This window comes from Stegostoma tigrinum, chromosome 2, assembly GCF_030684315.1.
Source record: "Stegostoma tigrinum isolate sSteTig4 chromosome 2, sSteTig4.hap1, whole genome shotgun sequence".
Taxonomy (NCBI): Eukaryota; Metazoa; Chordata; class Chondrichthyes; order Orectolobiformes; family Stegostomatidae; genus Stegostoma; species Stegostoma tigrinum.
This window is the reverse complement of record NC_081355.1, coordinates 26529167-26601255: the sequence shown is the minus strand read 5'-3', so window position 1 is coordinate 26601255 and position 72089 is coordinate 26529167. Positions and strand designations below refer to the sequence as shown.

Sequence of the window (72089 nt, the reverse complement as noted above, 5' to 3'; positions counted from 1 at the left end):
AATTTGATTCACTTCACGTGATATCAAGAAATGGTTGGAGACATTGGATATTCCAAAGGCTATGGGTCCTGACAACATTCCAGCAATAGCACTGAAGACATGTGCTCCAGAACTTGCTGCTCCCCGAGTCAAGCTGTACCAGTACAGATCCATTACAGGTATCTACATGGCAATGTGGAAAATTTCTCAAGTATGTCCTGCAAACCCTGTCCAACCCGACCAATTACTACCCCATTAGTCTACTCTCAATCATCAGTAAAGTGATGGAAGATGTCATCAACAGTGCTAACAAGCAGCACCTGCTCAGAAATAACCTGCTCAGTGATGCCCAGTTTGGGTTCTGCCGGGGCCACTCAGCTCCTGACCATATTACATCCTTGGTTCAAATATGGACGAAAGAACTGAATTTCAGAGGTGAGGTGAGAGTGACAGCCCTTGACACCAAGGCTGCATTCGACTGGATATAACATCAAGGACCCCTAGCAAAACTGAAATCAGTGCCTATTGGGTGGTAAACTCTCCAGTGGTTGGAGTCATACCTGACACACAGGAAGATGATCGTGGTTGTGGGAAATCAATCGTCTTAGCTCCAGGGCATCTCTGCAGGAGTTCCTCAGGGTAGTGTCCTAGGCCCAACCATCTTCAGTTGCTTCATCAATGACCCTCCCTCTACCATAAGGTCAGAAGTGGGGATGTTCGCTGACGATTGCACAATGTTCAGCACCATTCGTGACTTCTCAGACACTGAAGCAGTCCATGTTCAAATACAATAAGATCTGGACAATATCCAGGCTTGGGCTGACAAGTGGCAAGTGACATTTGTGCCACAGAAATGCCAGGCTATGACCATCACCAGTAAGAGACAATCTAACCACCAGCCCTTAACATTTATTGTGTTGTCTTTGCTGAATCCCCCACTATCAACATCTGGGGGGTTACTATTGACCAGAAACTCAACTGGACTCACCACATAAACACAGTGACTACAAGAGCAGGCCAGAAGCTGGAAATACTGCAACGAGTAACTCACCTCCTGACTCCTCAAAGCCTGTCTACAGGGCACAAGTCAGGATTATGATGGAATACTCCCCACTTCGCGGATGAGTTCAGCCCCAACAACACTCAAGAAGCTTGATGCCATCACGACAAAGCAGCTCACTTGATTGGCATGACACCCACAAGCATTCACTCCCTTCGCCACTGACGGTCAGTAGCAGCAGTGTGTACTATCTACAAGATGCACTGCAGAAATTCATTGAAAATCCTCAGATAACACCTTACAAAACCCACGACCGCTCCCATCTAGAAGGACAAGGGCAGCAGACATACGGGAACACCACCAACTTCAAGTTCCCTTCCAAGTCGCTCACAATCATGGCTTGGAAATATATCACCATTCCTTAACTGCCAGTGGGTGAAAATCCTGGGATTCCCTCCCTAATGGCATTGAGGGTCAATCCACAGCAGTGGACTGCAGCGGTTCAAGAAAACAGCTCACCACCACCTTCTCAAGGGCAACTAGGTATGGGCAAGAATTGATGGTCAGCCAGTGACGCCCACATGCCACCAATTTATAGAAAAAAAAGTTGTCTCATTCTACAATATCTCAGAAACCTCTTCCGCATCAAAAAATCTGAGTGATCACTGCCCTTCTCTCTTGTATAACAATTTTCAATCCAATCCCTGGTATTCCCTTCTTAAACTTTACTCGTGCGCCTTTAAGGGACCTATTTTGTTCACGTTTATAGTACCCTGTCATAGTGTCTTTTGCAGTTCGGTGTTTTTTTTTGTGGGATGATTTACAACATTGAAGGTGCTATGCAAAGGCAGTTTGATGTAGCAGTGAGGCACATGTGCACTTCAATATCTGTTACCCTGAAGCATTCCTCTTCCTTTGTGCTTTTGTAAAACTGGCCTTCACAGGTAGAACCATTTGGGGGGAGAAAAATTAGACAAAACAATTGTGGAACAGGAGGAAATGCAAATGATAGAAAACAACATTGATTTTCATCAATTCACATGAGCTTATGAAAGATCTCCTCTCTGGTTCATAATTTTAGACCTTCAAACTGTTAGGCTTTGTGACAGGTTTTGCTGCATTATGTTTTCCATCTTTCTGAAACAGGGCTCTCCATTCCTTGACTTATGACTGAAATGGCCAACTTGTATTGTTAGGCTAAAGTACCTAATAGGATCTTTAAGGCCTGTTTACAAAATTATTACAAGAAGGCACATGGTCTTTGATATAAAGCAAACTTGTCAGCTCAATCTACTTTAGATATATGCAAATGAATGAGTCAATCTATTAGTTTAAACTACTTTAGATATATTCAACAAGAGAGTCTCACTGCCTTCTGCCCATTGAGGCCTCCTAGGTAATGGCTGGCACTTGGATCTCTATCTCAGTTTCCACAGCACCAGTTCATGAACTCTAGTCTGATGGGGAAAGTCCAACCTATGTAACAGAGTTCCTGATATGAATATTATTCTGGTTATGTGCTGTATCACCATTTTGTAGTACCTCAGCACTTTTCCAACCCTCATGAGAAGTAAGTCTAATTCCCCTGTAGATCACGCAAGCAGATGGTTCCCACCAATCCTCAAGGTCAGACTACTTCCCCCGTCAAAGCAGGCTGTTTTTCCACTCGGCCTGTTTTTCATGTGCTTTTCCATTTACCCCAATTGCTTATTGCTTTTTCCAATTAACCCTAAATGGTTAACCCTTAATGATGCCTTTTGGAGATGTGACTTTTGAGCCGAAATTTATAAACCAATTCATATATCCTGGATAGGTCCTCTGAACACAGAGGTATCTGTCAAGTTGATCAAAGGGCACCCTTTGTAATTGACCTGATGCCACGCCCAGATTTTTGCTCAGTCACAACAACTTTAGAGTGATTTAAAATGTTGGATGGGACCTGGTTCCAGGATTCTGCCTTCTCTTCCGGCCCAGTAATTTTTATCGATCTGGTTCAGAGGCGTGTGTAATGAGCACCGTACCCTACATTCTCAATCAGGCCGCATCTCCTAGGCCTCCACAACTTCCCTGTAGTTAGTCAAACTTCCCTGTGTCTCACTGTTCACCTTCCCTGAGAGGAGTTAAGAACATAGCCTAAATTGAGGAATCTTTTGAAAGGCCAGTACAAAAGATCTTATCCGTACACAATAGCCATTCCCAATTGCTTCTCATACCCTCAATGTCAACTCATGTCCCTTTCTTGCCTGTAACCCAATATGTTCTATGTACGTAACTAATTAACCACATAACAATAGTATGTTCAAAACTGCTCAGAGAAACAAACAATCAAGAAATGTTCGTAAATAAGCTTCTGTTCTTATAGCCCTGTAAAATTTCTATCAATTCGACCACTAACATACCAGTAACAGAGGCTTCAAGCACTTCAACCTCTGCATTTTATTGAGATAAATTTTGAAACATTGGCAAAAGAGATCACAGAACAGAATATGTGTAATAATCATTTGAAGATGCTAGTCAAGCCAATCATCCACTTTATTTGTCTCAGAGATTCCCACATAAGCTAATGCTTTTTTTGGTTAGTCTTTCAACTAAGTACATCTGAGAAGTGCTGATGTGGCACAGTGATAGTGAACCTACATCTGGGCCCGAAGGTCCAGGTTCAAATTCCACTGGCTCCAAACTTGTATCATTGTACGTCTAAGTATGTTGATTAATATTATTTATTTAATGGGGACAGGTGGAAACAGGGAGAAGGCTACTGCCCTTCTGGGTCAGCAAGTCCTGACTTTAAGAGATACCAGTCAATCATGTGTCCAATACCTTGGGGCCTGAGGTGTGCACAGTTGGGTCAGGATTGGGGAAATATGTGGGGTCTTACCATGTAGATACCTTGAGACCTTGACAAGGGGGGGAAATGAGGGGAGGAGAGGAATTGAAAGACTAGGATTTGAGACCAGGATGGGAGGGTAACTAGGAGGGTGGTACAATCTTAGGAACCAATGGGCTTTGGGAGCCACTTAAGGAGAAACATCTTCTGTTTTCCCCTAGGCCATGCAGGGGAAGATGCCAAGCTTTCCTCTTGGCCTGGGCATCCCCACCACTGCTTAAATGCTTCAACAGTGAGATGTGGCCCTTGGCTGGGAATTAATTGTCCACTCGAGGACCTTAAATGCCTCTTTGGCGGATGGACCCCACTGACACCCCTCTCCCACCTAACACAACTGATGAAACCTCAATGGGGACAGGGGTGGGCAGGCCTGTCACTGGAATTTATGCCTTCTTGTTTTCAAACTTGTAGGAAAGAGAAGGATAAAATCCAGTTGAATGTTTCTGATCTGTGACCTTTCCATTGATTTTCCATTGATGGAAGTTTACTGCCTGAGCTCCGTCAATACTGCCAAAATGTTTGAGGATATTCAGCTTTTTCTATTTTTGCTACTTTGCATTATAGATTGCACTCTGTCCTCATCATTGTAAATTTTGTAACAGTTCAGAAAATGTTCACATCACTAAATTGGTGACTAAACTGACAGATTGACGGGATAATTCCTCGAAGCAGAATACCACGGTTTATTTCTAATTACACATTTCCCTTTTACTACATTACAGAGTCATATTGAAGTCAGGCATTCATTTCAAAGCTAGAAACACGATTATTTGCAACCATTTCCTTACCACTGAACAGTTTGATTCTGGTCTTGTAGGAAGACCACAGGAAGCTCTCCCATTGTATATATCAGTGCCCTGAATTGTGATTGAAGAATAGGAATTTAAACAAGAAGGAAAAAGAAGATCTGCATATACATGGTGCCTTTAACAAACTTGGCATGGCCGAATTGCTTTATGAAGTATTTATAACAACTAGTAAAACTTGCCAGGTAAATAACAAGACAGCAAGTTTTCACACCCCAGCCTCCCAAAACGACAATGTCGTAATGACTAGATCAACCATTTTGGCGGTATTGATTGAGAATAAGTATTGGGCAGGTCAACTCGTGGTTTGTTGAATAATGCCATGGGATTGTTTACTTAAATTTGAGGGGGGCGACATGCCCTCAGATTGACATCTCGTTCCAGTGATAGCATCCCCAATGGCAGAGCTAGTGTCAGTTTAGATCACCAGCCTCTGAAAGTGTGACTTAAACCAACAACTTTCCAACTCAAAAGGAGTGGAATGCTGGCAGCTCAGCCATGGACGTCATCATGGGTGTCTCTTTTATGGCAGAAGCTTTATGTGCAGTGGAACCTCACTGCCACTAGAGTATAAGAAAGAACAAGGTGTCTTTCTCTGAGGCATCCTGAATGTCTCAGGTCAAACTCAACTTCGATCACCACTGGGCTGTCGTATATTGGCAGAACGAGACACTGGTATCTTGTAGTTGGCATAGAATGCGTCCACCAATCTTGTTTCTTATACTGTGAGTAAAGGCTTGGTCAGTTAACAATGATAGAACATCAGCCACTAGTGATTCTTAAAACAAAGAGGCATTTATCTTAACTTAGCAATGGGATAGGTGTATACTGAATCTCACAGTCAATTCCTGGGCTGCACACAGCCATAAATGTCTACCTAGGGGTATCTGCTGCAAAATCAAATTTGTTAGCCTGTTGTTCAAGAGAAGGGGAGTGCAAAACACAATAACTCAAAAGGAGTGATGCAATTTATACTCCTGAAAACTTTAACCAATTCCAATAGTCAATGAAACGTAATAAGCTATTGTTGAAGGATGGTGATAAAGAATAGGTCTACATTTATATAGCACCTTTCAGTTCCTCAGAACATTCCAGATCACCTCACGTTGAAGGTCTTTGGAAGTGTAGTCACTGTTGTCATTTAGGAAACCTGCCAGCTAAATCACCAGTTGAAGTGACTTCAATTCCCAAGTTCAAGGTTCAAGAGATTTGAGCCCAAAACCCAAGGTGACGTTGCCAGCACAGCATTGAGGGAGTGCTGAACTGTTGGGGGTGTTGTACCCAGCTGAGATGTTAAACTACAACCTTCTTAGGAAGATTCCATAGCACCATTTCAAAAAAGAGCAAGACAGCTTTGCCCAATGTCTTGGCCGATATTTATCCCTATAATAACAACTTGACAAAAAAGGGTTATTGCATTCCCTCAGTTTTTGGTAATCATTTCCCAACCACTTCTTTGGTCCTGCAGTATATGTGTAGAAAAAAAGAACACCCCTCATTGAACACATGAGTGTTTTTAATTTATGGGGAGAAAATAAAATTACATACGAAAGAAAAGAAATAACCCACAGCCTTCATCATTCAAAGATCTATCGCTAAACAATGGTTAACTATGTGCTGGTGGGCATGTTTTACAATGCAAAATCCTCAGTCTGGGTCTTTTTACAATCTTTTAGTTTGAAATGACATGGTGATGTAAGAATTGAATGCATTCAATTCAACTGAAATATTTTCATCAGCTGTTTAACAAAACGTTAAACTATTTACAGGACCTTTAATTCAAGTTTACTGTTCCATGAAACATCCTGTTTATTAGTAACATACTATCATAACTCCAACCTATTTCTTCCAATTTTTGGTACAATTTCCCAACATTTCCCTTGTGCTTCTTTTCTTTCAGTTGCATCTGTTTTCAATCATTTTAAATATTTTTTAATCTTGCACAGGACCAAGCTATTAATATCTTTCTGTGTTTCTGACAAACTTGGGATTTAACAGCAACAATTTTGAGGCTTGCATGTCATCTGCAATTACTTAAGTGCTGGCTGCACATTCGTCGAAAACAACTATTGCCATGGTAATAGTCAAGAGCACAAGTGAATCAAAGAATGACACAGCACAAAAGGAAGCCATTCATTCTATTTGACCGTGCTGTTTCTTTGGAAGTGCCATTCTATTAGTCCTCAATCCATGCCTTTTGCACATAGCTTTAAAAATCATTTTGCCTTTGAAGACTTGTCCATAGTTGAAAACTACTGTTAAACTTGCTTCGACCTCCTCTTCTGCAGTGCATTCCAGTCATAACTTCCTCTGACAAAAGCTCTATCCTCACCACTCCTCTAGTTCTTCAGTCATTTAACTGAGACACAAACAGCACTGAAGCTGACACATGACCAGATTGCGCAGCCTCTTAAAGCAGTTTCACAAATTTATTTTAATTCCTTGTCAGGATGAGGATGTCGCTGCCTCGGTCAACATTTATTGCCCATCCCTAATTGCTCAGAGGGCAGTTCATAGTCAACCACATTGCTGTGGGTCTGCAGTCATGTGCAGGCCAGACCAGGAAAGGATGATAGTTTCCTTCCCTGAAGGATATTTGTGAATCAGCTGGGTTTTTCCAATAATGGATATGTGGCCATCAGTAAACTCTTAATTCCAGATTTGCATTGAAGTTACATTCCACCATCTGCTGTGGTGGGATGAGAACTCAGGTCACCAGATCATTATGTGAGTCTGTGGTTCAACAGCCCAGTGATAATACCACTAGGCGATCGCCTCCTCTAAACATATTCTGATGACAACTGGATTGGAATTAAGCTATATTTATCATGCCCACCAAACTGTTTCAGAGCAAACGAATTTCTCTGAAAGTACGATCAGTGTTGTTTTATAGGAAGACAATGCACATGGACAGCAAGGGCTTGCATATGTCAGATGAATAAGCCAGCTGAATTGCTTTTGGTAGTGTTAGTTGTGGGAGAAAATATTTATGAGCATTTTGGAAAACCTACTGTTTGTCAGCACATTGTTCTGTGAGATCTTTTTGACCATTTGATAAAGACAAATGGAGCTCCGGCTGATTGCTTTGTCCAAGAACTGGCATCTCAGAGGGTACAGCCCTCCCTCAGGACTATCATGTCAGCCCACATTATATCCCTTGTTACTGGTGTGAAGATTGAACTCTCCTACAAGTGATTGAATAGATTGGGAGTTGAAGGATTTAAATGTGTGAAATCCAATCTCAACTACAGCCCACCATGTATCTGAAAGCCCATCCCCAGTGGTCTCCAGCTGTCGTTTCCATCCTTCACTTTCTTTTGCAGCAGCTGACTATCCTGTTAATTTGGCTGGCTGCCTGGTAAAAAGTAAATAAATCAAATGGTGATTAGGTCCTGCTATTAAATTTGGCAAGGTCTCTATATTCCCAGGATTTCTGGACTCCCCACATCTGTGCTTGTGGTTCACTCGATATCTCTCACAAATATCAGGATCATAAATTCTAACTAAAGAGAATAGAGGATGCCACCAACTTAAATTTGCTTCTGATACTAAGAAGGGCTGACTGGAAGAGGTCCAGTGGAGAAACAGCAAGATCATTGTGCCTAGTTTCAGCGCAGGAATTATTTTAAAAATGTAACATGTTTAGGACAGGTAAATAGTCACACATTTGCCTGCATTCTGCTTTTCATACCACCTCACATCCCTTCACTCAGCCTGTTAAAGCCTGCTCCATTACATTACTCCTTTCCTGTACTTACCCTTAAAACGTGTCTACTGTTCACTTTCTATGCGCTTTCTCATAGCACATTTTTTTTTCCTTTATTCATTCATGGGATGGGGGCATCGTTGGCTGTGCAGCATTAATTGCCCACACCTAATTGCCCACAGGGCAGTTAAGAGTCAACCACATTGCTGTGGGTCTAGAGTTTCATGTAGGCCAGACCAGGTAAGGATGGCAGTTTCCTTCCCTAAAGGGCATTATTGAACCAGATGGGTTTTCCCTGACAATCAGCAATGGGTTCATGACCTTGTTAGATTCTTAATTCCAGATATTTTAATTGAATTCAGATTCCACCAGCTGCTGTGGCAGGATTCAAACCCGAATCCCCAGCACATTATCTGGGTCTCTGGATAAACAGTCCAGCAATGATACCACCAGGCCATTGCCTCCCCTATAATTCTATTCATCCTCCAGCTGTCGGTGATCCTTATCATTGGACAGTTTTGCTGAATACTTTGCAATCATCCCTCTCCTCAATAATGGTGCAGCCCAGCACATCAGCACAAAAGTTTAGCATTCACAACAATCTTCAGCCAAACTGATGATCCATCTCTGATTCTCCCAGAGGCCCCCAGCAACACAGATGCCAGTCTTCAGCCAATTCAGTTCACTCCAGGTGATATGAAAAAACAGTTGGAAGCATTGGGCCCTGCAAAAGCTTTGGGTCCTGATTACAACCTGGCAATAGTACTGAAGATGTGCTCCTGAACTTGCCACTTCCCTAGCCAAGTTGTTTGAATACAGTTCAATATTGGCATCGATCCAACAGTGTGGAACATGGCTGAAGTTATCAGAGATAATGGGAACTGCAGATGCTGGAAAATCCAAGATAACAAAGTGTGGGTGATAATGGGAACTGCAGATGCTGGAGAATCCAAGATAATAAAGTGTGAAGCTGGATGAACACAGCAGGCCAAGCAGCATCTCAGGAGCACAAAAGCTGACGTTTCAGGCCTAGACCCTTCATCAGAGAGCTTCACACTTTATTAACAAAGTGTGGGGCTGGATGAACACAGCAGGCCAAGCAGCATCTTAGGAGCACAAAAGCTGACGATTCGGGCCTAGATCCTTCATCAAAAAAAAACTTCATGGCTGAAATTATGTCCTGTTTACAAAAATAAGGACCACTCCAACCCAGCCAATTACTTGCCCATCATTAGGTCATCAAGAAAGTGTTGGAAGTGTCATCAACATTGTGACCAAATAGTGCTTACTCTTCAATAACCTGCACATTTAGGTTCATTTGGGTTTAACCAAGGTCACTCATTACAGACATAATTACACAGAAGATATGATCTTTACAATTATGAAGATGATCATTTTTCATTTGTTGCTGAAATTAAGTCACTGTGCTTCAGTCTCATATGATATGAGTCTTGACAGCATTTAATTCTGAACCAGCTAACTGGAAGTTCCAACTTCTCTATCTTCAATGCTCAAATGCACTGATCTCCTGCAGCTCTTCCTCTATCAACCAGGAACTCCATTTAGAGCCAGGTCTAGATCTTTCCCTCTCTTGTAATCTCCAAGCCTGTAATAGAGAAGGAACAGAGCTATTGAAGTTCAGCTGCACCATGAGAGGGATGAATGCAGAATTGAACGTAGGACAGGAGTTCAATTCAAAACAATTCCATTCACACTAACCCCCTTCCCTGCTCAGACTGTAGAGTCTGCCTCTGAAAAGATGCAGTGGAACATTCTTTGGTAGAGCTCCCATGAGCTCTAACATCCGGAACCACCTCAGCTGAAGACAATGATGTTGTATCCTGTAAGACCAAATTGTAACGACATGTATTTCCTGAGCTTTCTTTTTTTTTGCGTCCATATGTGTGCGTAGAAAGGGTGTTTTATAAGTTTTTACTATTAGAGTTACATGTCAATGGTTCATAATTGTTTACCTGTAGTTAGAAACTATTTATTTGTAATAAATAGTCATTCTTGCTAGTTACAGGAACCTGGGCCATGCTTTTGGCCAACCTTTGTCTAAAAGGCAGATAAATTTGGGTTTTACAAATCTGTTTAAAATCTTTAACTTTTTTGATGACTCTAGGAGTAGCTTGGCTTGATTTCCAGCACACTACCCCAGTAGCAGTTTTGGATCAAACATGGTCTGGTGTCATTGGCCCCTCTTCTGGTGCTGGGGGAAGAGGATGTCTTGTCTGTACACCGTCCTATCCAGCAGGAACTCCACAAAAATGTCGACAATGTAGGGCAACAAATTTCCCTTGTTGGCAATGTTTTGTCAAATATCAGGGACTGTGATGGACTGACAGTACTTGTCCAGGTATGCAATTGTTTATCTCTAGTTAGAAACTATTTGTATGTAATAAATAGTAATTCTTGTTGGAGTGGGCTTTTAAAGATGGTGATGGCCCCAGGAATGCCAGTCAGTTCTAGGATTTCTGAGGCGTGGTGAGTTGTTATGGGAATGATGTGTGATAAGATGGGACTAGAGTCAGACAAGAGCTACAGGGACATGATAGATAGGTAATGAAGTGAATTTGGTAATGTATGGCCAGAGAGCTGGCTATGTATCACTTATTACAGATCTGACGATACTGAAAATTTGATCTTTACAGTCATTCATATCTGAAATCAAGTCAATATGCTTCAATCTTATCTGACATGAGTTTTGATGATATTCAATTCTGAACCAGTTGAGTTGGAGGTCCAATCTCTCTATCTTCAATGCTCAGAGATGCTGAACTCCAAAAACCTCAACGCAGTTTCTTCCTAGCCAGAGAACAGAAGATTCAGCCCAAAGTCTTCCTTTAGGAGGCTGCAGGTATCTGTACACAGATGACACAACAACCTCAGCTTGCGAAAGGCACTGCTCCTTTGCGAAGTCAAGAAAGTTGAGCCTTTGCTGTACACATGGCTACATAGATAGAACCAATTATGAGGACGCCTCCTCCTGCTGCACCCCACTGTACTCAAGCCCTCGCAGATTCGTGCAGGACTGACTGTTACTGCTGCTGGCACAGTGACCTTCCTCCTTGTCCAAGCTAGAACCTTGCCACCCATCTTGATCTGGGTCTCAATTTCTGGAAAGAATACAGGGAACTAGCCTTTTAAGTAGTCAAAAAAACCCGTTCTCAATGGAAAGTCAGCTGTAGTTTCACTGATAGTCATGTGTTAATTTTCCACTGAGAGGCGTAACCAAGGTAACTCAGAGCGTGCTGCTTCATGTCTTTACCAACAGGTACAACACACATAGTTGAACAGTTACTCAGAGGTCCGGCCTGAATAACCCACGTGAGAAAACGATGAATGAGTAATGAGGCCTATGTGAGCGTCTATACATGGAGGTTAAATTGTTCCATGAATTGCAATTCACTATTGTCTTGTTCACAGCGGTGAGTTTTAGGAAGGTCCGCAACTCGTGCAAACAATGACAAATTTAAATGCCAGTTAAAATTTCACTGCAATACATTGATGTGAAAATTGAAATCCTTAAATCATCACTTCTGAGTGGAGTGTGAAGCTGGATGAACACAGCAGGCCAAGCAGCATCTCAGGAGCACAAAAGCTGATGTTTCGGGCCTAGACCCTTCATCAGAGAGGGTCTAGGGTCTAGGCCCGAAACGTCAGCTTTTGTGCTCCTGAGATGCTGCTTGGCCTGCTGTGTTCATCCAGCCTCACATTTTATTATCTTGGATTCTCCAGCATCTGCAGTTCCCATTATCACTTCTGAGTGGGTTATGTGCCTGCCGTCAAACATAAACAGGTTAAGTAAGGGAGTTAGTGCATTGGAGACAACACACACACACACACACACACACACACACACACACACACACTTTTGACATAATTGAATCCTCAACCACACCTTAAATTTAAACAGTCTTCAATGTTTAATCTCCTCCAATGCCCCTGCACAATGCTCAGATCACTCCTTAAGCCTCACAATTGTTTAAAAAATATCTGTACAAATCAGCTAAGAAATTTATCCCCAAGGTAAGGGGGGAAATCAACTTCAAGATTTATTCCTGCTAGAAAAGCTTCTGTTTCTCATCTGTTTTTCATTGCATTAGGGGCTAATTGACAATGTTTGTCACTTTGGGTGATGGGTGTTTTCACTGAGTTAGAAACTTCGCTCAGCTCTCTTTGCTATTGTCAGTCACTTCCAGCAATTATTCAACTGATTTCCTTTGGCTGGTGTTCATTTGGTCTGAATTACACGGTTACAACATCGAAGCTTCACTGCCCTGAAGTCTCTCCATAAGGGACAGCAGAGTCATAGTTTCATGAATCATTCTATGTTAATCATTTCCTTACCACAGTGTTAAGTTAATCTTCCATTGGTGTTGCTGCCAGATTAATTCTACAATGTAGTTTTTATGGTTGTATAGTTTTCCTGTGCCCAGTTGTGAGTATACGGGTAACAGCACGCTTAATGAGGCTATTGATTCTTAAAGGGTTTGAGCCTGTTCTATGACAGGCAGAAAATTAGAATTAGGGTAATGAAGAGAAGGACTTCTGCCAAATTTTTGCCAGTCAGAATAGTGATTATGTGGGCACAAAATCTTTTGCGTCAAGCAGTGCCAAATTTAAAGTAGGAATTTATTAGATAAGAGCACTAGAATGCACAAGATCATTATAAAAATAGTAGTGTATTGTTCTTTGATTTCAGTGCATATACCCGTACATTTTAGTCCTCCTTTCCAGACACAAAGTGAGTTTAAATCTGTTTATTCCATTCACTTCAGTCAAGTTCCCTCATACCATTCTTTTTTAAAGTTTATTCATGGCATAAGGCCAGTGTTTACTGCCCAGGTGGCAGTTGAGAGTCAGCCACATCGCTGCGGGCCTGGAATCACATGTCGGTCAGTCCGGGTAAGCACGGCACCTTTCCTTTCCTCATTTTAAACTAGTTGCAAGGCCTCAATCAATGTTACAGAAAGTGAATACATTGGAAGCCAACACCATATCCACAGTCAAACCATTGAAGAAGTCTGTAGTAGAGGCTAATTTGTGCAAGTCATTTTCCCTCTGAATGTTCATGATGTTTTCTCAGCTTGGATATCAATCTCCATGCTACCAAATGAATAATCCATTAGTTTGAAGGTTAACTGTACACACTGAGATTATAGCAATTGGGTAATGGGGAATCAGCAAATTAGTGGATTGACATTTTTTTTGAGAAGAAGCCAGATTATCCCTTTTATAATTATTTATCTGAAACTTTATGAACAGCATGACCATTGCAAATGTTGTGTCAGCCAATAGCTGGCATTTCTTAAACTGTAGATTTCAACCGATCTTGATGTATGTTTCTGAACATTGTTGGACTTTAGAGTTGTTGTCACAATTTCTATTCTACACTGCTCCCTGGCATCTCATTAGTTTCAGATGCATGCATCTGCATTATTTTGTTTGCAGCCTTTAGCAACCTCATCATGTTATGTTGTTGATTTGCTTGCTGAGAGATTAAAATGGACAAAATTCCAGCCAACCTATTGCCAGAGAGACTTTTGAAGGGGTTGCTATAGCAATGTCAGTTTGCGTTGTACCAATGAAAGGGTTATTGAATGATGGCTGGGTAACCACCATGAGCCAATGGATTAATTGCATTCTTCCTTTTAGCAAAAATATTTAGTATAATTCTGCACTAAGGGATTCAGAAGAGTCCTGCATATTTTGGCTCTTTAACCTTGAAAACATGCAGTAGAACATGAATGCGGAACAAAAACAACTTGCATTTAGGTAAGTCTAGACCCAAAGCATCAGCTTTCCTGCTCCTATGATGATGCTTGGCCTGCTGTGTTCATTCGGCTCTACACCTTGTTATCTCTTGCATTTAGGTCATGCATTTAACCTAGTAAATTGCCCCAAAACACATCATAGGAGCTTTACCTTTCAACATTTAACATATAAGAAGACAAATTAGGGAATGTGTAGCAAAGGTTTGATCAACATGGTTGATTTTAAGTAGGATGGAGGATACTCAGGTTTATGGAGGGATTTACAGAAATAAACAAAACCAGAAGTTGCTGACAATAGGCAATGACAGGCTACATGATAACAAGGCCTGGTGTGTGGGGCAGAGGGCTAGGATGTAGGACAGTTTAGGCCCTAAAATTATTGAACTCAGTATTGAGTCTGGAGGGCTGCAGGGTCCCAAGCGGAGAATGAGGAGTTGTTCTTCCAGCTTGCATTGGTCTTCGCTGGAACACTGTAGCAAGTCAGAGACAGAAATGTTGGCCAGAGAACAGAGTGGTGTATTAAAGTGGCAGGCAACAGGTAGCTCAGGGTTTTTTTTGTCAGGAGAACATAGATGTTCTGCAGTCACCCTATTACCCCAATGTAGAACAGACAAACTGCTCACAATGTAGTCTCCTCTACATTGGGGAAATGACACATAGACTGGGAGACTGCTTTGCAGAACATCTATGTTCTGCTCATAGAAAACACGCTGAGCTTCCAGTTGCTTGCCACTTTTTAACACACCACCCCGTTCCCTGGCCAACATCTCTGTCTCAGGCTTGCTGCAGTATTCAGTAAAGCATAACTGCAAGAAAAACACCTAATTTTCCACTTGGGACTCTGCAGCCCTCCGGACTAAATACTGAGCTCAATAATTTTAGGGCCCAAACTCCCCCATGTCCTAGACCCCTACCCTACACACCAGGCCTTGTTATCACATAGCCTGCCATGCACACTACCTATTGTTAGTCACTAACAATTCCCATTAACAGGTATTCACCCTCCTAGTCAGTTCGTTATCAACTCTTTTGTCTATCCAACTGGTCTTCTCTCTCTCTGGGCTCTATCCTCTATCCTATCGTTTACTCCCTACACCATCCCCCTCCCTATCTTCGGCATATAAATTGACATTTTCCCAGCCGCCATCAGTTCTGAGGCAAAGTTCACTGAACTGGAAACATTTAGTCTGACTATTTTCTTCACAAATGCTGCCAGGCCTGCAGAGATTTTCCAGCAACTTCTGTTTTTGTTCCTGATTTACGGCATCCACAGTTCTTGTGGTTTTTAATTTTTCAGCAATAAAGCCTAGGAGAGCACACTCATCAATAAAAAGATGAAGGAAACAGATGGCATGCAAAGTTAAAATTTGAAGGGTAGTAGGATTGGAGAAGGTTATTGGGACAGGGAAGAGTGAGACATTCGATCTCAAGAATTAAAATTTGAAAATCCAGTCATTAATGGATCAGAGTCTAATGCAAGTGAACAAGCAGGGGGTGGCAACTGAACTGGACTTGTGTCAATATATTCATTGTTTCAGTACTATGACAATGAATGTTTGAATATGGCACAATAAGTGGCTGAGAATTCAGGCACAGCATATTCACATCACTGTGCTCTAAAATGTTGTTGTAAATGCATCCAGTAGCATTCATTACTCCTATCACTAGATTAATCTATATAATTAAATTGTACCACAATTATGCAGTTGGAGTTTCTATATTTTTCATTGTTCATGCGATGTAGCATGGTAAAGTTCAGGATTTATTGTCTTCCCTCATAACCCTTGAGAAGGTGGTCATTGTGTAAGGGCATTAAGACTCTGGAACAAACTTGCAATTATGTCATTGAGCTCCACACCACTGAGTGTAAACACCACAGTGTGGGCATTGGTATTGAAATATCACACTCTTTAAGAAGGCTCTGTATAGACATGAAGATTAAAAAAGAGTTTGGTCCATACCTAAAAAAAATTAAAATGAAAGCCTGATGCATTTATTACTGCAATGAGCAGCTGTATTTAGTATTAATGCAGATTAAACATTGTAGATGAGATTAGATTCCCTACAGTATGGAAACAGGCCCTTCGGCCCAACAAGTCCACACCGCCCCTTGCAGCATTCCCACCCAGATCCATCCCCCTATAACCCACACACACCTGAGCTCTAAGGGCAATTTAGCATGGCCAATCCACCTAGCCTGCACATCTTTGGACTGTGGGAGGAAACCGGAGCACCCGGAGGAAACCCATGCAGACACGGGGAGAATGTGCAAACTCCACACATACAGTCACCCGAGGCTGTAATCGAACCTGGGTCCCTGGTGCTGTGAGGTTGCAGTGCTAACCACTGTGCCACCGTGCCTCCGCCCTAGTAACTGTAACTTTGAAGTCTAAGCCTGAAAACAGTCCTTGACTTTGTTTTCTCCTCAACCAGTCTTGTAAAGAACACAAATTCACAGTAGTGGCATCAAACTACAGAATAAAAGAACGGTAAACCACCTTCTTGAAATGTTACAGTGCATGTGGTATAGATACAGAGACAGGACTGATAGGGAGGGGAGTCAGGCTTTTGACCCAGAAACAGTGAAATTGATCCGAATCAGGATGGAATGTGACTTGGAGGGGAGTTTTCAAATGTTGGCAATCCCACAAATTGGTCATCCTTGATAATAGTGTGAAGCTGGGTGAACACAGCAGGCCAAACAGCATCAGAGGAGCAGGATCTCTGATATTTCAGGTCGAGACCCTTTTTCAGAAATGGGGGAGGGGGGAGATTCTGAAATAAATAGGGAGAGAGGGGGAGGCGGATAGAAGATGGATGAGTGGAGACAGACAGGTCAAAGAGGCGGGGTTAGGGCCAGTGAAGGTGAACGTAGTTGGGGAGTTAAGGAGGAGATAGGTCGGTCAAGGGAGGATGGAGAGGTCAAGGAGGCAGGATGAGGTCATGGTGGTGGGGCTTGCGGTGGGAGAAATGGTTAGGGAGGCGGGGACTAGTTGGGCTGGTTTTGGGATGTAGTCGGGGGAGGTGAGATTTTGAAGCTTGTGAAGTCCACATTGATACCCTTGGGCTGCAGGGTTCCTAAGTGGAATATGCGATGCTGTTCCTGCAGCATTCGGGTGGCATCATTGTGGCAATGCAGGAGGCCCAGGATGGCCATGTCGTCCAAGGAGTGAGAGGTAGAGTTGAAATGGTTTGTAGTTGGTCATCCTTGTTCTCTCAGGTGTAGAGTTTGTGAAACTGATATTGAAGGAGCCTTGCCATTTTATGTGATACACATATTATTACTCTACACCAATGGTGGAGTGAGTGAATACTTAAGGTGGTGGATGGGAAACTAACTGAGATATCGCATTCCCTTTTGGTGATGTAAAGTTAATTGGAGCTGCAATCATCCAGTCAAAAGGCTAATTTTCCATCATGCTCCTGACTTAAAACTTAAAATGATGACAGGCTTTGGGGAGTGTGGTAGATTACTTGCTATTTCTTGAATTCAATCAGTGATCTGCTCTTGTGCCTGCAGTAATTACGTGGCTGGACCCTTAAAGTTTCTGTTCAATGGTAAGCCACAAGGATGTTGATGGCTGGGAATTCAGTGAAAGCATGGTTAAACAGCAAGAGGAATTGGTTAGATTCTTTCTTGTTGGAGATATTCAGTGTCTGGCCCTGTCACTTGCCAGTTATCTGCTCAAGCCTGAATTTTTTTTTAGGCCATGCTTCATGCAGATACAAGCTGCTTCATGTAAATGAAGAATGAAACTGAACATTTTGTAACAATCAGACAATCCACACTTTTGATTTTATGATGGAAGGCCGGTAATTGATGAAGCAGCTGAAGATGGTTTAATGTAGCCTGTAATGAATGACAATTAGCCTGAGAATTTCCTGTGGTGATGTCCTGATATTTAGATAAATCATCTCCAACAATCACAGCTATTTTCCTTTCTGCTAGGTGTGACTCTAACCAGCAGCGAATTTTCCCCTGTCAACAGCTTTTATCTTTCTTCACCTCTGGAATTCAGCTGTTTTGTTCATATCTGCAACAATACTGTAATGAGGCCCATCTGGACCTCAAATTGAGTTTCCACGAGCAGGTTATTGTATGTGTGCTGTTTGACAACAGTGTTAACAACGCCTTCTATCACTTTGCTGATGTGAGAGCAGAAATGAAATCCTGCAGAATGCAAATTCCCTCCCCATTCTCTGAAGCCTGTGATTGAGCATAGGCTGACATATTATGACACAGTTGCATTGGAGAGTAGTAACTGACTGGATTGAATTTGTCCTACGTTTTGTGGACAGGACATACCTGGGAAAATTTCACATTGTCAAGTAGATCGCCAGTGTTGCTGTAGTTGAACAACTTGGCCTGGGGTGCTTTCAGTGACCAGGAGACAGCAAGAGCTGCAGATGCTGAAAGTCAGAGTCAATACAGTGTGGAGCTGCTGTGTTCTTCCAGCTTCACACTGTATTGACTTGGCCTGAGTTCAGCTGGTTTTGGAGCACACATCATCAATACTGGGACTGGGATGTTTTTAGGGCTCATATCTTTTGCTGTATCCAGTGTGTCCTGAGCTTGGTTATGTTTGTAGCCATTCGGAGGATATGTGAAAATGGTGCCCTAACGTTTGTCCACTGATTTGGGTTTGACTTAAATTTCAGACTGTTTGAACAAATGTCTCCTCTCTCTTCTAGCTGCATGGTTCCTCTGTAAAATGAGTTGGAGGTACGTTAACATTAGTTCTTAATGGATGCTGGCACGCAGCAAAATAAATTAATTCATCAGCAATCTGAGTGTGAGGGGTCATGAATGTGCAGTGAGAGCAAGGAAGATGGCAGCCAACAACATTTTCTTAAGCTTGTGATTAAATTGTGTAGAGCTGAAAAAGTGAAGAAGACTTCCATCTCAGCTTGGCTTCGGGCCAGTTAGTATTGAATTAAATTTTTTCGAATTACAAAAGCCTCATTATCTTCAATAAAGTGTGTGAAAGTAGTCATCGAAAAAATTAAACATAAATTTAAATCAAGCATAAGCTTAGAAATTTATCACTTCTTGATAGTGTTCGACACACAAGACAGACATCTACGCACTGAATGTGGAAGGCAGTCTGCATGTGTCCATTTTCACCATAAGCCATCTTCACAGAATCACAGCTTGATATTGGTATAAAATTGCCTTGGGTGTGTGCCTAAAATACCCATTAGTCTCAAAATGTGCTCAAACTGTGCTCAGGAAAAACATGTTCTGTGTAGCCAAAATTAATAAACAAAAAAAAAGAATTTAGCTGAGTAAGGAGCTGGGAAGGGGGCAGGCTGCTTTTTTAGACTCCACGTTAAAACTTTGGGTTCATGTCAACTCTCACTCTTGACGACCCTCTTCCTCCTTCTCCCTAGAGTCCCCTGACAATAATATGTGCTGACTTACGTAAATATTCTTTACTAACCAGTTAGCTGGGCTCGCACAACACATGTCTGCAACTCCCGCTCTGCTGAAAATGAGGCCTGAGGCGAATACTGTAAAAGTTGGGCATCAGGCTGACCAGTTCCAGCATACGAAATTGGTCAAATGCATGGTTATTGATGTCTCAGCTTACTTTAAGGATATTCTGTTCATTGTTGCACAGTCCAAGTATGCAGTATGTATTAGTGGTAATGACACGTGTTTCTACATGAGCAGAAGGAACTAAACTATGCAGCATTGTATGTAATAATCTTAATGATCTCTCAGCCCAAATAATTTGGCAAAATCATGTTATTCTTGGGATGATAGGAAGCGGTGCAATGCGCAAACTGTGCTTGAATATGTACTAAAGTCAACAGCCCTCAGTTACTGAATGTAACAAAACCACTTGGCAACATCTCGGAATGGGTTTTAGAGATGTCAGAGGCTCAAGAGTCATTCAGAAATTGTACAAAATCATGCAAACCAGCATTATTATTCTAACCCCAGACCTATCAAATGAACTGAAGACTAAATATGGATTCATTTTTCTTTCTTGGGGAGTATCAATATGAAACTGAACAGAGGGGAATTAATGACGACTTAACCATTACAGCACATTTGCTTAATTCACTCATTTAAGTGGATAAGCAAGCATCCTGTTTAGTTTTTAAAAGTACTACAATGTCAGGAAAAGAAACATCCTGTAATTCATCATATTGTGATGACAGTTTGGAAGATACAGGACTTTGGGGGAGCATGTCATGAGTTGTAATATATTATACAATTTCCCACCCTGCATTTGCCTGGGATTAAGTGGTATTTCTCCAGAAAGAATCAAAGTTATTCAAGTAATTTCTAACCATGCACTGTGTTAGTGATTAATTCTCAGTTTTCGCCAATGCAAGCAACATTGAAAAGTTGCACAAAATCTATTCCCAAGTACAAAATATGAGGAGTATTTTAAAAAGAAAAACAAGTGCAGAAGCAAAAAAAAATGTCTTTGGACAAGTTGTATCAGAAATAATGGGAACTGCAGATGCTGGAGAATCCAAGATAATAAAGTGTGAAGCTGGATGAACACAGCAGGCCAAGCAGCATCTCAGGAGCACAAAAGCTGATGTTTTGGGCCTAGACCCTTCAACAGAGAGGGGATGGGGAGAGGGTTCTGGAATAAATAGGGAGAGAGGGGGAGGCGGATCGAAGATGGAGAGAAAAGCAGATAGGTGGAGAGGAGAGTATAGGTGGGGAGGTAGGGAGGGGATAGGTCAGTCCAGGGAAGACGGACAGGTCAAGGAGGTGGGATGAGGTTAGTAGGTAGGAAATGGAGGTGCAGCTTGAGGTGAGAGGAAGGGATGGGCGAGAGGAAGAACAGGTTAGGGAGGCGGGGACAGGCTGGACTGGTTTTGGGATGCAGTGGGGGGAGGTTAGATTTTGAAGCTTGTGAAATCCACATTGATGCCATTGGTCTGCAGGGTTCCCAGGTGGAATATGAGTTACTGTTCCTGCAACCTTCGGGTGGCATCGTTGTGGCACTGCAGGAGGCCCAGGATGGACATGTCATCTAAGGAATGCGAGATGGCATTGAAAAGGTTTGCGACTGGGAGGTGCAGTTGTTTGTTGCGAACCAAGCTTAGGTGTTCCGCAAAGTGATCCCCAAGCCTCTGCTTGGTTTCCCCAATGTAGAGGAAGCCACACCGGGTACAGTGGATGCAATATACACATTGGCAGAAGTGCAAGTGAACATTTGCTTGATGTGGAAAGTCATCTTGGGGCCTGGGATGGGGGTGAGGGAGGAGGTGTGGGGGCAAGCGTAGCACTTCCTGCGGCTGCAGGGGAAGGTGCCGGGTCTGGTGGGGTTGGAGGGGAATGTGGAGCGGACAAGGGAGTCCCGAAGACAGTGGTCTTTCCAGAAGGCAGACAAGGGTGGGGATGGAAAAATGTCTTTGGTGGTGAGGTCGGATTGTAGATGGCGGAAGTGTTGGAGGATGATGCGTTGGATCCGGAGGTTGGTGGGGTGGTATGTGAGGACAAGGGGGTTTCTCTTTGGGCAGTTATTGCAAGGATGGGGTGTGAGGGATGAGTTGCGGGAAATGTGGGAGACATGGTCGAGGGCGTTCTCGACCACTGTGGGGTGGGGGGGGGGGGGGCGCGGGGTGGTGGTGCGGGGAGAGGGAAGTTGTGGTCCATGAAGAACGATGGCATCTGGGATGTGCGGGAGTGGAATGCCTCATCCTGGGAGCAGACACGGCGGAGGCGAAGGAATTGGGAATAGGGGATGGAATTTTTGCAGGAAGATGGGTGGGAGGAGGTGTATTCTAGGTAGCTGTGGGAGTCAGTGGGCTTGAAATGGATATCGGTTGCTAGGTGGTTGCCTGAGACGGACACAGAGAGGTCCAGGAAGGGGAGTGATGTGTGGGAGATGGTCCAGGTGAACTTGAGGTTGGGGTGGAAGGTGTTGGTGAAGTGGATGAACTGTTCGAGCTCCACTTGGGAGCATGAGGCAGCGCCAATACAGTCATTGATGTAAGGGAGGAAGACGTGGATTTAAGGGCCGATGTAGGCGCGGAAGAGGGACTATTCCACGTAACCTGCAAAGATGCAGGTATAGCTTGGGCCCATGCGGTCCCCGAAGGTTGCAGGAACAGCAACTGATATTCAGCTCAGGAACCCTGCAGTCCAATGGTATCAATGTGGATTTCACTAGCTTCAAAATCTACCCTCCCCCCACTGCATCCCAAAACCAGCCCAGCTCGCCCCCCTCTCCCTAACCTGTTTTTCCTCCCTCCTATCCCCTCCTCCCACCTCAAATCGCACCTCCATTCCCTACTTCCTAACCTCATCCCACCCCCTTGTCCTCTCTGTCCTCCCCAGACTGACCTATCCCTTCCCTAGCTCCCCACCTTTATTCACCTCTCCAGGCTCCATCCCCGCCCCTTTAACTTGTCCATCTCCTCTCCACCTATCTTCTCCTCTATCTATCTTTGCTCCGCCTCCCCCTCTCTCCCTATTTATTTCAGAACGCTCTCCTCATCCCCCTTTTCTGATGAGGGGTCTAGGCCCGAAACGTCAGCTTTTGTGCTCCTAAGATGCTGCTTGGCCTGCTGTGTTCATCCAGCTCCACACTTTGTTACCTCAGATTTTTCAGCATCTACAGTTCCCATTATCTCTGTAAATATTAAATAGACCAATACCCACTGAGCAAATCATTTTTCCCAGCATGCCTTGCTCTGACTATCCCGCTTGCAAATACTGATGGCCCCCTCTACAACGCTGCCCCCACCCCACCTCCTTATATATGCATTGTTGCCTTATATATGCATTGTTTCTTTTATTTCAAGATGATGCAGAAGCCACTCTGGAGCAGAAGTGGAGTTGTAGGAGGCAGGCTTGTTGCTAATTCCTCTGAGGCCCCAGGACTCTCATCCTCAGAGGTCGAGAAGGTCGCTTCGAAAGGAGCCGAGTGTTTGACTGAAGAGGTACTGGAGATGCTGGCACTACCTGCAGGAGATGAGAGAGAAGGTGTCACAGTCATTGGTTAGAAGCAGCGTGCATTGAATGAATCTTTCAGCGGGGCCAATGTGAGAGATGCAGAGTAATGAAGAGTGCTACTTCCTCAATTGGTCGGACATAATGTCGCTGCATTCCCGTAGGAGCAATCCTGGTCTTCTTCCCCTGCAAGGGCCACCATTCACCTACGATATGGGGTGGGAGCCTGATATCCAGCACCCTTCCACCCTGGGCTCTTTCTGCCCTGTTAGAGGCTGCCTTCACCTGTAATTAGAGGAAGAATGGGCTTGAGTGAGATGCAGTTGGGTAACATGGCTGTTAATCCTGATGAAAGGTGGTGAAATATTCCAAGGCAGTGACGGGATCATGCATGGTTAGTAGTGTGGGACTTTGTGACTGGTGAGACTGAGTGAGAGAATGAGAATGGCAGATCATGAGCCTTGGTGGGTAGCAGAGATGGAATAAGTGGGAGGTGGCAAAGAGAAGAGTGTGACATTTATTTTGGCACACCGTAGAAGGTCGTGGACCTTCTTTTTGATAGCTGGCCATTCTTCTGGACCTGGAGGATGGTACTGATTTGGGTGGCAACCTTGGGTCTGCCCACCAAGTTCTGGTGGCATGTCATCGTTTTCCTATCCTCTGGGAAGCAGACATCGAACTCTGCACCATCCCCTTGACCTGGACCTTAGGGGCCTTGTCAGAGAGCCATGGTGCCATCCTCCCCTTCTCCAAATCTGTCTAAAGCTGAGCAGGGCAAGTGCAGAATGCCAGTGCTCGTTCAGAAGGAGAGTCACCTTTGAAATGTGGTGTATGCACAAGGGATGCCAGTCTTTTGATGGATATCTGATGAGTTGTGCTGTAATCACACATCGTAAGGTGGGGCTGGTATCGGATGTGATGGATACCATAGGAGTGGTGTTGGTAGTTAACATGACTAGCTTAGTCAGGTACAGTGCGAAAACCTACTAGGCTTCAAGACAAATCAAGGAACTCGTGCATCTTGGACTTAGACAGAAAAGCCTAAAATTTAACCCATTATTTCCACGGTACTGTCACATGCAAGAGGATCTCTCTGACACTTCAGTCTGAGAAGGACTAAGCAACGATGTCAAACAAGGCTTATTGACTTAATTAATTAGACTGAGAAACAGAGAGACAGAAGAGAGAAAAGGGAAGTCAATGGAGATAGTCAATGGAGAATAATTAGTTAAAGTCGTGGGCAGCATGGTGGCCCAGTGGTTAGCACTGCAGCCTCACAGCGCCAGGGACCCGGGTTCAATTCCAGCCTTGGGTGACTGTCTGTGTGGAGTTTGCACATTCTCCCCATGTCAGCGTGAGTTTCCCCCAGGTACTCCAGTTTCCTCCCACAGTCCAAAGATGTGCAGGCTAGGTGGATTGGCCATGCTAAATTGCTAATAGTGTTCAGGGGTGTGTGGCTTATAGGTGAATGGGTCTGGGCAGGATGCTTCAAGGGGCAGTGTGGACTTGTTGGACCAAATGGCCTGTTTCCATACTGTAGGTAATCTAATCTAAAAAGAAGGAAGATGCTTTTTAGAACTCAATATTATAAGAATTTCTATCAAAAAATGTTCAGAGAAAGAAATAAAATTGCACAGTTTATATTGTTTGATATCTGAGAAAGATTCTTGGGCATTGCATTAACATTAGTCACATTGTTTTAAGGGCAATTTACTCATGATAACTGGACGCCAGTTCTGCAATGAGGTCAATGAGAAGCAGTTGAACAAATTCAACAAATACTTAAAAAATGGGGGGCTCAGGGCAAGAAACCATTGTCTGAGGTAAATGCGATCAGCAAGTTATGCAGATTTGCAAATCGTGACATGCCACTCATTCTCCTGAAATTGATTGTCAATTGCACTTTAATAATGGCAGATGTCATCAACACACTGACATTTTCCAGAAAAATCTGGCTCATTAATTGCTATGCCTCAGTTATTGCAATCAAAATATTGTAATGAGGATTCCATTTCAATAAAGATTAAATCTCGATAAAACAAAATTCCAATGTAAGATTAACATTTGCAATCATAACAATTCTTAGGTCTACCACGATAGTGATTCAGATAGTCTAAACAGTATATAGTTTGGCTTAAATAAATAAGGTTTGATTATATCAAACATGACTGTATGTGCATGTGAGTCTCTGGTGTGTTTATGCAAGTGGCATTGAAGGAATGGAAAATGTTAGTTTTCTACAGCATTTGGATATTGTGAACAACTACTATTGTGATGAATAAACCATAACAGATATGAATGGTTAAAAATCAGACATGTTACAGATAGCTTTCTGCCCACAACAGGCTACCCAAGGCTATGTTTGAGGAACATTTGTATTCACACACAGATCAAGAGGCTGTGGTTTTTTTTAATGTGAGTGACAACAGGCTCTCCAGCCAGTTTCAGGCAAAAGCTCAAACCAGATATGGGCTGCCTTGAAATTAAGTAAACTCAGCAAGAGCCCAAAAAACTGTATGCTTGATTAATGTGATCAAGATTACAATTAGCAACTGACTTGTGATACAGCAGAGCCATCTGGCAAGACAGTCGTACCAACATAAATCTTTTGCAACAGTTTATCACTTATGCAGTGAGTTCCACCCACTATATGAAGACGATAACTAACAGTTATAGTAATAATTTTAGTTAAAGTCGTTAATACTTTCTGTAACATGGTCACAATTAGATAAGACTGGCTAATCAGTCTGATTGTGTGCCAGTTGCTCTTGAGGGAAGATTGTGAAAGCTTTTTACAGATGAGCATTAGCCTTCTTCCTAAAGGAGATTGGGCCTAATCACTAATTTTTTTCAAGAGCCTTGTACAAGCCATGCTTTCTCTTGCTCCTAAAAAGAGTTGCATTCAACTCATAATGTTAACTCCATTTTGCTTTCTACAGATGCTGCCAGACCTGCCGAGTAATTACAGTATTTTCAGTTTTTGTTTCAGGTTTACTCTTCTTCTTTTTCTGCTACTCCCTTTCCTTCCTCCTCTTCTTCCTCCTCTTTACCTTTGTCCTCATCTCCCTCTTTTGGCATTCCCCATGTTATATAGGATTGTCACAATGCTGGTCGATCCACTTCATGTCAGCCATTATTTTGGGATTTTGTGAGTGTTTTCTTTCAGCCAATGCCCTTCCTGGCATTCACCTCCTCATTTATTTGGGCTGGGCTTGGCATCTTAGAACATAAAACATAGAACATAGAACAGTACAGCACAGAACAGGCCCTTCAGCCCACAATGTTGTGCCGACCATTGATCCTCATGTATGCACCCTCAAATTTCTGTGACCGTATGCATGTCCAGCAGTCTCTTAAATGTCCCCAATGACCTTGCTTCCACAACTGCTGCTGGCAACGCATTCCATGCTCTCACAACACTGTGTAAAGAACCCGCCTCTGACATCCCCTCTATACTTTACACCAACCAGCTTAAAACTATGACCCCTCGTGCTAGCCATTTCTGCCCTGGGAAATAGTCTCTGGCTATCAACTCTATCTATGCCTCTCATTATCTTGTATACCTCAATTAGGTCCCCTCTCCTCCTCCTTTTCTCCGATGAAAAGAGACCGAGCTCAGTCAACCTCTCTTCATAAGATAAGCCCTCCAGTCCAGGCAGCATCCTGGTAAACCTCCTCTGAACCCTCTCCTAAGCATCCACATCTTTCCTATAATAGGGCGACCAGAACTGGATGCAGTATTCCAAGTGCGGTCTAACCAAAGCTTTATAGAGCTGCAACAAGATCTCACGACTCTTAAACTCAATCCCCCTGTTAATGAAAGCCAAAACACCATATGCTTTCTAAACAACCCTGTCCACTTGGGTGGCCATTTTAAGGGATCTATGTATCTGCACACCAAGATCCCTCTGTTCCTCCACACTGCCAAGAATCCCATCCTTAATCCTGTACTCAGCTTTCAAATTCGACCTTCCAAAATGCATCACCTCGCATTTATCCAGGTTGAACTCCATCTGCCACCTCTCAGCCCATCTCTGTATCCTGTCAATGTCCCGCTGCAGCCTACAACAGCCCTCTATACTGTCAACGACACCTCCGACCTTTGTGTCGTCTGCAAACTTGTTGACCCATCCTTCAATCCCCTCATCCAAGTCATTAATAAAAATTACAAACAGTAGAGGCCCAAGGACAGAGCCCTGTGGAACCCCACTCACCACTGACTTCCAGGCATCGATGCAAGCTGGCTTGCCTGCAAGAGTGCCTTTCATACAGGTTTTTCCTTTGCTGTATTTATTTTGAATACATGTGCTCATGGCATCGAGACATCAGTGAAAGGCCAGCATTTATTACCTATTCCTATTTGCTCTTGAGAATGCGGTGGTGATCCTTTGTGTGTACTAAGGCATCCCCACCACGCTAATGGATAGCTAGTTCCAAGGTTTTAAACAAATAGCAATGAGGAATCACTGTTATTAGCCCGTACATTGCAGTAGCAACCACTGGAGGTTTGTGGTTTGGGTAGGGTATTGCCGTCAATGCGCTTTCCTATGTTGAGTTATTGGGCCTATGTCAGTAACAGTGGTGGATGAGAAACCAAACAACAAGATGGAGTTAATGGCATGAAACAATTGGTACATGTTACCTTCTCTAGTTAGGCATAATGGTAAAGGCTATAATGAGCCAGGAATGACATATCTGTCTCTGTTGGTACCTTACGCTAGATTGCTACTCTCCAACTGAAGACACGTGATATAGTTAGATTGAGTCAACTTAATGTGACTTAAACATTAACTTGTCAGAACCATTACCTTATACAACAATTTAGAATTACATTATAGCACTGATTTAGGCTGTCGTGTGGCTTGTTGGGCAACGTGAAAAGGATAATGTTCCCAAGCACCTGCTGCCTTCATTCTTTAGTGAATGGAATCCACATTTGAGAGGCGTTGTTAAAGGAGTGTTAAAGTGAGCTGCTGCACTGTCTCCTCTACATAATACCCATGATGACCACTATACTGACCTAATTCTCTGAGGACTGAGAACTCGCTGTGCAATAGTTTTACTGCCACAGCATAACATACAGGTTAGGCAAAGATGTGTCGAGAAGCAATAATTTTGTTGTAAAAAACAATAGAAGTTCATGGAGAGTCATTTTAAAATGTGTGATATGTTCAAGGTAACTTTTGATCTCTAGAAATCCAAAACAAGAATCAGAAAAGGTATCAGTGATAATGGGAACTGCAGATGCTGGAGAATCCAAGATAATAAAATGTGAGGCTGGATGAACACAGCAGGCCCAGCAGCATCTCAGGAGCACAAAAGCTGACGTTTCAGGCCTAGACCCTTCATCAGAGAGGGGGATAGGGTGAGGGTTCTGGAATAAATAGGGAGAGAGGGGGAGGCGGACCGAAGATGGAGAGAAAAGAAGATAGGTGGAGAGGAGAGTATAGGTGGGGAGGTAGGGAGGGGATAGGTCAGTCCAGGGAAGACGGACAGGTCAAGGCTTACTTTCCTCAGATGTCCCAATAATGTGTAAACTGCAATCAGGCCAGCCAATGATAAAAATAAAGCACACGAGGAGCTTAGTGAATGACTTCCCTTCTAATCTGCTCATAGAAAGGTGTTAATTGTTTTTAAAGATTTGACTCTTGGCTATTTCCAACGGCGTGTATCTGTTTTGATGGTAACCATGGTGATAGATTTTGATAAACAACTGAATGAGTGAACTGAGATAATGGGAACTGCAGATGCTGGAGAATTCCAAGATAATAAAATGTGAAGGGTCTAGGCCCGAAACGTCAGCTTTTGTGCTCCTGAGATGCTGCTTGGCCTGCTGTGTTCATCCAGCCTCACATTTTATTATCTTGAATGAGTGAACTATTGGAATGAAACTTTTGGCAAAATGTGATTGGTGCATTAGACGAAGAGTAGCCACCTTTTGTCTTCTGGTAGAAATTCTCTCAAAGAACATCCAACAAATGCACAATGAAGCTTACAGATCACTCTGTCTTTCAGTTTTAGCCTCAGAGCTAAGGACCAACATAACTATAATCAAAAATATATGTGATGCATATAAATGGGCTATTAACATTATGAGCTACAGTTTCCAAAGACTCACCAACACTGGGCATATTCTTCAATGTGCTTCTATTTCCCTGCCCTATATCCTGTCACCATTGGTCAAAAACACATTCCATCCTCATGCTATGTCACCTACCTCTACCAGTTGAAAAACCAATTCACACTTCATTATCTAATTCGATGTTTATTGATGTCAGTCAAACAGCCTCTTTGCTCATGCTGAAAACATTTATAACTAATTAAAAAATGCTGAGTCCAAAGAATGGTTTACAAAACTCAATTTATAATGCCATTGCGATTCTTTTCCTGGATTTCCAACAGCACTATTTCTGATAGTTGGCATGGTGCCTCACCTCGGCCTGGGTTTGATTCCAGACTTGGGTGACTGTCTGTCTGTGTGGGGCTTGCACATTCTCCCTGCACCTGCATGTATTTTCTCCAGGTGCTCTGGTTTCCACTCATAGTCCAAAGAAGTTAGGTTAGGCGGATTAGCCGCACTAAAACTGACCCTGGATTGTCCAGGGATGTGCAGGTTAGGTGGGTTAACCATGGTGAAAAGTCCCAAGCGAGAGTATGGGTATGGGGTGGTCTAGGTGGGACGCTCTTTAGAGTGTTGGCTGAATTGGCTGAGTGGCTTCTTTCTGCACAGTAACGATTCCACAAGCAGCTCCCTGGAAATTAATATTTCATTTCATTATGTAGATGACAAGACAATCAGGAATTCTAGATCCCTATTATTAAGCACTGTTGCTCCTATGTATGATGCATGATGCATTGAAGTGTAACACACAAATAGAAAGTACAGTGTGATTAAATGCCCATTTAACTTTTCAATGTCATGCTTCTCAACATTAATCCTCAGACCTCAAATACAGCCGTAATTAGCAAGCTTATGTGAGCATATTCCCAGGGCACTTAACATATAGCTAATTATATTTCCAATCCTAATATCAGCAACAGAAAATAATCCCCATTTTTGCAGATAGAATGTCAGCTAAATGCATCAATGGAGCAGTGTGGTTAAAATATGAGGAAAAAATAGCATATTTTATGACAAATTCAGCAGCCGATTTGCTTGGAGAAAAGAACAAAACAAAAAATAAAATGCTGGAAATATTTGGCAAGTCTGACAGCATTTTAGACAAGAGAAACTAAGTTAAAGGTAAGGATTTTACCAGTTCACCGCAGACGGCTGGGAAGTAGCAGCAATGACTATCAGGAGGTCCAACTTTGGGATTGCCCCTTCCACTTCCAAGACTGCTTGGTAAATTAAGCTGACCTCACATAGTATGCGTGGATTTGCCCCAGGGAATGGGTGTCCCATTTCCCAGCATGCCTCACTTGGCACCCAGGCTGAAAGACTGACCATAACACTGTATGCCTTAGACTTAATTGGGTGGGAGTGGGAAGACAATCCTCCTTATAGATGCCGCAGTGGCTCAGCGATTAGCACTGCTGTCTCGCAGCACTTAGGTTCAATTCCAGCACTGGGTTCCCGTCTGTGTGCAGTTTGCACATTCTCCTCATGTCTTCATGTGTTTCCTCCTGGTGCTCCAGTTTCCTCCCACAATCCAAAGATGTGCAGATTAAGTGGATTGGCCATGCTAAATAGTGTCCAGGGATGTGCAGGCTAGGTGAATTAGTTGTAGGAAATGCAAGGTTACATCAATAGGGTAGGGCAGTAAGTCTGGGTAGGATACTGTTTAGAGGGTCATCGTGTATTCAGTTGGCTGAATGGACTGCTTCCACACTGTAGGGGTTTTATGGCTGATTCACACTTCACACTCTCTCTCCTGATTAAGTGTGAGACCCTACCTCCAAACCTATCTTTGAGGTAGGGGGTTGCGTTTAATTCCACCCTTAATTTAGCAAACCTCACCCAACCACTCATACTGTTCCTGCCAGGACATTTAGATTGAAGCAAGATCCTTAGTTTCCAATAGAGACAAGAGGCAAGTAAAATGCACATAAAAACAAGGGAAAACACAAAGACGCTGACCTACAGAAACTAGGATTTTTATAAAGGTCCAGACCTGCATAAGTAAAGACAGATGGCTGGAAGGATAGAAAAAGAGACATATTTAAAGACTGAAAGCATTTACTAGTTGAGGGGACAGATGTTATATGGGAAGCAAAGATCAGACAGACATAAGAGATTAGTACAGTGGGAGATTGTGTGAAAAGCAGTCGAATTAGAACTAGAATCAGATCCAAATTGAGACGTACACAGAGTAAGACATCGAGGCACGCAGTGAGAAATAAAGGAACAGAGAGACAGTGATTAGCGTAGACCTCCACATGGGTAAAACAAAATGTTTTCCTGAATTGTACACATTGCTTTGAGGCCGACTGGGACACTGCTGAAGTCAGGCAGGCATCCAAGTTTCCATGGGTATGGGAAAACAGACCCTCAGGAGGTGACTGACAGACTGCCCCATGCAAGTATGGTGGCCTCCCACTGACACTGCAAGCTTCAGAGGGACTGTTATTGAAGGGCAAGTGATATTCTGATGTAACCGTGGAGACCCCATTCTCATGAGGGTTTGAGGATGCAAAGGTTCTATCACTACTTTGTAACAGAATTGGTGATGGAGGACAGACAGAGTAGGGGAGAAGTTATGTTGCAATAAATGCACAGAATCCTGAAGAAAATGTCTACTAATTTGTTTTTTAAATATCAGCGCACTGTTGTGTTCACATGATATTCTGTGGCTGGCGACGTTAACGGAAATTCTGATTTTCTATCGGTTAACACCGCTGTTAACAATTGAACAAAGGAATAGTGTATGGATATGTGTCTAATCATCTAGTCCAATTTTAGACTAAAAGTCTTATCATGAAAAAGAAAACAAGTTATCTCTTGTGCTTTTTCTTCTATCTGTTATCTCGGAGCATAAAAGGGGCCCCATACATCTTGTTTTAAAATACAAAGAGCCATGTTTCTGAGTCACTGATAAATGTAACAGGGATTTGTTTTTCTTCCCAGTCTCTTGACAAGATGGTGCTAGCCCCACTGAATAGGATTATGTACAAAAGCAGTCATAACAGGTCAACATGATGCATATCACACTGCTGGCCCATACATTTCAGAGTTAAGTGTTTAGTTCCTCACTAAACCACTGTGTCAGCAAGCTGCAAAAGCACAACGTTGGGGTAAATTCTCAGTTTACAATTGTTCATATAAAATATTTCACATGTTTGTACCAATTTCCTTGCAAAATGATGGACTCATTAATACCTACATTAGAACGATACAAACAGGAATTAGTGATTACATGTCAAATCTGCCCCGAGAAAATACATCTGACTGTGTTTTGTGAGTAACATCTTGTATCTGTCTTTATCTCAGCCCCAATCATCTATAATGGATAGTCCAGGACAGACAGCACAACAGATTTTATAATTGTTAGTTATAGACTCAGCCAAAATTAGTAGCAAGGTCAAAGAACTTCTGGAGTGAAATAAATAAAAATTCTGTTAAACAGAAACTGAAATATCAACAGATGCAATAGATGTCAAATTAACAAATTATTGCCAGGTTAACTCCAATTATGAGCATTCAGAAAACATATTTATAGTTCCATTGCCTGGCAATTTGCCCACAACAATATAGATTTGTATTTATAGTTAGTCAATTGGTAATATAGAATTGAGTCCTACTGAAGACAAAGACATTTTGCTGAACCTTTTTGTCCTGTACTCATCAAAACAACTTGCATTAATAGAGTAAAGGGAAAATATTTTCTATATTGTATGAGACAGAGGGCTGATTGCTTAGTAAATGGACTCTAAGTGGGAAAGGTGTTGCCATAGAGAATGCAGCAGCTAATAATGCCAAGTGCCAAGTTATCTTTAACTTTTAAAGCAGGCAGATTGACTGATTGGTCAAGGCAGTGGTCTGAGAAACAAGCCACAGTGTGTGAACATGTTCTTTCTGTCTGCAAAGATCAGGATCCTGCGTATAAATATTTGTAGCTTCCAGTTCATTCAAGTTTACCACAATGCAAGCCTGACTGTCAATCCTGAATTGGTTATTCGCATAATTCTTCACACACCAGGATTATTTAGCAGAATTGACTGGTCACAGAATTACAATGTTGGACATCATATTGTCAGTTTTGCAAGTGTGGGCTGGTCAAGTTTAATCACTATCTTGCTTGTTACAAGCAACGGAAGGAATATGTTGTTTGATGTGACCTTGCAGGCCCTTGGTATGTACAACCTACATAACTGACATGGAAATGGCATTGAAATTCATATAACACATGACTCATTTGTGTGATAAGCAGAACCTTTTTTTTGGCTTGACAGCTATATCCTGCTATGGGAACACCATTCATGTTATTGCACAATAGCAGTATGAAACAGCCTGCTTTACCTGGCACAAACTTTGAGATATCTCTAGGGCTATCTGAGGTAGATTGGGAACTTATGAGCACCAAAGGTGATAGTTTCCTGTGTGACCTCAAGTTTGTTTGATATAAGGGAGAAATAAGATGCTCTGGGTAGCCATTATCCCACAGGATGACTTTTATGCACCCAATTTCAGCATTTAGTTTGCAAATAATGATTTAGGCCCTATTTACAAGATTACCGATAAAACTATCCTTTATCACAGGTGGAACTATAGGAATCCCAATGTGATTATTAATCGATAAAGAGAGGTTTGTTACAGACAGCACTGATGAAACCCCTGGTTGATCTCCCATCTACAGCATCAAGAAAAGGGAATTATTTGACTGGTCCATTTCAAATTAATTACGAAATATAAGGAAATACCTTCATGAAACTGTGAATTCAAATATAACAAACCTGTCAACTACACACCAGAAATATGCAGAGATTCAAAGTTAGGTGTCAGTCCATTGTAGGCATGTTTCTCCTGGAACCCGACAAAGATGTATGTAGGAGCTATCTATTTGAACATGCCTGGTATCATTAAAAATGAATTCATCTGTGTGAGTTGCTGAGTTCATTCGTTTAATGCACACTGATTCACATAATTGTGGTGGGTCTAGAGTCCCGCAACATAGCGCTGCAGTGCAAATGTCTATGGCTCCCCTGAGTGTACATTGGTGAATAGGCACGTAATATCATTACATCACTTTTTGCATTTCTTGAGCAGCTTGTGTATACAAAGATGCATGCAGCATACTCCACTCTGTGTTCCAATTCAATCAAATTGGTGACAGCCATTTTCCGGTTTATTTCTAGGTCTATTTTCTGGTTATTCAGCATCAGTGTCCCTAATATAACATTTAAACAAAGCTTGACATTTAACTATCAATTATCATCAACTAAAAACAATGAACATCATCAAATGATCATTATTTGGCTTTATTGTCATATGTATTCAATTGAGTACCATGAAAAGTCTACAAATTGTCACTTACAGCACCATTTTAGGTACGTAATTACCTAGGTACCCATTCTGTAAGAAATAGGAGCAGAAACAGGGCATTGAATCTGCTCGGTCATTCAATGAGGTCATGATTGAATTGATAATCCTCAATATCATTTCCCTGCCTTTTCGCTGCAACATTTGATCCCCTTCCTTATTAAAAATCTGCCTCAGCCTTGAACATACTCAACAACACATCCTCTACAGCTCTCTGTGCTAGGGAATTAAAAGACACAAGACTGCTTTTATTGTGCCCTGACTGTTTTAGAGATGGTTAAACTGTTTGAGACTTTGTTTTTTTCCTTTTTTCACAATCTTCTTCATACTGAAAGGAACATGCATACTTTGCCTGACCTTCTGGATGGTTCTTTCTGTCTCTAAGTTTTACAGGACACCTTGTTGCTAGGAAACAGCAGGTCTTTTTTCTCTTCTATCCTTGTTTTAATGTACTGCAACATTCACTCCAGGTATTTTAAAAATCTCATTCAGATGCATATAAACTTGAGACTTCCCTGTACCAGGGACAGGAATTGTGCAGGAGGTCCTCATTAGTGTGGAACTCTCAAGGCTCCATGCCTCCAAAGGATGTCTGCCAATGGATGCCTTCCAAGGCACTGGGGAATGACAATGATCAGACTGTCTTCACCTCAGAAATGATGTAAGAATAATAAAACAAAATTGAAAATATATCAGCAGTAGTGTGATATGTGTAATTTATCCATGTCTGACTCAATTGTTAAAATACTTTGACATTTTTTAATTGTTTGCAATTAATGAGCTGTTGCAGGGCCCATCGCGTGTTTCTCAAAATATAATGGCTGCAGAGAGAGAAACACAACATCGTTGAATGAGATTTATTGTGTTTTTGAGCATTCCTAACTGAATGTTCTGGTGAGCTGTGACTTGCATGATGACCACTTTGTGAACCATGGTTTTAAATGTGAGTACCGCTGGCCTCTCTAAAGGATATCGATTTACTTAATACTCACTGTCTATAAATGAGACAGGTGCAGTAGCATTCAAAACATTTGAACATTGGTGCTGGGTCAAAATAACTGGACAAGGCAGACTGTTAGATGGATAGCCACATAAAATAAGGATGTCCAGCACTCAGTAGCAAATGTGTCTGAAAAATCTCCATTCCACATTCAAGGTGGTAGAGGGCACAGGGTCCAATTTAACTAAATAAGGGAGGCTGGTGGAGTTAGGTCTACACCTCAAGGTGATGGAAGTTTGGTGATTGGCATCTGGCAATAGTCATGCAGATACATCATTGTTGTATGAATGCTGTGTTGATCAGGTTGTCCCCAGCATCCTTGTACGTCTCTCAGTTGCTCAGGCATCTGTGAAAGACTCTTGGATATATGGTCTCTTAGTCATCAGTGATAATAGGAACTGCAGATGCTGGAGAATCCAAGATAATAAAATGTGAGGCTGGATGAACACAGCAGGCCCAGCAGCATCTCAGGAGCACAAAAGCTGATGTTTTGGGCCTAGACCCTTCGTCAGAGAGGGGGACGGGGTGAGGGTTCTGGAATAAATAGGGAATCTTCCCTGGACTGACCTATCCCCTCCCTACCTCCCCACCTATACTCTCCTCTCCACCTATCTTCTTTTCTCTCCCTCTTCGGTCCGCCTCCCCCTCTCTCCCTATTTATTCCAGAACCCTCACCCCATCCCCCTCTCTGACGAAGGGTCTAGGCCCAAAACATCAGCTTTTGTGCTCCTGAGATGCTGCTGGGCCTGCTGTGTTCATCCAGCCTCACATTTTATTATCTTGGTCTCTTAGTCATGCTCTGCCAAATCCTTTTTGACTGTGAAGGGCTGATCTTCCACGTGGCTCTTCCTCTTGCAACATCTATACTATATCATAAGGTTTAAGATATAGGTTTCAACATTACAATATCATAAGGTTTAAGATAAAGATTGAGGATAACAAATGAGACAGGTGAAAATAATAGATTGGAAGAAAAACTGATTTCTAAAAATATAGGAATAATACAAGGGAAATTAAACTTATGCATATTACCGATAAAGATAGAAATAGTATAGCAGTAGAACATTTAAAATGAGTGCAAATGAAATATATCCAGCAACCAAAAAAAGCAAATTAGCCTGTAAGTGAACACCATAGATAAATAACAAGCAATGTAAAATGTAAAACTAAAGATAAAGATATACCCATTGTCCCAATACAATGGCTTTAAGAGGTGTATTTTCTCCTGTATTTCCCTTGAAGAGAGGTTTTAAGGCAGAGGTGAAAAGCTGTCTGTTGAAAATTCACAATGTAAACTGCTTGTGAGGTCTCCCGGCCAATGTAGTAGTCCCCTTCCAGTTCAGGTGTAATCTGTCCTTCTTATAAAGGTCACTGCCACTCCAGAAGACATTCCAATGATCCAAAAATGTGAATCATTCTCCCATCCACTAGCTCCTCAGCCGTACATTCATCTGCTCTATCCTCCTGTTCCTGCCCTTGCTAGCTCATGGCACTGGGAGTAATCCAGATATTACTACCCTCATGGACCTAATTTTTAAATTCCTGCCTAACTTCCTATATTCTCTCCTCAGAATCTCATCCTTTTCACTTCCTATGTCATTAGTACCAACATGTAGAACAACTTCCTTCTGGTTCTTCTCCCCTTTGAGAATATTCTGTACCATCTCTGAGATATCCTTCCACCTGGCATCTTCCACCTTCATCCTGGCACCAGGGAGACAACATACCATTCTGGCCTCTTGCTGTCAGCTGCAGAAATGCCTGTCTGTGCCTCTGATGAGACAGTGCCCTGTCACAATCGATTGCTTCAAGCCTGACATGCACCTCGTTGTGTAATAGCCAGTCTCGCTATTAGAAATCTGGCTGTCAGTGCTACAGTCCCCTGAGAGTCCATCACCCTCTATGTTTTCTAAAACGGCATACTTGTTTGAGATGGGGGTAACCACAGGAGACTCCTGCATGACCTGCCTCCCTCTCCTAATTTTTGTGGAGGTCACCCATCTACCTGATCGTATCTTTGGTTTATCTCCATTCCTGAAATTACCATCCAACACACCCTCGAGCTCCTGTAAATTCCTCATTGTCTCTGACTGCTGCTCCAGCTGATCCATGCGATCCGATTGGATTCACAGCCAAACATATTTCCTGCAGATGTAATCATCAGTAACATGGAAATGCTCCCTAATCTTTTACATCCAACAGGAAGAGCATAACCCTCTACCAAAAGCCCTCATTGCACCTTAACAATCTACAGACCCAGAAAACAGCCCAGCCTAACTGCTCTAAAAAAAAACTGCTTCAGGCTAACTTAGTACCTATGTTTCATATTTTTAAAGACAGATTTCAATAAAACATATAATCAAAGAGCCCACTCTACTCACTATTGTAGATTTATAAAAAAAAACAGTAAGATGACAATTTAAAGAAGCCACTTAGCTGCCCTCCTGCTGTGAGCTCTCCCACAAAGGTTTCTCCAAGGTCAGCTGTGAATTTCGCTCTTTGGTTATTTTTCTTAGGCAAACTCTGATGTCCAGACATACTTGAAATCAAACATCAAAACAGTCAGCCGTGCAGATTCACCACTGGGTCAGATGGCAGTGCAGGTCATTTCTCTGTTTGATTCACGTCCCATGTTACCTTTGTTTGTCTTCCTCCTTTCTAAAATGTCATTGTTTTGATTCCCCCCCCCCAACTTCTAAAACAATGCCATAGCTTGTAAAACAGTAATTACTGATCCTAGAATTCAAGGAAATCAGCTCCAACATTGAAAATGCTTCGAAAAAGGAGCGTCCGTTACAGCCACAATTTTTTCCTGTCCATCCCAGTGTTCGACAAGGTTCCACATGGCAAACTGGTTAGCAAGGTTAGATCACATGGAATACAGGGAGGCAAGCCATTTGAACACAGAACTGACTCAAAGGTAGAAGACAGAGGGTGGTGGTGGAGGATTGCTTTTGAGACTAGAGTTCTTTGATGTGGGGTGTGCCACAAGAATCAGGGCTGGGTCAACTGATTTTCATCATGTGTATAAATGATTTGGATGTGAATATAGGAGGTATGGTTAGTAAGTTTGCAGATGACACCAAAATTGAAGGTGTAATGGACAGCCAAGAAGGTTACCTCAGAGTATATTGGTGTTTTGCTTAGATGGGCAAATGGGCCAAGGAGTGACAGATGGAATTGAATTTAGATGAATGTGAGGTGCTGCATTTTGGAAAGGCAAATCGGGCAGGACTAATATACATAAAGGAAAGGTTCTGGGGAATGTTGCTGAACAAAGAGACCTTGGAATGCAGGTTCATAGTTCCATGAAAATGGAGTTGCAGGCAGATAAGTTAGTGAAGAAGACGTTCGCTATGCTTGCCTTTATTGGTCAGTCATTGAGTGAAGGAGTTGGGAGGTCATGTTGCAGATGTACAAGGTATTGGTTAGGACACTTCTGGAACACTGTGTACAATTCTGTTCTCCCTGCTACAGGAAGAATGTTGTGAAACTTGAACGGGTTCAGAAAAGATTTACAAGGATGTTGCCAGGATTGGAAGGTTTGAGCTGAGGGAGAGGCTGAATAGGCTGGGGCTATTTTCTCTGGAGCTTCGGCGGCTGAGGGGTGACTTTATAGAGGTTTATAAATCATGAGGGTCATGGATAGGGTAAATAGTCAAGGTCTTTTCCCAGAGGGTGGGGAGCCCAAAACTAGACATCTTGGTTTAAGGTGAGAGAGCAACAATTTAAAAGGGACCCTTTTAATGCAGAGGGTAGTGCATGGATGGAATGAACTACAGAGGAAATGGTGGAGGCGGATACAAACATAATATTTAAAAGGTATCTGGGTGTGTATAAAAATAGGAAGGGTATAGAGGGGTAGGGGCCAAATGCTGTCAAATGGGACTAGATTTACGTAGGCAATCTGGTCGGCATGGACGAGTTGGACCAAACGGTCTGTTTCCATGCTGTCAAACTCTATGTCTCTATGACTCTATTAGGTGGAGGAGATGTTTCTGTTGGTGGGTGTGATCATACCCAGACACTATCAAGTTAAGGTAGTCTCTGATTCCAATGGGGAATTCAGGAGAGCCTTCTTTCCCCAGAGTGTGCTGAGAAGGTGGACCTGAGTATCATAAGGAATAGTCCAAGTGCACAGTAGAAATGCAATGAATAGGATTTTAGATAAGCACATAGGAAAGGGATAGAAGGATATACAGAAGGGCCAATAAGAAAGAGCGGGTGAAGGTTCAAGTGGAGCATAAACATCAGCGTGGATGCATCAGACTGAATATTTTTGAGTGTGCTTTGAAATCTTTTTAATATTATTCAATATTTAAATTATGGTTATTACCTAAATATTCAACCATCATAATAGAGAGTGGTGGTCCTTCTGGATATAAGTATGCCATGGCGTAGGAAATCATCATTATACAGTGCAAATAAATATCATATCAAATTCTGCTGCTACTTAGCTTTTAATGTTCCAAGCACATAATAAATCCTAACAATAATTTTAAGCGAAATGGCATTGTGCCTTCACTGCTTGCAAAGCAGGTTATATTACCTTTTCTGTAATTATTGGACAGTCATTAGTGTTTTTTGCTTTAGATTTCCATCATCTGCAGACTAATATCACATTATAGAGAATAATATTATGCATAATGGCTGCTTCCTGGCCAAATTATTTAACCAGCATCTGGCACAGTAATGTAAAACATTATCCGACACTTATACACTTATGGGACTCAATATAATCAAAAATAAACAGCTGGCAAATGTCAGATACATCACAAAAACAATTTGAATAATGGAAATTTTGTAAGTTATGGAAGGCTGATTCAACATGACAGAGGTTTGAACAGGTAACCGAATTGCTGGATATTATGGCCAGATAGTCGTTTCTGAGGGATAATAGGGAATTGCGTGAGAACCCTGTGGAATCTCTCCTATATCAGACTCTGAAGGAGTTCCTGGGAAATTGAAAATTTCACTGGGCAATTCCCCTACGCTCAGAACCCTCCAAAAGTATCCCTTTAATTGAGGAAATTTAGATGGTCCTTGTTGAAGCTAAATAAACAGTTACCCAGGGAAAGTTAGATTAAAAAAAAAAGTTTAACTTCTGAGCAACCATCAAACTGAGACCAAATTTACCTCATAAACCTCAAATACACTCCCACACACCCACACACCAACCTGACACCTCCCCACTACCCTAGGAACCCAACTTGCCTCCCCTCCAAACCTTACCCCCGACCGACAACGTTTCTTTATCCATGGAACACCAACATCACCTCTCCCAGTCAGGCCTGACACACCTATCCCACTGCAGACCTGATAACCCCCACACCTCCCATCCCCCAGTTCTAGACCCAATGTCCACTGCTTCCTCTCCAGACCTGACTACTCTGCACCCTCTGATACCCAGTTCCCCTATTACCTTCCGGGTCTGACATGTACCCTGTCCACCAGACCCAATATCTCCCATCCTTACCTACCCAAACACTTGATCTTGTGCCTTGCCAACTTAACTTCAAGCATTCAAAACTAGGTAGATTGGCCATGCTAAATTGCCACCTAGTGTCAAGAAATGTGCAGGATAGGTAGATTAGCCGTTAGAAATTCAGGGTTGCAAGGATAGGGTAGGGGAGTGGTTTTGGGTGGGATGTTCTTCAGATGTATGGTGTAGCCCCGATGGGCCAAATAGCCTGCTTCCACACTGTAGGGATTCTATGATTCTATAATTCACGCTGGCACACGACTCAGCTTGCACCCTGACTGCCTGGCCCCCTACCACAGCATCTTAGTTATCTAACACTGTCAGCAGAACATCCCTTTCTTTATCTCTCATACCTTCCTTTGGTTTCTCTTTGGATGCATTTATGCATTATTAAAGTGCAGCAAACAATTATTCAATATATGAGAGTAAACTTCTATCAGTGGATACTCATCACTGCTTCTCCCTGAGTGCTGGGTATTATGGCAAATGGACATTTTGGTACCTGGCACAAATGGAAAGGACCTCTGCTTGGTTTTGAGTGTTCATGTGTTTTCAAAATGGTTGCAGTTAGATGTGACCTTTAGAGGATGCCAGTGGTTTGTGGTAGTTGAACTAATATGCACGTATGCTTAGTGAGGGAAACTTTCCATCATTTGACCTTCATGTGTGTAGATAACAACTTCATTTAAACAGAAACAGGATGGTTCTACAACTGGGTGTACAGTTCACAGCTCCAAATTAACACCTGGGCAGTGAAGATTGAAATATTTAAGCTTTAATGTTCAAAAAGTGAGTTTGGGTCTGGTGTCGGGTTAAGCGTTTAAAAACTGAAAAAAAGTCAGATTTCTAACCCAAGCCTACTCACATTCATCCAAATCTGCCTTTGGTTGAGGTTGGAAGGTGGAAAGTCAAAACACACCAAAATATCGAAGGGCAGGAATATTCTAAAGAGAAAATATAAAGGAGGAACATGTATCATGGATAAAGGGGAGCCTGTTGGTATACTATACCTAGATGTCCATAAGCCAGGATTATATGGAATACGCCTCACTTGCCTGGATGGGTGCAGCTCCGACAACACTCAAGAAGCTTGACACCATCCAGGACAAAGCAACCTGCTTGATGGGCACCACATCTACAAGCATCCACTCCCTCCACCACTGACTCTCAGTAACAACAATGCACACAGAAATTCACCAAAGATCCTTAGACAGCACCTTCCAAACCCAGGACCACTTCCATCTAGAAAGTCAAGGGCAGCAGGTGTATAGAAACACCACCATCTGCAAGTTCCCCTCCAAGCCACTCACCATCCGGACTTGGAAATAAATTGATATTCCTTCACTGTCACTGAGACAAAATCCTGGAATTCCCTCCCAAATAGCACTGTGGGTCAACCTATAGCACATGGACTGCAACAGTTAAGAAGGCAGCTCACTATCACCTTCTCAAGGGCAATTAGGAACAGGCAATAAACTCTGGCCAGCCAGCAATACATGCTTCATGAATGAATAAAAACAAAATATTATGATATTCCTAGCCTCACTGCCATTTAGTTTATCAGCATGGATTCTGCTTGGCCAGTTTCTTGAGAATCAGAAATGCTAGCAGCTACATCCCAGTGACAACTGGGCACATCCTCCTAAATCCATTGTGCTTGGCTCAGCTGTCTGCTCTGAACTTTCCCAGGATGCCTCTCACCCCTCACCCATTCTTAGACCTCTGACCTTCCTAGATATCCAATTCCACTGCTCAGACCCCTACCCCACAAGGTGTCAGATATATACCTCGGCCCATAATCTCCTCCCATCATCTCCCCTGGAGTTTGGCAGCTCGACAATCTCAGCAGAATGTCTGTCTATTCTACACAGAAAGAAGAGCTTATCATTTTATAGAATTGTTGTCTAAATTGCCCAAATAAGTCATATTTCAAACAGTTATAAGTTAATGTAAAATGAACGGCTATAAGCCTGGCTCAGAATGAAACTAGTGGGTTTGCAGTTCAATTAGGTTCAAGGTTTGTCACTGATTAAAAAATAGCTGCCATCAGAGGAAATTCAAAGAACTTCAAGGACCTTGAATAGCTTATCTTGTAAACTTGAGATAAAAGGTCACGTTTCTTGATTAATTTCTGTCAAGGGTATCTAAGCTCATTTAGCACTTCATTACAAGGAAGATGATTCCCTCCTGCCCTTTATCACAAGAACATTTTGTTTTAATAAATCAGCACAGCTGATGTTTGGTGGTTGTTTCAGGGAAGTGAAAGGGTAAAGTCATTGAAGTTGAAGGAACTGAAATGATCAGTAAGTTTGGTTTCACGGCTCAAATAATAATAAATTTCTTCGAATTAAATGGAAGGTACTGAATAGAAACTGACCGTTGAGCTCCCCATGATCTTCCTCCCAACTCTTTCCTTCCAACTCCATCAGCATATCTTGCTAATTCTTTCCCCTGACGTTGATGTCTAGTTTGTCCAGTCCATTCAATTCTGTCAGCTAACTGACTGTCAAGCATCTGCACATCAGTTTTCATGGGTTGTCCCTGTGGAGAGATTAATGGACAGAATGAGTTGTCAAGTCATTTCTGCTTTACAATCAAATTTGCAACAAGATTGTAATAGATTTTCTTTCTGTTCCTTCTTAATAGGAAGTGTGTTGATTTATCAGCATTCTTCACATGCAGAATACAGAAGGTTAAAGGTGATTTTGTTGATGCTTTTAGGATCATGAAAGGACTTGATAAAGTAGTATGAAGGGAATCCTTCTGGTGCTGTGGAGCTCTAAGACAAGGACACAGAACATATGAACAAGCAAAACATACAAAATAGAAGCAGGAATATATAACTGATTCCTCAATCTTGCGCTATCATTCAGTAGGAAAAGCTGCTCTGATTATAACCTTACCCCGTACTCCCACCTACTCCCAATAACCTTCCACTCTTTTGCTTACCCAGAATCTATTCAGCTCTGCCACAAAAATGTTCAGGAGCCCTGCATATTGCATCTTTTGATGAAGGACATTCCAACAATTCACAACGCTCTGAAAGAAAATTCTTCTTATCCCTGTCCTCATTTGGTTGCCTCTTATTTATAAAAATTGATTCCCAGTTGTAGATTAACGCAGAAGAGGATGTCCTCTCCATAATATCCTGTCAAGACCCCTTAGCGTCTTAAATGATATAATCAAGTTGCCTCTTACTCTTCAAAACTCCATCTAATGCAGGCCTATCTTGTTTGACATTTCTGCATAAGACAACCTGCTCATTCCAGGTGTTAGTCTATTAAATACTCTCTGAGCTGTTTCCATTGTATTTGCATTCCTCCATAAACAAAGAGGCCAATACTATTCACAGTACTCCACATGTGGTTTCACCAATGCCCTAAATAACTGTTGCATTTCCTCCCTGTGTTTGTATTCAGTTCTACTCACAATAAGTGACAACCTTCTATTAAGTTTCCTAATTACTTGCTATACCTGCAAACAAACCTCCTGTGATCCATGCTCTAGGATACTCACATCCCCCTGCATCTCAGAGCTCTACAATCTCTCACCATTCTGTTTTATTCACACTGCCAAAATGAACAATTTCTCATTTTACCACATTATACTTCATTTTGACACGTCTTTGCCCGCTCACTTCACCTATATATATCTCTTGACAGCTTCCTTAACTCTTCATCAAAATTTATCTTCCAATGTTCCTTTATTTCATTGAAAATTTAACAACCATAATTTTGGCTCTTTCATCTAAATCATTTACGTAAACTGTAAATTCATGCGACCCCAGCACTGAGCCCCATGACAGGCTGATCCTTGTACTCTGTAAACAAGAGAATGATTCATCCATGCTTGCTGTATGCTTCCTGTCAACAAGCTAATCTTCAATTCATGCCACACAACCCCCACACCATGAGTTTTTACCTTTCACAATGGTTTCTCACGGGGCAGATTATCAAATGCCTTCTAGAAATCTAAGTATATCCACCAATTCCCACTTATTAACAGCACATGCTCAAAGAACAAAGAGCAAAGAAGAACAAAGAAAATTACAGCACAAGAACAGGCCCTTCGGCCCTCCAAACCTGCACCGATTGAGATCCTCTGTCTAACCTGGCATCTATTTTCTAACGGTCTGTGTCCATTTGCTCCCTGCCCATCCATGTACCTGTCCAAATATATCTTAAAAGATGCTAACGTGTCTGCGTCTACCACCTCCGCTGGCAACGCGTTCCAGGCGCCCACCACCCTCTGCGTAAAGAACTTTCCACGCATATCTCCCTTAAACTTTCCTCCTCTCACTTTGAACTCATGACCCCTAGTAATTGAGTCCCCTACTCTGGGAAAAAGCTTCTTGCTATCCACCCTGTCTATACCCCTCATGATTTTGTAGACAAAGAACTCTGATAAACTGGTTAAGCAGTTTTTTGAACATTTAAATCGGAGCTAGACCATTCAGGAGAGAAGTTAGGATACTTTTTTTGGGTGGCAGAAATGTAAGAAAATTGAAAAAAAAATCAGCAGCAGTTAATTCAATAAATCATTTGAAATCCAAGATAGATATGTTTCTATTGAAATAATCAGCAAAAAGAAACAGACAGTGACCGAAGAGCCTTTTTTAAAGTAATGATTTGTTAAGATCTGCACTATACTGCCTGGAAGGGTGCTTAAAGCAGATTCATTAGAGCTTTGAAATTTAACTTGATTTTGCCCAAGAATAAGAAAATAATTCCAGGGTGATGGGAATTGAGCAGAGTCAGACCAAAGGTCTTTCAAAAAGCCAGGAAAAACATGATGAGCTGAATAGTCTCATTCTGAGCTGTAAGATTCTATGAAATATCACATTAACCTCGTTGTTTTGCTTCCTCGCTAATATCAATGTAATAATGGTACTTTATTCAAGCAGCGTGTTCACAGCCCTGGGGCTGAATTGCAATATGACCTGCATCAAAAGATTTATATGTAAACTAAATAATCAGGTTAAAAATTGGGAAACATGTGATGATCATATAGTAACAAAAATAGACAAACTCACCAGATAAAAGGGAAGTGGTGGACAGGTTATTAAAACAAGGAATATTGAATTAAAATGTTCCTACAATAAAGGCACTTGACTAAATATAGATTTCATTATTGTAGTGTATTACTGAGCCTCTTAACTCGGTAAAGAACTTTCATTAAAGAAAAACTACTTGTTCCTGCAACATTAACAAATTTTTTTAACAAATGTGTAATAAGAAATAATAAACAGATAGTGTGATTTATCTTTATTCATGAATCTACTGTTCCTCTTTAATGGGTCTTTTTTCTATTATTTTCAACATTTTGCATGCCAGATGTTTATACTTAGGACATACTGGGATTACCACATCTGGATGCATTTACATTGGCTGCCACATGGAGTATGTCTAGACCTGTTGGCTATCCACTTGTCTCAGTGGTAGTTTGACTATTGGATAAATCTGAAGTCATGGAGTAAATTTGTTAATCATAAAAATAATGCAAACAATTGGCAAAAATAGAATGAGAGATCAGGTGATCGTTTTGCTGGAAGGAAATGAAAAATTAGAGGGTGAGAGATGTCCAAAACACACAGTAAAAGGCAAAAAAGCGAATGGAGTAATAGTAGCAAGGATAAGGGATAGAAAAAGAGTGCTGTTATTTGTAGAAGTAAGTAGATTAATTCGAAGAAGGAAGATTTTTAATGATCTTCTATGAAAGCAGCAATGTATACCACAGTAATAGGAGTAGACTATTCAGTCCATTTAATTCCATTGTGCAACATGTCTATGGCTAATCTATACCATAATTCTATTTACCTACATTTTTCCCATTCCTTTAATAGGGAGAGAGGGCGAGGCGGACCGAAGATGGATAGACAAGAAGATAGGTGGAGAGGAGAGTATAGGTGGGGAGGTAGGGAGGGGATAGGTCAGTCCGGGTGGGGACGGGCAGGTCAAGGAGGCGGGATGAGGTTAGTAGGTGGGAAATGGAGGTGCGGCTTGAGGTGGGAGGAGGCGATAGGTGAGAGGAAGAACAGGTTAGGGAGGCAGGGACGAGCTGGGCTGGTTTTGTGATGCAGTGGGGGGAGGGGACGAGCTGGGCTGGTTTTGGGATGAGGTGGGGGGAGGGGGAGATTTTGAAGCTTGTGAAGTCCACATTGATACCATTGGGCTACAGGGTTCCCAAGCGGAATATGAGTTGCTGTTCCTGCAACCTTCGGGTGGCATCATTGTGGCACTGCAGGAGGCCCATGATGGACATGTCGTCTGAGGAATGGGAGAGGGAGTTAAAATGGTTTGCGACTGGGAGGTGCAGTTGTTTATTGCGAACCGTGTGTAGGTGTTCTGCAAAGCGGTCCCCAAGCCTTCGCTTGGTTTCTCCAATGTAGAGGAAGCCACACCGGGTACTGTGGATGCAGTATACTACATTGGCAGTTGTGCAGGTGAACATCTGCTAAATATGGAAAGTCATCTTGGGGCCTGGGATGGGGGTGAGGGAGGATGTGTGGGGGCAAGTGTAGCACTTCCTGCGGTTGCAGGGGAAGGTGCCGCGAGTTGTGGGGTTGGAGGGGAGTGTGGAGTGGACAACGGAGTCACGGAGAGAGTGGTCCCCTCCTCCCACCTCAAGCCGCGCCTCCATTTCCCACCTACCAACCTCATCCCGCCTTCTTGACCTGTCCGTCCTCTCCAGACTGACCTATCCCCTCCCTGCCTCCCCACCTATACTCTCCTCTCCACCTATCTTCTCGTCTATCCATCTTCGGTCCGCCTCGCCCTCTCTCTCTATTTATTTCAGAACCCTCTCCCCGTCCCCCTCTCTGATGAAGGATCTAGGCCCGAAACATCAGCTTTTGTGCTCCTGAGATGCTGTTTGGCCTGCTGTGTTCATCCAGCTACACACTTTGTTATCTAACATCTGTATTGGAACAGAGTTCCAGACTAATGTGTCAGCACTGAAGATTTAGGGCCACAGTTTAGCCCAGACCAAAGTTGCTGATGTGGCTTGAAACCTGGCAAGTGGCACTGAGCCAGCACTGCAGGAGACCTAGGCACACCATCTGGGGAAATCTGGGCAGATTTAGGACCAAGTTGAGGAAGAGCGTCATCACCCAAAAGATTGTGAATGTGTGAATTGCCTGCCCAGTGAAGCAGTTGAGGCAAACTCTTTGAATATTTTTAAGGCAAAGGTAGATAGATTTTTGAATGGTAAAGAATTTAAGCATTGTCGTGAGTGGTTGGGTACGTGGAACTGAGCCCATGGAAAGATCAGCTGTGATCTTATTGAATGGCAGAGCAGGCTGAAAGAGCCAAATGGTCTACTCCTGCTCCTGTCTCTTACGTTGTTATATTCCCAGTTTAAGAAATCACAAGGAGAGGAAAATCCCCTTTGTATCTGGGAGACAAGGTAGTTTGCATCACGTGCTTACAGGAAATTAGCAGTAGGTGCTCCTCCAGCTGACTTCATTAACCAGAGATAGTAAGAACTGCTGGAGTCAGAGATAATACAGTGTGGAGCTGGAGGAACACAGCAGACCAGGCAACATCAGAGGATCAGGAAAGCTGATGTCTCAGGTTGGCCCATTTCTGAAGAAGGGTCCTGACCCGAAACATCACCTTTCTTGCTCCTCTGATGCTGCCTGGCCTGCTGTGTTCTCCAGCTCCACACTGTGACTTCATTAACCATCTGATTGAGCTCAGGAGTTAACCTGTATGACGATATCCTGACGTATCTGAAACATCAGGTAAACATCCATAAATATCTCATTCCTCTAAATGATGCTTTTCCATTAATGTTTAAATCACTTGTTGATTGGAAATCTTCATGACAGATTTAATTAGGATGCGAGGTGTGTAAGATGCATTTCTGTCAGCTTCTATAAACATTCTGTCCTATCTGGAAGATTGAGTTTTTGGCTCTCTGCCAAGGATTAAGAATACAGCATGTTCAAAGCCCAATCCATGGATTTGGACACACAATCTAGACTGACAGCACAAGTATTGAGGGAGAGCTGCATTGGGGGAGGCTGTAAACTTGACAGGACCAAACTGGGTTTGAAGATCCTAAAGTGTAATTATCCAACAATTCCTTCCAAAGTGACAACACAAACTTAGTGATGGCCCATGCATTCCAGTTCTAAAGGCACTGTTAAGTGGCTGCATAACATAATGGGAAACCAAAGTTCATGCAAGGCTAGCACCACTGAATCTGAAAATGGCAGGGATAACACATTGAGCAGGAAGAACACAGTCAAGTGGTGTTGCAGGACAGAGAGTAGCCACCAGATGAAGCACTGGAAGACGTAGACAAAAGAAATAAGATCCTCTGTCGACATGATTACATTTGATGTTGTAGGGTGCTTTCCTGTGTGTGTGTGGTTTGCATACAGGAATCAAGACCCTAGTTGTCAAATGATGGCCTTCATCACCCAATATCAACCGACTGGTTTGTTGTCATGGTTGAGAAGAAAATGGCATTGTAGACTGTCACAGAATGCAAGCAATCTGATAGCTGCCAGGTTACCAGGCATTGACCTGCATGTTGTACTGAGGATGGTCATACTCCAGGCAGACATAGAAATGATGAAATCGATTCCAGGCACAGTACATTTCAGAATTTACACATGGTGCCCATACAGTGATGTGCGTGCCACCAAATACACTCCATATTTTAGAGATGATTTGTAATGATGATATCGCAATCAACCCACTCCATTTACTTATTTCTGGCAAATGCAAGAAAATTTGCCCAACTTTCTTTGCAAAACTTCAGTGACATCACTTACATATTAGTGTCAGCAACTTGGAGATTTTGCAAAGATTGGCTTCTCTAGCTTGGAAGCAAACCATCACATAAAATATCTTGGTATTAGAATATATGTTTATACTTAAGGGCACAAGGAACTGGAATGTGGAACTGTTTGGGCATTCCAAAATTAAAAATGTTTTTGTGTTAAAGGCACAAGTGATTTTGCTGACTCATTCAATAGCAATGTGAGCTGTAACTTGCCTATTCATTATTATAGTTAAGCAACTTTGGAAAGGAGACTAGCAAGCCTTTTAAGAGGGGTAAGAGATGGAGTTAATGGCTTTAATCACTGGACAAACCCCATCTGGAAGAGCTGCAGCTGAAAGTTGCCTGGTAGCACTCTTCTGGTAATACAGTGTGGAGCTGGAGTAACACAGCAGGCCAGGCAGCATCAGAGGAGCAGAAAAGCTGACATTTCGGGTTGGGACCCTTCTTCAGAAATGAGAAGAGGGAAGGGAACTCAGAAATAAATACAGAGTGAGAAGGGTTGGGGCTGGGGAAGGTAGGTGGGATGGTGATAGGTGAGTTTAGATAGGCAATGGTGCGGATTGGCCAGTGAGGTGGGAAGGGCAAATAGGTGGGAGAGAAGATGAACAGATTATGTCAGGTCAAGGAGGTGGGGATGAGAGGGAGGGTTGGCTTGGGATGAGGCTGAGGGTGGGGAGAATTTGAAACTGGTGGAATCCACATTTAGGCCATTGGGCTGTAGGCTCCCAAGGCAGAATATAAGATGCTGCTCCTCCAGTTTCTGGGTGGCATCATTGTGACATTGGAGGAGGCCCAGGATGGACATGTCACCCAGGGAGTGGGAGGGGGTAATTAAAATGGTTTGTAACCATAAGATATTGTTTGTCATGAGCAGAGTATGGATGCTGTACAAAATGATCTCCGAGCATCTGCTTGGTCTCATCTACATCAGTGTGTAATTGTGTGCTAAAGTCAATGTTTGAAATGGAATGTTGTGAATGTGAGTTAGCTCGCTGAGCTGGAAGGTCAGTTTTCAGACGTTTCGTCACCATTCTAGGTAACATCATCAGTGAGCCTCTGATGATGTGCTGGTGTTATGTCCCGCTTTCTATTTATCTGTTTAGGTTTCCTTGGGTTGGTGATGTCATTTCCTGCATTGGTGATGTCACTTCCTGTTCTTTTTCTCAGAGGATGGTAAATTGGCTCCAAATCAATGTGTTTGTTGATGGAGTTCCGGTTGGAATGCCATGCTTCTAGGTCATGGAATGTTGTATTAACACAGTATCCTTCAGTGTCCACTTTCACCATTGCACTGAAGCCCATCCATAGTGTTAATTGATTGAAACTAATTGTCTTAATTTCAGATTCCACAATCATCAACCAGTGATATTCTGATGTAAGTAGTTTGTTGCCAGCAATTCTCCTTTAGTCTAGGGCCTGTCAAATAATCAGTGGTACAGGATAGATCTATTAAATTAAATAGATATTAAATAGAAGAGGTACATATTTTTCACAACAAGATCGTTTGTTGCATGATAGCAATAGGTACAATCTACATGAACATGTAGGTATAATTACTAAGGACTCTCAGGAGCCATATAGAATACATTTCAGGTGCTCAAATGAATCCATCCGAAAACTGTAACATCATCAGATTGGGTGGAACTTGATGTAGCATGAACATTAACTCCTTCAGATCTATTGCCTTATACAATACTGGTGACATTTGGACGCTCAGCAGAAGTCAGCCTGATACAGATGAGAAGGGAGCTATTAAATCCTGGATCAGGTTGTAACTGCCCGATCCTTGTCCACTGCTGTCAGGCAGACTGGCAAATGCTTTAGAGTAGATGGTTGCAAGTCTGTTCCATCTTGTAGGCAAATATTGCACAAATAGAAATGTGCTAAAAATAACCAATCCTTGTTTCAACTCAGTTGGTGCACATGGAAATGTTTATACACTCATTACTGCCCGAGCCATGTGCCAATTGGCATGGGGATAAGAAAGTTAGGGAAGTAAACACGTGGCTTAGGGATTGGTGTGGGAAAGAGGGATTCCATTTCATGGGGCATTGGCATCAGCTTTGGAACCGGGGGGATCTGTACCGTTGGGTCGGTCTCCACCTGAACTGATCTGGAATCAGTGTTCTAGCGAAAAAGATAAATAGGGTAATCAGTAGGACTTTAAACTTCTGAGTCGAGGGGAAGGGAAAGTGAAAGCGACAGGGAGTATGGAGTTAAATGGAAAGATAAACAGCAGGATAGCATGTGTACAGGTGGGTTTAAGCTCGAGGCAGATTAGGAATGCAGCAAAAGGAAGGATAGCTTAGGACATCTTATGATTTCCTATATCTCTAATAATGATAAGAAAGTTAGCATTAAGGCACTTTACCTAAATGCTCATAGTATTCGTAACAAAGTAGATGAATTAATGGCACAAATCATCTCGAATAATTATGATGTGATAGGCGTCACAGAGACGTGGTTGCAGGGGTTTCAGGACTGGCAGTTAAACACCCAAGGATTTACAACTTATTGAAAAGATAGGGAGGTGGGCAGAGGGAGTGGGGTTGCCTTGTTAGTTAAGAATGAAATCAAATCTGTGGCACTGAATGACATAGGGTCAGATGATGTGGAGTCTGTGTGGGTGGATTTGAGGAACCACAAAGGCAAAAAAACCATAATGGGAGTTATGTACAGACCTCCTAACAGTGGTCAGGAACAGGGGTGCAAGATGCACTGGGAAATAGAAAGGGCATGTCAGAAAGGCAAGGTCACGGTGATCATGGGGGACTTCAATATGCAGGTGGACTGGGTGAATAATGTTGCTGGTGGATCCAAAGAAAGGGAATTCATAGAATGCTTACAGGATGGCTTTTTGGAACAGCTTGTGATGGAGTCCACAGGGAGCAGGTTATTCTGGACTTAGTGCTATGTAATGAGCCAGACTTTATAAAAGATCTTAAAGTAAGGGAACACGTAGGAGGCAGCGATCATAATATGGTAGAGTTCAGTCTGCAGTTTGAAAGAGAGAAGGCAAAATCGGAAGTAATGGTGTTACAGTTAAATAAAGGTAATTACAGGGGCATGAGAGAGGAATTGACGAAAATCGACTGGAAGCAGAGCCTAGAGGGGAAGACAGTGCAGCAACAATGGCAGGAGTTTCTGGGTGTAATTGAGGACACAGTACAGAGGTTCATCCCAAAGAAAAGAAAGATTATCTGGGGGGGGGGGGGGGTGGTGGGGATTAGACAGCCATGGCTGACAAAAGAAGTCAGGAAATGTATCAAAGAAAAAGAGACAGCCTTATAAAGTGGCCAAGAGCACTGGGAAATCAGAAGATTGGGAAGGGTCCAAAAACAAACAGAGGACAACAAAGAGAGAAGTAAGGAAGGAGAGGATCAAATATGAAGGTAGGCTAGCTAGTAATATAAGAAATGATAGTAAAAGCTTCTTTCAATACAATAAGAAATAAATGAGAGGCAAAAGTGGACATTGGGCTGCTGCAAATTGGGCTAGTGATGGGAGATAAGGAAATAGCTGAAGAACTTAGTAAGTACTTTGCATCAGTCTTCACAGTGGAAGACATGAGTAATATCCCAACAATTAAAGAGAGTCAGGGGGCAGAGTTGAGTATGGTAGGCATTACAAAAGAGGAAGTGCGAGAAAAGTTAAAAGATCTAAAAATTGATAAATCTCCTGGCCCCAATGGGCTACATCCTAGAGTTCTGAGGGAGGTGGCTGAGGAAATAGCAGAGGCTTTGCTTGTGATCTTTCAAAAGTCACTGGAGTCAGGGAAAGTCCCAGATGATTGGAAAATCACTGTTGTAACCTCCTTGTTCAAGAAAGGTTCAAGACAAAAGATGGAAAATTATAGGCCGCTTAGCCTAACCTCGGATGTTGGTAAAATTCTAGAATCCATCGTTAAGGATGAGATTTCTAAATTTTTGGAAGTGCAGGGTCAGGTTACAACAAGTCAGCATGAATTTTGTAAGGGGAGGCCGTGCTTGACAAACCTGTTAGAATTCTGTGAAGAGGTAACAAGTAGATTAGACCAGGGAAACCCAGTGGATGTTATCTATCTAGACTTCCAAAAGGCCTTTGATAAGGTGCCTCATGGGAGGCTGCTGAGCAAGGTGAGGGCCCATGGTGTTCGAGGTGAGCTACTGGCATGGATTGAGGATTGACTGTCTGACAGAAAGCAGAGAGTTGGGATGAAAGGCTCTTTTTTAGAATGGCAACCGGTGACAAGTGGTGTCCCGCAGGGTTTAGTGTTGGGGCCGCAGCTGTTCACTTAATATATTAATGATCTGGATGAAAGGACTATGGGCATTCTGGCGAAGTTTGCTGATGACACAAAGTTAGGTGGACAGGCAGGTAGCACTGAGGAGGTGGGGAGGCTGCAGAAAGATTTAGACAGTTTAAGAGAGTGGTCCAAAAAATGGCTGATGAAATTCAGTGAGCAAATACGAGGTCTTGCACTTTGGAAAAAAAGAACACAGGCATGGGCTATTTTTAAACAGTGAGAAAATTCATAAAGCTGAAGTACAAAGGGATCTGGGAGTGCGAGTCCAGGATTCTCTAAAGGTTAACTTGTAGGTCGAGTCCGTGATTAAGAAAGCGAATGTAATGTCATTTATCTCAAGAGGATTGGAATATAAAATTAGGCCCCATTTAGAATACTGTGTCCAATTTTGGGCCCCACACCTCAGGAAGGACATACTGACACTGGAGCGTGTCCAGCGGAGATTGACACGGATGATCCCTGGAATGGTAGCTTTAACGTACGATGAACGGCTAAGGATCCTGGGATTGTACTCATTAGAGTTTAGAAGGTTGAGGGGAGATCTAATAGAAACTTACAAGATAATGTATGGTTTAGAAAGGGTGGATGCTGGGATGTTGTTTCCGTTAGGCGGGGAGACTAGGACCTGTGGGCACAACCTTAGAATTAGAGGGGGTCAATTTAGGATGAAAATGAGACGACATTTCTTCAGCCAGAGAGTGGTAGGCCTGTGGAATTCATTGCCACGGAGTGCAGTGGAGGCTGGGACGTTAAATGTCTTCAAGGCAGAGATTGATAAATTCTTGATCTCGCGAGGAATCAAGGGCTACGGGTAGAGTGTGGGTAAGTGGAGTTGAAATGCCCATCAGCCATGATTAAATGGCGGAGTGGACTCGATGGGCCGAATAGCCTTACTTCCACTCCTATGTCTTATGTTCTTATGGTCTTATGTCCAACCTTTATCCCGCTCCTCGGCACACAAGTGCAATTTAACATGTAGCTATTGCTCACAACTGAATTAACGACCCATTAAAGGTAGAGTTACAAAGTCATTACAGTACTGGAAGCCATTCAGTCCATTTCATCCATGTAGCGACAAGAGGGTGAGTGATCAATGGAGATAGGAAAAAGACACAGTAAGCTCAGTTGACCCTTTGAAGTCATTCTTAATATCTGGGGTTTAGTGCCAAAACTGAGCTGTCCCACTGAAGAGACAAGAAGCTACCCATCACAGTCATACTCAACAAACCATACTCTACAGCGAATGTTCCACATTTGTCCATCACAGTCACTGGGCATGAATTTCCCCAGCAGAATCTATTAACCTGAGGTACAACTTAATGGTAGAGAATCAGGAAAGAATGGCAATTTCATCTAACACTCATTGCACTCTATTTTCCTCACCATTTCCTGGCTTATTTGAGTCTCTCTGCTTTTTTCTCATGACTCCCACTCTCCCGTACCTTCTCCCTTTGACTACCCTGCCTCCCTTTATCCTTTTCCCACATCTCTGCCCATCAGTTTCTTGATTATTTTCTCTTGCCCTATCTCAATCTGTTCCTTTGGTTCAGCATTGGTGTGTCGTCCTTCTTCCATCTCCTTCTTCACCATTCTCACTCTGTCTTATTGATCAATTTAGGCAGTTAAATACTTCTCAGTTTAAGCTGAGGAAAGAGAGGAAACAGAGAGGGAGAGACAGAGGGTGAGATGGAAAGGGAGTAAGGAGAAGAAATTGGAAATAGTGCTGGAGACATAAATTTTCTAGTCGCTACTCTCCACTCAGCAATGCAGAAAATTATGAGGTATGTCCTGTCTTCAAACATTAGGACAACTCCAAAACAGCCAACTACCATCCCAGCAGTCTACTTTTGATCATCAGCAAAGTACTGGAAGGATTCATCAGAAGTGTGATTAAGTGGTACTTGCTCAACAATAACCTGCTCACTGACACTCAGTTTGGGTTCTGCCAGGGTCATTCTGCTCCAGACCTGATTGGTCTGGGTCCAAACATGGACATAAGAGCCAAACTCCAGTGGTGAGATGACAGTGACACCAAGGTCACATTTGACTGAATTTTGTTGCCTGGGAGTCCTGACCAAACAAAAACTAATAAGAATGGGGGAGAAACTCGGTTGATTGTCATGATATCTATAGGAAGATGATTGTGCTTTTGAAGGTTAAACATCTCAGGACATTTCTATAGTAGTTCCTCAGGATGGTGTCCTAGGCTGAATCATTATCAACTGTCACCAGCACAAGGTCACAAATGGGGATGTTTGCTGATGATTGCTCAAAGCTTAGAAACATTCATAATGCCTCAGACACAAAAGCAGTTTGTGTTTGTTTATAGAATGATATGGACAGCATCCAGGCTTGGGCTAATAAGTGGCAAGTAACAGTTATGCCACACAAGTACCAGTCATTGACCATTTCGAGCAATACAGAATTTAACCTTTGCCTGCTCACATTCAATTACATTTTGCTGAATTCCCTGTAATCAACGTTGTGAAAGTTTTCATTGAACAACAACTGAACTAGTCCATCCATACAATACGGCATACCTACAAATGCAGATCAGAAGCTGGGAATCCTGTGGTGAGTAACTCATTTCCTGAATCTCTAATGTCTTTGAATCATATACAAGATCAGTAGTTTGTTCGAAAACTCTCATCTTGCCTCAGTGGGCACAGCTCCAACAACACTTAACAAGCTCCAGAACAGAAAGGTCTGTTCAATTGTCCCCAGAATGTTACGTGGGTCTCTGGATTAACAATCCAGCGATAATACCATTAGGCCATCAATTCCCCCAACGTGAGTCCTGTGAGTCAATATGTAGTGTTACTACCTCTGATCTCAAACCTACAGATTTGAGTCTCACTCTAGGTGTGGAATCTTCCAGGTTCACCCAAAGTGAGCAGTGGAATCTGATTGAACGAGTAGTAAAAATTCAGTTTCCCAATGGTGGGTTAACATTTTGGTGTTAAATTCTCAGAATGATTTAGGTGGATTGGCTTGGTTGCGAACTGCTTAATTGTATTCATTAGTACAATCAACACCCATTGACACACCAGGCTGCTGGGATTATCTTCTTAGGCACAATCTTGTCAGTCAGAAATGGACATGCCTGCACTCACAAGCCCGACTGTATAAAACTGTATATAAAGTTAGTTAGGCCCCCACATGAGGATTATGTGCAGTTCTGGAAACATCAGTATAAGAGGGACGTGACAGCATTGGAGATGGTGCAGAGGATATTTACTAAGATGTGACCTGGGCTGAAGAGTTTATGATTAAAAGAGATTCAATAGACTGGGGTTGCTTTCCTTTGAGCAGAGGGGATTGAAAGGGGGATGTGATTGAGATGTGTTGGGCCAAATGGCCTGTTTCCACACTGTAGGGATTCTATGATATGCATAAAATAATGAGGGCATAGATAGAGTAAACAAGAAGAAATTTTAACTCTTGATGGAGGGATCAATGACCAGGGGACATAGATTTAAGGTAAGAGGTAGAACATATAGCGGTGATGTGAAGATATACAATTTTCAGTGTGTGAGGTGATGTGAGGTGCAATATCTCACGGGTTGCCTTGTACACCTGTATGCAGCAGGTGATGAAGAAGGAAATTGGTACGCTGGTCTCACAGCAAGAGCATTCAAGTTCAGGAGCATGGATATCTTGCTGCAAATGTATAGAGCTTTGGCAAGACCAGGCCTGGAATATTGTGTGCAGTTTTGGTCTCCTTGCTTAGGAAGGATATTCTTAGTATAGAGGCAGTACAGCGAAGGTTACACAGACTGATTTCTGGTATGTCAAGACCAACATGAGGAAAGAGATTGGATCAGTTAAGACTATATTCACTGGAGCTTTGCAAACTGAAGAGGGAATCTCATGGAAATCTGTAACACCCTGAAAGGCTGGACAGGGTAAATGCAGGAAAGATGACCAGGGAGTTTAGAACCAGAGGTCACAATCTCTGGATTCTGTGTAGGCCATTTAGCTCTGAGATACGGAAACATTTCTTCACTCAAGGGGTAGTGAACCTGTAGAATATCTACCAGAGTAATCTTTGGTGGCCAAGTCACTGAATATATTTCAGAAAGAGAGAAAAACATTTCTTAATTTAAAGGTATCAAGGGAGTATGAGGAGAAGTGGGAATACAGTATTGACATGGAGAATTAGCTACACCTCCTAGTTTCAATGTCAATGTTTCTAAATTAGCGCAACATGTATAATTCTAGAAAATGCCTTTCCTAAAATGACATCCAGTTTGTCCAGCATGAACATATTTGTCATTGATGACATTTAGGAACTGAGTCAGTAACTGCTGTGTTGAAAATGTGGGCGATTGGTAACTGAATTCTGCAGCTGCTGCGTCTTCATGTGACATTAATCTGAGGCCCTGTCTGTCTGGTCAATTGGATACAACTTATATTGTGCAACTCTTCAAAGTGCAGACTTAACAAATTGATGTCCCAGTAAAATTCTATTCTGTTCTCTATATTCTAAAATGGACAGCAAGGCATTGGAACATGTACAGAAATTATTTGAAAATGAATCAGAAGTTAAACGTATCAAGAAAAGAAAAACTGAACAGGTTACGGCTCTTAATCCGACGAAAAAAAGACTGGAGGTTGAGGGATTGACTGAATATGAGTCTTTAAAATTCTGAACATAGGGCATTGGAACAAAAGTAGGCTGTTCAGCCCCTGGAACCTGGTCTGCCATTTAATAAAAGGATTAAACAGGATGTGTGCAAAGTGTTTTCATTTATTGGTAGCAAAAGTAAGGATCATTGTGCAAGATATGGTAAGTACATGATTAGGAAAGGTTTGGAGGGATATAGGCCAGAAGCAGGCAGGTAGTAAGAGTTTAGTTTGGGATTATGTTCAGCATGGACTGGTTAGAGTGAGGGTCTGTTTCTGTGCTCAATGACTGTATATCTCTATAAAATACTCAACACTGAGTCCAATAGAAAAATTCAGGAGGAGTATTTTTACCAGACAGCATGTTTCTCACCTAATTTAGAGTGGGTGAGGTTAATAAGACAGGTAAACATGAAGGCAAAACAAATAGAGGGTTATGTTGATAAGATTAGATGAGAAGGGGTGGGAGGAACCATCTGTAGAGGATAAATATGGATGATCTTATGGACCAGACCAAACCCCCTCAAAATATATTAAAAAGAAAGCCTGGATCCTAACCTCTCATGTTAAAGGCAAATGCTAGGCATTGAGTTCTGGATGCAATTCAATTGGTCAGACTACCAGTCTTGAAGCAAAATGGACTTTATTAATACACTATAGTTAAAATACAACAAAATAAAGAAATTGGAATAACTAAGCTCAGCTGGAAAACTTAACAGAATAATAGATTATTTAACTACTAAACAGTAACTGTTCCCATATAGAGACATCCCATAAACACATAAAAGGCAAATTCAGCAATTATCTCAGTTGCAATTTTCCAGCCCAGGTGGGACAAAACAAAAGCATCAAGGAAAAACTTTGAGAGAGGGGCAGGAGACAGAGATGTACTATAGCTCCCAAATTCAGGTTCAAGACCCTAGCAACTGCTACTGAAAAACTAAAACTAAAAATCCTGGCTCTAATGAAGCTTGATCCCACCCATTCAAGTTTCTTCTATTGTTCTAACTTAAAAAAATTCCCAAGGCTCACAAACTGTTTACTTTATTGGCTTTGGAGCAGACTACCCACTATACCTCTGTCACAATCTTCTTTCAAAAAAAAGCACAAAATACACCTCTTGAAGCCATAACATCATCACAATGAGACCATTTGGTGGAGAATGCTATGCATTCTATATAACTTTATTCAATTCAGTCTTCAGCCAACAACATGAAAGTACAATTCATTGATCATTTGTCTCACTTGATGGTTAGGGAATTGTTCTTCTGGACAAATTGCCTGCCATATCTGCTTAAAACAAAAACTTCAAAATGAATCCCCGAATCAATTTGTGAAAAGATGGACAGTGAATGCAGACCCTGATTCCATTCACAAGAACATCTGCCAGTCCGAGAAATTATTTTGTCCCATAGAATTTTAGATTCAGTTTAAGAAAGAGGCTGACCTCATCTGAAACAAATGTGACTGTATGAAGAGTTGTCACAAGCTTGACATTTCCTGAGCACAATGGGACTCTTGTTAATGTAAACAGCCGTTATTCTGATCTCCCCTATGAGAAGACTGACAGAAGAATTCTAAGAATGTTGCAGTCCAAACTTGACAGGAAAGCAACCTGCATGCTGTAGTTATTTATAGCCTTGTGAAACTAATGTTAACAAAGAGCAGTATTGAGTGAATTTGAAACTACCGGGAGTCACTTTAATAGAGCTCACACAACAATAGGAATCGAAAAGCGTACCTGTTAGCTCATTCAAAAGACTGCTTTCTCCTGGCCTCATCTAATCTTGATTATTGAAATATTTATGCAGCAGTAGAAGCTGAGAATGAGTGCAGAGTTCACCTTGAATTGAACACTTCAGGCAATCTCAGAATGTGAACAATTCACAACAGAGATGGCAAAATGACTGCAAGGCAAGAAGGGACACAAAGGGATTTACGCCCACTTTACACAGCTCACTGATTTGTTCCCTGCATCAAAATGATTATGAACGCTGATAAAGCAGGACAGATGACAAATGGGCAAATCACGCGCACCATTTTACAGGCTCCCCGCTGGAGTTGAATTTTATTCCCCTCTAAATTAATTAACCAGCTTCAAAATTGCTCTGGATGAAATTAATGTGAACACTTCACATTTTTGTAAACTGTGCCTTCAGTATCAGTTTGGCTATCTGCTCACATAAAATCATAGAATCCCTAAAGTGTGGAATCAGGCCGTTTGGCCCATCGAGTCCACACTGACACTGGGAAAAACATCCCACCCAAACCCACACCACCACCCCACCCTACAACTCTGCATTTGCCATGAATAATCTACCTAGCCTGCATATCCCTGGGCACTATGATATTTGATTTTGAGTTAAATGTCCTTTGGGCCCAGAGACTTAAGCTAGTTACTGAGCCTGATATGTAATATGGAGGGAATGCTGCACTGACAGAGGCACAGAGTCTAGCATGAGGGTCTAGTATTTGAATCACATCCAAATGGAAGCTTACGAGGGGCTGACCCTGTTGATTTTTTTGATTCATACCTGCAGTCATGAAGCACCATCAACAGTAGTGATTTTTGCTTCTGCCCCTTCCTCCTCCCCAGTATTGTGGGCCACGGCCCATACATGCCAACCATGAAATGTAGTAAAATCTTTAATGAAATCTCAAACCAACCTCATCCGTCAGAACAAGATAATTTAACCTGATATAGGCTGATATCGCCTGTAGCAACTTACGGGGCAAGTATACCATGACTTGATTAATAGAACATGACTTTATTTATTCACTGGCGGGACATGGATGTCACTGGCCAGCCAGCATTTATTGCCTATCCCTAGCTGCCTTTAAACTGAGTGGCTTGCAAGACCATTTCAGAAGACAGTTAAGAATCAATCACATTCATTGTCTGAATGTGCTTCAGCATCTCTCCTCTCAACTCCGTCAGCATACTCATTCTTTTTTTTGTATTAAAATGTCATCTTGGGCTGTCAATTCACATCCAAATGGTATCTGCATAACTGGAGGAACATTCTTGGGGAGCAGATTGTAGTAGATTGAGGAAAGTGCTTTGAGGTGCCTTGTGGTTAGACTCAATTGTCATTTTATCTTTTCCAAGTTAATGTTGATGAGTTGTTTAAATCAAAGACAATGGCCGTGGCATCTTTCTCAAACTGGGCGTAATGTCATTCTGTATATATTAATGGCCTGGATGCAAATGTAACCTTGCTGCATGAGGATTTCTCCAAAACCTGTCTGGCTGGGGTCACACTGCAGGTTGCTGTCAAAATATTTCAGCACTAGCCTAGTTGTCACCTGCTTGATATTGGTGAACTCTGCTTTTTATTCTGCACCCTATTCCACTGCACGCCCTTAGCCATGAATTGGCCTCAGCTCAAGCTTGGCAAGATCATTGCACAAAAATTTGCCAAAAAGTTGACTAATCCAACAAATTGTTGCACTGCTTTAATATATGTTCATGTCTGTGACAGCTCTCATCTTTTCAGAACGCTGTTGAGGATCTTTTAGTATCAGAACATTGTCTATGTAATTTGACTTTGTGCATCTTTAATTTTTCCTGTTCAGCTTAGAGTTCAATTGATGAGCTCTGTCCAGCAGTTGTACTGGATTTTGATCAGTCAGCAATGGCTTCTTCTATTGTGTTTCTGCATCTATACACATGCAAATCATCTGCTATAGCTTCCACTCTGGGAAGATCACTAATATTTTCATGTTGTCTGCATTGATATTCTTCTGGAACCCTAGAAATACCAAACAGCACACGTAACCATCCGTATAGCTCAAGGTTTATCCAGAATGTGGGCAGAAAGATACTGTTTTCACCCAGATTTACTTGCCCAGTAGCCTTTGGGTCTAAGGTGGTGAAGATTTTTAACTTTTCAAGTTATGGCTAAATTCTTTCAATAGTTGGAATGGCATAGGCAGATCTCTTCAGGGTTTCATTCAGATCTTTTGCGTTGCTGCTTACTCCCATATTTCCAGCTTGTGTCATTGCTCTAATGCTGCTAATCCATCCTTCAGAAGCTGTCACCTTCTTGATTACCACTTTCTGTTCTAGAACTTCTGTCTTGTCATTCAGTTCTGGCTTTGAGGGCAGCTGACTTGGTGATGCTGCATTGGTCTTGCATTCTCATCTACTTCTAGATGATGTTGTCCTGAGAAAATATCTGAACACTGTACAAACATCATTGTACTTCTCTCGGTTCTGTTCCACGGTTAATAATTTATTGTGCTGTGACACATTGCAAATCATTTTTGGCATGTTGAGAATTGCTAGTGCAAGATTTAATCTTGCCCAAACTGAGATGAATGGTAGGGATAGTAAGAACTGCCGGTGCTGGAGTCAGAGATAACACAGTGTGAAGCTGGAGGAACACAGCAGGCCAGGCAGCATCAGAGGAGCATGAAAGCTGACGTTTCATGTCAGGACCCTTCTTCAGAAATGGTGGAGGGGAAGGGGGCTCTGAAATAAATAGAGAGAGGAAGGCGGTGATAGAGGTGGATAGTGGAGCAGATAGGTGGGAGAGAAGATGGTCAGGTCAAGCAGGCAGGGATGAAGATAGTAAAGGTGAGTGTAAGTAGGAAGTAGGAGTGGGGATTGGTCATTGAAGAGGGAGGGGCAGATAGGTTGGAGGGAAGATGGACAGGTCAATAAGGCAAGGATGAGAGAGGGGACTGGTCTTGGGATGAGTTTGGGGTGGAGAGACTTTGGAGCTCGTAAAGCCCACATTGAGACCATTGGGTTGTAGGGTTCCAAGGCGGAATATGAGGTGCTGTTCCGCAAGTTTCCGGGTGGTATTGTCGTGTCACTGGAGGAGGCCCAGGATAGACATGTCGTCCAGGGAGTGGGAGGGGGAGTGAAGTGGTTTACGACTGGGAGGTGTTGTCATTTGTCACAAACTAAGCGCAGGTGCTCCACAAAACAGTCTCCAAACCTCCAAGCCTTGGCTTGGCCTCACCGATGTAGAGGAGGCCACATCGGGAACAATGGATACAATAGCACATGCTTGCTATCTGTGATATGGTCTTTCAAATTATTGCAAATGGACTCACAGAATAATTTGTCCTCTTGACATTAATATGGCCACAAAATATCCTTAATATCACTTTTGGCTCACCATGTCTCACCACATCACACAACCCTGTGAAGGTCATGGCATTGCATGATGCACTGATATCGCTCTGACACTTCATGTTGACTTGGCTCTGCAGTTCTTATTCCAAAAGACACCAACAATGCCTCACCTATTGACTTGATTGAACATAACTGTTGTATAGTGCAGTGTGATTCATCCGAATTTTCAGCTGATATCTCTGCAGTGACACCTGTAGCTGCTTAGTGTGTTTCTTTCTATCCATATACTTGTTTGTAAAATGATTTAGCTTCTTGCAGTGACAATACTGCTTTCATTATGCTGGACATACCTTCTATTCTTTTGTGTGATGTTCTCTGCAGTATTTGCAGCCTGTCCTTTGTGTGTAATTATTCTGCTCTTTTGGCCTGGAGAATCTATCAAAAATAATGCAAGACTTTGTCTGTCATGCTATGAAAATGCTTAGCTGCTGACTTACAAGATCAGCAATTCGTCACACATTAATTGCCCTCCTGAGTGGAAGTTTATCCACTCCAGTTAGCAAGCTTTCATCTCAGGGTCCCTCATGTCAATACATTCCTCTCTTTAATCAGATCATTCATTAATTGTACATATTCACAGGTTTCTGTCAGCTGAGTTCATTACTACATGTACTGATCAGTGGATCATTTTTCACTTCAGTCATTAATATTGAAAATATATAATGCATATGTAATGTTCACTTGGGATTTAAAGCATGCCTTCAAACCTTTTAAAGTTTCAGCAGTGTGTTTTCTCTTCTGTCTAAAGAGACTTAGTGTGGAATATGTTTTTTGACAAATCTCTTGCAAAAGTGATTAATTTCCTGGCCCACTTCTCAACTACAATATTGAGGATAGGGAGATTATTTGACTATTCCATTTTAAACATGAATTTGAGTGCATGAAGGAGCCCACTAAGACATGGAAGGAAATTTCTACAGCTACATGTATATATAGCAAAGGTATAATCTACATATGGGCGGCACGGTGGCTCAGTGGTTAGCACTGCAGCCTCACAGAGCCAGGAACCCGGGTTTGATTCTAGCCTCGGATAACTGTCTGTGCGGAGTTTGCACATTCTCCCCATGTCAGTGTGGGTTTCCTCCGGGTGCTCCGGTTTCCTCCCACAGTCCAAAGATGTGCAGGCTAGGTGGATTGGCCATGTTAAATTGCCCGTAGTGTTCAGGGGTGTGTGGGTTATAGGGGGATGGGCCTGGGTGGAATGCTTCAAGGGGCGGTGTGGGCTTGTTGGGCTGAAGGGCCTGTTTCCAACTATAGGAAATCTATTACTCTATTACTCTATAAATCTATAAAAGTGATAAACTGTTATTGTTCATGGAAGAAAAAAATCCAGTTTTGCTCCCTATCTCTGTCTCTGCACAGGAGCTGATTGGGGAAAAGTTGAAGATATTTTCACCTCAACACTGTTTTAACTGTGGCTGGCTTCTTTGCTATTCAGCTTTTGTTTATTTCAGTGGCAGCCCTCAGCTCAACGGATTACTGTGAATTACTGTATTTCTCTCTGACTGAAGCTGTGTTTTCTTAAAGCTCTGCAATACTTATGCAGCATCAGGCCTGACATGATGTTTCGTGTATGCAACACAGCACTGGGTACAACACTAGGTCTTTATTGAAGTGAACTTAAAATGTTACAGTGTGTGTGCGTCATGTTAAAGGTCATATGATACAAACATTGAGACATGAATGCATTTCATTCCAAACAACAGAAGAGTGGCCGTGACAAAAAGGCAATGTACTTCCACTTTGCAATCCTGGTCCTCTATCTCTCCAAGACGTCATTCTCTCATCTGACTGCTCATTTCATGTAACTCTACCCAACAACACAGCCACCTTGTGAACATCCACCCCCATCCCTTGCCCCATGCAGCCTCAGCACCAACCCCCACCTATTTCAGGAACAGGTAATTCTTCATTTTGACCAGTTGACTATGATAGCCTCTGAGTCAATGGGCCACAGAGCCTCACTCCAAAGACATGATAATGTAACCCAGGGTGACACACACCCACAACCAGCAACAAGACCAGCAACCAACATTGTTACAGGTGTCATCTTTCAGGTGAGAGTCTAACCCAAATTGCTGTCTGTCCTCTCGGCTGGTTGTAAAAGATTGCATAGTGTTATTTTGAAGAAGATCAACAGAGTTATCCGTTGTGTTCTTGTCAATATTTTCCCCTCAACCAACACCAATAAAACAACAGATCCAGCCACTTATCTCATTGCTGTTTATGCACCTTGCTGAACATACATTGGGTATCAGATATCCTACAATGCAACGGCGAGGCAATCTCTAGAGGCATCGTAGTGCTTTAGGAGCTCCTCAGATCATGAAAGGACATGTTCAAAATCACAAATCTTATGTTTTCCTTGACAGTATAATAGAATTGAACAAAATAATTTGAACAGCAATCAGCCAAAGAACTATCTTATTCCTTAAAGGTGATAGACTGAGGGAAAGAATGAAATGAGCAAAACACCAGTTTTCAGCTGTGTGATACAACAATGCCAAGGATATAATTGTTAGTGTATATTCACTGTCCATGAGGAGGAAGAGAGAGCCTGAAAGCAAAGGGAAAAACAGAACACAGGAAACTTCACGAAAGGAGCCAAAAATATAAAGGGGAATCTTATTTCTGCAACTTACAATTCAGCTGCTCAAGTGAAATTTGCACGAGAAGGAAAGTTTGCAAATAACACATCCAGCAGATTTAGAGATATCCCAGGTCAATGTTGAGTTATTTCATCTCAGGGGGACCTACGAAAACAAAAACATTTTGCAGCACCTTTCATAACTTCAGGATGTCCAAAATCAGTTTGCAACCAATGCAGGAATTTTGAATCCTAGTTTTAACTTGGAAAACATTAGAGCCAATTTGCGTACAGAAAGGTCACAAAACATTAGTATTATAATGGTGAGCTAACTGTGTTAGTTGAAGGATAGATACAGACCTGAAGTTGGTGGGGGTGGCAGGGATGAGGAATGAATGGGAAATACCTGTCACCCTTATTTGTAGCTCTCCATGACACTATATCCAACTGAGATAACAGATTGATTTTAATTTAACATCTCAATCTTTACATAGAGTTTAGACTTTGGACTGAATGATGTCCCCTTCTTGGCTGAGTGCCCATTTGTTTCTTGGAGGGTTTTGACTGCAAAACCCAGTGAGTTTTCTCACTGTAGCGTACCAAACTCAACTCATTAACTATCTAAAATAAACCAAAACAGCAGAGTTCTGAGAAAGGGTCTCTTAACCTGAAACATTAACTTTGATTTATCTTTGCAAATGCTGCCAAGCCTAATGAGTTTTCCAGCAACTTCTGTTTTTGTTTCATTAGCTATCTACTCTGTCACATGGTAACCTTTTTATCTGATTCTCACCCCATGTTATCAGGAGCTTTTCCTGAAACAATTCATCACTGCCAGTATATCCCAGTTTTGAACAACTTCCCTGGAGTGGGCAACGTCTTTAAAGACTGTTGTGTACACGGACACGCACTGTTAGTCCAGACCCACTGTTCAAGCTTCCAGATGCTTGTCCTGGATATGGTAGACAAGGGAAATTTAACTCCCTACTTTATGGGCAGGATTCTGCAGCTCCTGCTGAATGGATTGGTGCTATGTTGGAATGTCAACAGAAGAAGTGATAACACTAGACCATGCCTGTCTGGCCTCCAGTTATTACCTGGTTCAGTGCAGTCTCAGCCATCTGGAGGAATACCCAGAAATGTAGGAAGAATGACCTTCTCTCATCCCACCAGTGTAATGGTCGTGCCACCAGCTTCTCTCTGATATCTCACACTCATGCTATTTCTGACACTGTACCGAGCCTCACACTCTATCATTCACACTGTTTCCTGCAACAACTTGCCTCACTGACTGCCACCCACTTCAACAGGAGTTCCTAAGGGTGGTGTCGTAGGACCAACTATCTTCAACTGCTTCATCAATGGCCTTCCCATCATAAAGTCAGAAATGGAGATGTTTGCTGATGATCACACAATGTTCAGCACTGTTTACAACACTCCACATACCGAGAGATAGCAAGAACTACAGATGCTGGAGTCAGAGATAACATTGTATGGAGCCGGAGGAATACAGCAGGTCAGGCAGCATCAGAGGAGCAGGAAAGTTAACGTTTCAGATCGGGACCCATTTCTGAAGAAGTGTCCCGAACCAAAACATCAACTTTCCTGCTCCTCTGATGCTGCCTGGCCTGCTGTTTTCTTCCAGCTCCACACTGTGTTACCTCCTCACATACTGAAGCAGCCCATGTTTAAATACAACAAGATCTGGACAATAGCCAGGCTTGGGTCAGTAAGTGGCAAGTAACATATGTATCACATAAATGCCAGGCAAGACCATCTCCAATAAGAGATAATTTAACCACATTCAATGGCATGACCATTACTGAATCCCACACTACTAACTTCCTGCGGTTACAATTGACCAGAAGTTCAGCTGGATCCACCATATAATATTAGAAGTTTGGAATACTGCAGCGAGTAACTCTCCCTCCCAAATCCCAGAACATGGCCACTATCTAAAAGGTATAAGCCAGGAGTGCTATGGAATACTTCCTACATGCCTGGATGGGTCTAGCTCCCATGACACACAATGACACATCCAGCCTACTGGATTGATTCTGCATCCACAAACACCCACTCCCTCCACTACCAATATTCAGTAGCAACAGAATGTACTCCCTCCAAGATGTACTGCAGAAATTCATCAAAGATGCTTAGACAGAGCCTTCCAAGTCCACGACTAATCCATTTAGAAGGACAATGACAGCAGATTCATGGCAAAACTGCCTTCACCAAATTCCCCTCCAAGATACTTACCATCCTGACTTGGAAATATTTCACTGCTCATTCTCTGTCACTGAGTCAAAATTGTGGGCTTCCCTCCTTAACAACATTATGGGTATATTGTAAAACCCATGGACTGCAATGGTTCAAAAACACCACCTTCTCAAGTGTAAGTATGGACAGGGCAATATATGTTTACGAACCAGTGACACCCACTCTCCGTGAATGAATAAAAGAAAGAGGCCTACGCAGTGGGATGAATGAAGATCTGAAGTTCCGAATAGTAGATAGCAATATCCACTCATCTCAGCTGAAGCATGCTTAAGGCTTGAACTGGTAACTCTCTGCACACTCACAGATGCATGTGCCAGAAGAGACTCGTGGCATTTTACACGTCATTAAGCCATTCACTCCCAAAGAGATTTTAGGATGATACAACTATGTTCTTACAGATCTTGAAATTTTTTCTTGGTAAACATCTTCCTAATGTAAATGGAAGTGTGAGACTAACTCAGCATCTAGCAAGAAGAGTTCCTGTTGCGTCAGAGAGCAAAAAATGGAAAGTGAAGGAAAAGGGATAAGCTATCTTCTTGAGGAACCAATGGCAGGTGACAAGCAAGTGATAACAAGTAGTAGTCATTGTGTAATAGCAGAAGGAAAAGCAAGCCAAGAAAAGAAAATGGAACATGAAGTGAAACATACAATTTAAGATGCCTAAATTCAATATATGGGCCATGCACTGACAGTGAAAGGATGTCACCTGTATCTTGACAAGATGAGAGCTGTAAAGGGACTGCAGTGGCCAACATATATGAAAGAATGCAATAGTTTTTTGGGTTTGTAAGCTACCTGGCAATGTCCTTGCCTAGTTTATAATCAGGGTGTAGACATCTAGTAAAGTTCACTTTTGAGGGTGTGCAGTGGTCCTGGGCCACAGAACAAGAAGCAACTTTCGCTAACATTGAAAAAGTTAGCAACAGCATTGAGAGTTGCTCAGAAGAGGCTTACTAGTTTGATAAATGGAGTGAGTGGGTTGTGTTAAGAGGACAAATTGGGCAGGCTGGATTAGTATCCATGAGAACTTAGAAGAATGAGGAATGGTTTTATTGAAGTAAATAATCTACTGAATGGTCTTGACAAAATCAAAGATTGCCTTTTTGGATCAAAGATGAGGAGAAATCTTCTTTCCTCCGAGGACTGTGTGAATTTGGAACTCTGTCTCAGCGGTGCAGTGGCTGGCTCACTTTAGTCGTATAACACTACTGTAACTTGTCACTTTAACTTGTGGCCATTAAACACATTGCTTGAGGCAGATTGCTTTTAGCCATCACCCCTGACTGGCCAAACTCTACCTTTAAGATTGTGCTCATATTTCTTGTACTGCCCCATCACAGGAACATGTTCACCTGATCAGATTCTCTGAACAGATCATTTGATTAATACCTAATATTCTACACTGAAAGTAATAAAGAAAACCTAATCTATAGAAATAGTCCTCATAATGTAACATTTTTAAGCTTATTATGATTATGGCAAGATTGTGTTTTATCTCCATAAATCAATATTAAGTGAGTATTTCCTGAAATGCCCTATTCAGAATTGAACATAGTACTCAGGGGTCTAACTAGAGCTTTGTGTAACTGTGGCAGAACTTCCAGAGCTTGTATTCTAGCTCCTTTGAGGTGAGGGCCAAAAAGCAAAGAGAAATGGACCTCATACTGCACGCAAAGGATATAAGTACAGATTTGGCAGGCAGGGTTCCAGTAACTATGACTGCCACCAAATAAAACATATTAACTGAACAGCACAGCAAAATCAGCTCTTAGTGCACATATTTTTTGAAGTTTGGGTTTGGGAGATATTACTTTTTGCATCTATTTTCCATGTGCTCTCTAACCTCTGAGTGAGTTATGGCAAGTAAACATATACTAATGTTTCCTTATGGTATTTGGGCCATGGCCAATAATGAGATTTCAGTGAAATCTGTTTGAGGCAGCACATGGGCCTTACAGATCAGTATTAACTAGCAAGCATGTGGAAACTCAAACATTGCCTAAAATGGAAACGTTGTTCCTGTGGAGGTATATTACATCCCAAAAGCTGTTAAATATATAAAACTAATCCATCCTTGAAAGATCACTTAGCTATTTTATTGCTGAAATAACATTTCCAAATAAGCTGTGAATTTCTGAACCTGTCTTATCAATTGTAAAGTTATGTATTTTTTAAGCTTTGAACACTGCATTAGATTATAATATTAAATTAGCCAGCTGGATAGAAAACTGCCTTGGCAACAGAAGGCAGAACACATGATAAATGGAACAGGTTCTGTCTGGAGCAGTAACTGATGAAGTTCTGCTGTGATCTGCTTTGAGTCTCATGACATTTGGACTATTTGTAAACAATAATGTGGATCAGGCCCATTTCATTCTTCAGCAATGAGTCTATTCATAAACAATATGAGAGTGAGGAACTTCCAGTAGCATTACAAAAGTGTTGACAATGCCAATACTTATGGCCATGTTGATAGATTAGAGAAAATTAATGGCATTGAAAGGGTTCCAGAAAAATGAATAGTTAAGTGGAAGCTGATAGTTCAAGGTTAAATAGGTAAATTTTGTTCGGAAAATAACATTTTGGGGTAGAAAATTTACATGGTATCACATGTCAAAGGGACAACAAAACATTCGAAAGATTGAAAGGAAAATAGTTCTGACACCAGTCTTGCATCATTAACAAACTAAAATGCACTGAACAAAAATTACTTTCTCCAGTGGAATAGTTGAGCTAAGATCTATAATTCCCAAATGGCTCTACCTTTGGGGAATGGGGAACAGGGTTCCCATTTCCATGTTATGATCTGCTGTAGGTTGATTAACAGCAATTGATAATAATGACTAGGTTATCATCATTTCTATTGCTGCATTATGTTGCAACACCTTTATAACTGTACCATCTTGCTGTGCGTACCAAGATGGTAAAAGGTGAACTTAACACTCTTCCAATATTGATAACAAGGTGTAGAGCTGGATGAACACAGCAGGCCAAGCAGCAACAGAGGAGCAGGAAGGCTGATGTTTCGGGCCGAGACACCTCTTCAGAAAATTTGTTTTCTAAAGAAGGGTCTAGGTCTGAAACATCAGCCTTCCTGCTCCTCTGATGCTGCTTGGCCTGCTGTATTCATCCAGCTCTACACCTTGTTATCTCAGATTTTCCAGCATCTGCAGTTCCTACTATCTCTGAAACTCTTCCATTATTCTTTATGTTGCAGTTACTGTGTTTTTAAGCAAAGTAACAACTGAACACAAATTAGATGAATATAAAGTGATGCACCAAGTGTAAGAGATATGAACTGCCTGAGCTTAATGGCCATTGACAAAATTA

General features: G+C 42.1%; 1 long non-coding RNA gene across 1 annotated transcript; it reads right to left on the bottom strand.

Annotated features, from left to right (window-relative positions):
- Nucleotides 1–22758: 22758 nt before the first annotated feature.
- On the bottom strand, nt 22759–60640 carry LOC125449099 (uncharacterized). The gene is made up of 3 exons (XR_007246815.2): nt 60491–60640; nt 43423–43586; nt 22759–23369 (listed from the first exon to the last, which is right to left on the bottom strand). It is a non-coding gene; the product is annotated as an uncharacterized LOC125449099 (long non-coding RNA).
- Nucleotides 60641–72089: the final 11449 nt, after the last annotated feature.